This window comes from Paralichthys olivaceus, chromosome 12, assembly GCF_024713975.1.
Source record: "Paralichthys olivaceus isolate ysfri-2021 chromosome 12, ASM2471397v2, whole genome shotgun sequence".
NCBI lineage: Eukaryota > Metazoa > Chordata > Actinopteri > Pleuronectiformes > Paralichthyidae > Paralichthys > Paralichthys olivaceus.
Genome location: NC_091104.1, coordinates 20,576,467 through 20,648,555, shown reverse-complemented (window position 1 = coordinate 20,648,555; position 72,089 = coordinate 20,576,467). Strand labels below are relative to the sequence as shown.

The following is a 72,089-nucleotide window of genomic DNA, read 5'->3' as shown; positions in this document are numbered from 1 at the left end:
TTTACTGCTTGCGTGACATGATTGTGCAGATCACACCAACCACTTTATTTAGAGCCCATATGAAAAAAAAAAAAAAAAAAAAAGCCTGGTAAAACTTCACCTCGTCAGCACCTCCGCCGCCGCGCACTTATCAACACTGCAGAGCACTGACTCACTCAGGTGTGACCAGCTGAGACCGTGACGGGCTGCTGGACCGGGGGAGAGATGTGGGTCCACACAATGACCCGGAGTGGATAATCATTGGTGTGTGAACGGCAGCGGAGCCACACCAGCTGTGACTGCGATCCCCGAAGAGAGCGAAGGGCCTTCTCCTTCAGGGCTGTGACCTTAGCGTGGTCAGTGCCGTTGTTTTTCAAGCTCTGTGACAAATGTTTAAAGATACCACACGCACACACATTTCACATGTTGCCGTGTTTCATATAACACTTACTGACTTCATTACCCAGTTCCTGCAGGATTTTTGCAGTCTTTTTGGGAATCATTTTGTTACCAGGTTTTCTGAAGAAAATGTTGATGCGTGTTGTAATGTGTTTTTATTTTTTTTATTTTATGTTTGCCTATTCAGTTGCTCAGTGATTTTGTCAAGAGAGAAACCTGCTGCCTTGATCATTTGAGCCTTTCTGTGTCGCAACGCCCACAAAAATGCATGGATATGCAGGTGGCTTGGAAGACCATTCAATTTTGGTTTAGAAAGAAAGCAACCCTATTTGGCTACTATATTGTTTATTATCTTCACTCTGATTTAAAACCTTTTAATCTCCCTCTTTCTCTTGTTTGATGTTCAACTGCTTCCAGCCATAAACTACATTTCCAACCATATTGTGTTTTGCCAGGGAAAATGTGCTGATTTTGGGGAAATTGACTAGTGATTCTGCTTCAACTGTACGAGAGCAGAGGTTTCTGACATGTCAGAAATTCATTTGAATCAGAAATTAGGCTGAAATTTAAATGTGCCGGCTTCATTTTACTTTCCTAACCCGGCCCATTCAACCTTACTGAAAAGAGCCTTGACCTTGAAACAGTAGAAAAACGATGTCCGCACTTTTACTGCCTTTCCTAAGATTTCCTTCCTCTTGAGAATGTCTTTTTGTATTCAGAAAAAAATATTACACATGTACACAGAGTACAATCGCCTGATAGTATGCTTTTTCCAAGGCCCTCACAATTTCAGCTGCTCCTTAAACCTATTTCGGCTGAACCAAGAGGCTGAAAGAAAAGTCATGAGAAGTTAACTCTGCCTCCGAGACAGAAAAAAGGAGCAAAAACTTTACCTGAGCAACAAAATTTCAGCAAATACAAACCAGGGAGGTATACAGGCTGTGGGTTGTTGTCTTTCCTTCAAATGATAGTTTGAAACACCAAACACGGATTCAGAGACTGTGTGTGTGTGTGTGTGTGTGTGTTGCACCTTTGTTATTGGTAGATGCCAGTGAAGAGGAGCTGCATTTACAGCTCCTCTTCCTGTTAGACACATCTCACTCTGTCTTTCATGAAGAGTCTGGCTGCTGTTGCACTCGCGTGGATCACAGCTCCGTCACTGAAGTCACAGAAAGGAGAAAAGGAGCAGAATCGAAGCTGGAGCTCCTGGGAGACACTCCTGAGAACAGTGTGGACTAAGTGAAAATGCTGTAGCACTTGGACCAGTGCTTTAAATCCATGTTAAAAAAAATGTAGGGGGTTCAGGCCAGGTCAGTGCCTTTAGCTGCAGAGCACGCACTTCTCTAAGTTTAGAAAAGCAAATCTCAGTGCAACTTGCTAAATGATACAGGGACACAGCTTCAGGGAGGAGAGCAAATTCTGCTGAGTGCGTTTTTTATAGTGCGGCCCCTCGTTCAGCATCTTTTCTACATTTGTAAAACAGAACATAACCTATAATGATGGCTCGTGGGTGGTCCCCCCTCCTCCGCTCTCTGAAGGACTCTTTCATTGGAGTTATGATGTCAGGAATCTGCTCATGGGAGCTATTGAAACGGTTTAACTCTAAAATAAAAGAATACTCAAGGCATTTTCAATGGCCATTCTTTTAAACTAAAGTGACAAAAATGAAGTGAACTGAACGCAATGAAGAGCCGCTTTCTTTTCTGGAGGATAAAAATATGGGGATCGGTGCCTCTTGTCATTGTATTTCAATTATACAGTTTATGCAAAATTATATTCAAACACAGTGGAGAGTCTAATGCATCAGTACTAGGTTTCACTGTCTGGTTGTAGGTTCACCACAGTATTACTGTATCTTTATTATATTATACTCATATATATATTATATATATTATATATTATATATATAACCCTAACCCTAATATATTATATATATAAATAATGAATTTATATATATATATATTATATATATTTAACAATAAATAATTAAAAATGACAGATTATAGCAGCAATATTCAATGTCTTTATATTTGTAGTAGGATCCAGAAGCAGGAGGCAGCTGGTAAAAAGTACACGCTACCTTGTCAACGTTCAAACGTCAGAAAAAGTTGACAAGCTGATGAACACAAGGGAACAGTTGGCAGCTAAAGAGTTCACTCATGAGATTGTTAGTCACCCTGATGGAAGCAGACAGGAGTGTGATTATTAGACTCACATTCAACGGGTAATTGTACATTCACAACATAACCAGTTTAAATGGATATTTCAGTATTTCTGAAGCCCTTTTGAGTCCGCCTATTTAGGTTTGACCTCTTCAGTTTGTCATGGTCGTGATTGTGCCACCAGCTCAGTAGCAGATTTAAATATATGCCACATGGGCAACCACCCAGTAATTGGCACATTGCGTCAGTCATATAATGTCAATGCATGTGGAGGTCAATGAACCTTGTTGGAGTGGAAGCCCTAGTTCTAGTTTGTGAGCATGCCAGATACCTGCTCCTCCAAGTCACAGGCTTCTGGCTAATCTTCAGAGTTTCCCCTGCTAGTCCCATTTCTGGATAATGTGCTGAGGATTCACCGTGAGCAATGGGCATGTTAACATTTCTTACATGGAGGCCAAACTGAAAGAACTAAAAGAATAAAAATATCTAAAAAAAAAAAAAGAGGAACTATACACAAAGAAGATGTCGGAGAAGATCTCAAATTGGAAAAAAAAACAAGATTCAAGAGCTTTTGATGTTGAGGCCAGATGGCAGTGTTGATGTGTTTTAGACAAAAACAGCAGAATTTATTCTTCACGTCCTGCCTTCTCACCCAGACACCACCCACAGTCTGATTGTTCTAGAAATGTTCCCTTTGTGACCATGTCTGATCCAAAGAATCTCCTGTTGGGCTCTTCATATTTGAAATGGCTAAAGTCTCACAGTCAGGAGGTGGAGAAGGGGGCGGGGGGGGGGCGGTAGGCAATCAACCCAGCCATTATTTCTCTGTTGTCAAACTAGCCTCTCCTAAATTTGGAGTGTGCCCAACCTTTGTGGAATATATTGAAACAGCAAAGTGTTGCAGTGTCCAAAGAGAGACAATCAAATCTTTATTGTCTAGAATCACAAACAATACAATTTAATTAAACTGCCAGTCGGACAGAGCTTGAGAATATTCAACCGACCACTCAGCCAGGATGCCATACATGCTAGAACCACCACTGATCTTTCAATGTACTGTATATGTGGGTGAGTGTCTTGTGTTGTGGGCCTCTCGCTCGCAGCACATCAAACATGCTTGTTCATCCATTTGGCACCAGACCGGTGTTTCAGCCAGCGTGCTCCATCACGCTCTCACGCCACTTTCTGAGCTTTGACTCTCATGTTTTTTTGATCATTGAACTAATCCTTGTCTCTCTGTGCCAAAGCATCATCTCACGCCTGCATGTTTTCCTGCTCATCACCCCTGCTCATGCCGATCAGTCACAAAGTTGCTTTCATCCCTGCTCGGCCCAGGTTGTTCCCAGTTACCAGTTTCCCTCAGCGTTCAGCCTGTATTCCTCACATCCATCCACCTTTTTGTTATTCATTCAGTCTGTGTCCTGTGTTTGGGTTCCTACGGTGACTGTAAGTTCAGGATTTTGAGTTTAGCCAGCTTGTTATTTGACATGATCAGCGGTCATAATGTTTATTTTTCTTAATTTACCAACTTTGAATTATAATTTTTTATATTAGCATAAATTACGTGTGTGTGTGTGTGGATCTATTTGTTTGCTTGCACACAGCTTTGTATCGAGTGTAAAAGCCCTTAAATATAATGACTTATTTGATGTGAGTTATATTGACTTTTGCCTTACATTTCTTTATATTAGATTCCATATGGGCAGGACCTATTGATTTTAATTTAAAGTGGAGATAATACAAAGGCAGCCTGTACTGGTGTTAATATTCTTCTGGAGACAACTGGGAAATTACATATAAATTAAGTTAACAAGCCAGTAATCTGGTGTTCTCCAGCAGAGGATGTGAATGTTGTTTCCAGAGGCCTCAGCACTGAACTCGGTGTGCACGCCATGTTGGCTGCTTCCATTTAGTGGCTCAGACATTCAGTGTCAGACTGCCTGAGCCAAAAGAGGATAGAAAAGCATTCGCCGAGTGGTTCTCCCACAGCAGATCTAAAGGGGGAGTTAAGATTCACATTTCCAAATGCCAAGATGTGATTATTTTTATTGCAAATGTCAGGAGGAAAAAAGTGGGCTGCAATTTCGTACAGTTTGATGCATTAGGTTTTCAAAATAGTTTTCCCACCTTGAAGATGATAAATATTTCATGTCAGTATAAATATGAATCTGGATCCAAAGGAATGATCCTCTCAAGATCTTTTTTTCTCTATGCTATAGAAAAATAAGTGACAGCTGACTGAACAAAGCAAACATCAGAAAAAACACCATGAAACTACATGTTGTGTTTACACAATCACAGTACTCATTCAGGGTTTTAATAATCAGCCAAATGATTATTCTACTGTTTGTTGTGAACATTTTGGCTCCGTGGTTCACTACATCAGTGCTCCATAGATCTGCCAGAAACAAAAAATCAGAAACACCCTGTAGAGGGAGTGTGGTCATTCATATGGTCTATGATTCTGCCTAAACAACTCACACATTTAAAAGGACATTGTACCAGTTTTTCTTATCAACTATATAGCACTTGAAGGCAATACACTGTCTCAAGCACATTTGTTAAATCAAGGTGCTCTCAGTATAGTATTGAGATTACAAATTAATTTAAACCTATTTTGCAACCAAGAAATGTGGCAGAGAGGGGCCAATGACATATATGTTTTAGTCCCATTTAGGGAAGTGTAGGATCCAATAGTATTGCAGCTTGTCCCACACTAGAGAATTTAAATCAGGATATCTATTGCTTACATTTTTTATTTCCAAATTGAAATCTTCCCCAACTGTATGAAAGTTGATGAAAAAGTTCTGGGATAGCCCCTTTAGCAGTGGGAAGCTGAAAAATTAATCTCACCAAAATGTAAAACTGCATGGCCTGTTCTGTAAAGTTCTCTCAAAAAAGTGCAATTTCCCACTGATGAGCACAGGCTGAACAACAGAGAAGTAAATCTGGAGGTAAGAAATGTTTTTGGGCTTATGTGCTATATGTGTATGTGCAATCTTCATTCAAGTGAATGGGCTCCAATCTGGAGTGCAGTTGTTATTGGCTCATACATCCACGGAAACCATGTACGATTTTTACTCTCCCTTTAAAGTGATTGGATGATGGTTCCTTTTTTACCCTATTCCCAAATCAAACATTGAAGAGCTTAAATGTGAGGGTTGAATTAAACTGTGTGCATGTCTATTCTAATGTATGGATCCAATGTTAACATATATGGCTAACTAGCTACCTCCAGCATTGTATCTGTGTCTCAGTTCAGGGGCTGCCTCTTTTCCGCCTCCCCAGTTTACGCGAAGGCGTAACAGAAATGAGATGGTCTCGCCTTCAGAGGCTTTCCTTGATGGGTGTCACCAGCTCGTCCCGCCCTTATTGCTCTTGCCTCGCAAGTTTTAATGCCCTTGGTTTTTTCAACACTCAATCATCGGACTTCTCGTGACTTGCTTGGGCCATTACCTCTTCATCACAAAGCCCAATGAGTACTGGGAAGGGTTGGTGGGCCAAGAAGGATCCATTGTTTCTTGGCGATGGAAGGACAAATTTGATGGAGCCTTCAAAATTGGACAGGTTCACGCCGCTGTGACGGAATCAATCTTCAGATGCAGCATTTGAAGAATGTAGCCCCTGAATTGAGACTTGTTACATCCAAGACCAAGAGGATGGATGTGGGGAAGTTCACAGAGATGGTCACATTAACCACATTGATAATTTTTAATTATTTTAAAAGTAAAAAATAAAAATACAAACAATAAAGCAGAGAATTCACCCATTTATTTCACGTTTCAGTTTCCTCAGGTAACCATCCCTGGGTATTTCATGTGATTTCTTCTCTTCCACCTTGTACCTTCTTGTCCATCAAGCATCCAGCATTTTAGATGATCTGGCACCAGGATCAGCATTTATTTTGGCTCCCAGTTCTTTTCATTCCCATTTGTGCAGTCCTCTACAGAAGCGAGAAGGGGGTGAAGGAAAGCTATGGCGCCCTGTAGGAGGGAGGTGGGTTGACTGATGATCCATCCCTGCTACACAGTTGGTTGTCAGTGTAAAGATGGCCTTAGCCTCACATCTATTCACTCTAAACTATGGTGAGCAGGCGGGAGCTCGCTCGAGCTCTTAATGCCGCACAGTTGCACATGCCTGGTTTCAATAGAACCCAAGTATGTCGGCAGAGAGCATGATGCATGTTTCCTGTTGCCTCCACTGGGCAATATTGAACCCATATTCCATTCCCCATTCTTTGCTTTGCTTTGTAAATATTACTTTGATCCAGTGTCACCCATGATGCCGCAGTTACATACCTATGGCTTTGTGAAATGTTCTCTTACATTTTTTTTAAGTCGGTTATGAACATAGGAAACTTGCAAGCATCTGAAAACATGAATTCAGTTTCTCATTACAGACTTCAATCCCATTGTCTATAGGGGCCTCCATATGTCAGTACAGTGGCATTACTGACACTCAGTTGTTTCGGCAGCCAGCGCCAGTGACATCACCACACTGCACGCCTCATTTATTGATTCTGAGCCCTCTCTGATAATGTTTGAAAGTATGTTTTGTGACAGGACAGGCAACAGGAGTGAAACTGAATGAGAGGGGGAAAATCTTCAAACAATAATGAAATGAAGAAGGACAGGAGGGTCATAAGTACAGAAATTGTGGCTCAAAAATTGATTGGATGGCCCACATCCAATGAAGGCATGCTGAGTGTCTCAGTCACAGCAGCTTATGCAGGCAGATATCATGTATGGATGTATTGTGGTGACAGATCTGTGATGTCTGTCCCCTTGTTACTGTGCATTCAAACAAGCGTAGCATCACCTAGAGTCTGCACATCATTTGCCTGTACATGCATAAAATATACTTGTACGTCAACCTCTCCTCATGTTTTCTTCCGCTTTTCTCACCATTAGATGCTTCTTTTGACATCCATCACACTTCTCAAAAGGAAGGAATTTACAGCATAGATACCATCAGGTCGTGACATCCACTCTGGATTACCCATAGTGGCAAGTGTCTGTCTGTCACTTTCTTGCTGGATCAGACTCCCCATGTATCACCTGCATCTAGAGTGAGGGATCTTGATTCTGGGGGGAAATGGTGTAATGGGGTTGCCATAGTAACAGCTCATTCCCTGTCTGTCTGTGCAATCTGATCTTGTTTATCGAGTTCTTCTCGTCAGAGCAGCTGCACAGGAACAACTCATGGTACCTCGCAACCAAAGAAACCGCTTCATATCTGAATAGAAATTTATAACAAAAGGAACAAAATTGCGGCTTCTTAAGGATCGCTAAGAAACTGCGACCAGGGTGTTAATCAGCCATTTATCTCCAGAGGCTGTGTGGCCCATGTCTATTGTGGGACCACACAGACTTTCATATGCAGTTATCATGGTTAAAGAAGATAAGTGCAGAGTAATTATGTAGCCAAGTACCATTAACCCACCTGGTCATAGCCAGCTCCTCCTTCTGAATATAAATGTGTGTGTATATAAGGATAACAGGGGTTAGCCACTAGCTGGGGAATAGTGTGATTCATTTGGCAGTTACAGAGCCAGATATTTCCCTCAGGAGATGATGAAAGCATCAGGGGGGCGATGCTACATGTCTTGTGTATACCCCAATCAGACAATGTAGTATCATAATTACTACACTGCTTCAAAGTGACGTCATTATGGCAAAATATGATCAGAAATTATTTTGAAATCTATATAGGCAGTAGGTTGTGTCTATAGCACTATATGTATTCAGTGTTACCCCCAAAATGAATTATTGTTATTAATGTATTTTGTGTGAAGTGTGTCTTCTTCATTATGTCACTTTTCATATGATATCTCATCTAGTCCTGTTATTTGTGGAGCTATTCTTAGACCATGTTTTTGTTGATTTTGACCAATCAGCACCAAATGTTTTTCATCTGGAGATATATATTTTTCCAAGTGGCCAAAACAAAGCTACGATATGAGTCTTATCTCTACGTGGAGCCAGAAGGCCATTAGCTTAGATTAATGTTTTCTTTATTGGCTTAGTCTATCAGCACCTCTAACACTCAGTAATTGGCCCATTGAATTTCACTTGGTGTGTACCAACTCAAATTAAAAAGTTGTGGTCTCACTTAATGCTAAGCTATGCTAATTACCTCCTGGCTCCTGCTAAACACTGCACACAGATAGGAAAGTGGTATCAATCTTTTTCTCTAACTTTGAACAAGAGAGCAAACAGCAATTCCAGATATCCCTTCACTGGATATATGGGGTAGGGCCAAAATCATGGAAAACAGCCCTGGGGCAGAATTACATACAAATGTTTAGCCATAGAGGGATTGTTATTTCGTATCATCCATCAATAGTCAATGCTGGTGGGCTCCCTACTCACAACCCTACACTCCAGAAAACAGAGAGTGGATCAATATACTGCATCTTGAATTTTTTAAACACTCACTCCTTCATCCTTAGAATCCTCACTCAGACACTTTGTGGAGATTTAAAGGAGAGGAGGGGAGGCTCAATGGATTCTATTACTGACCAACTTGGGGCTCATGTATATATCATCGGATATCAGTCCATGCTTTGACCATTTCACCCACAAACTACCATGATCTCATAATGTATGATTCAACCTATGTCCACAACTGATATGTAATGTAATAACTGAGAGTATAATGACTCAAATTTAAAGTTGTACAAACTCACTGAACATGTCTTTAAAAACACTGGGTAGAGCCTCATTTAGCTCAACAAAGCTTCTTTGTGACGTGGATTCCACAAGAGCTTGAAACAATCCTCTGAGATTCTGCTGCATGTCGACATAATTGCATCAGATAATTTCTGCAGATTTGTGCTGCTCATCCACTCTGCCAATCTCCAGTTCTACAAAATCCTCAAGGTGTTCTGTTGGATTTCCATCTGGTGACTGGGGAGGACACTGAAGTACATGGAGCATTTATAGAGCTTGTCCGGTCTTAACGACCCCTCATTCGCTTTACACACAGACACCCACTCACACAGACATTGTCCAAAGTTTGCCTTTTACATATGAGGACCGTAGCAGATCTCCTGGGTCAGACACTGAACCACACAGGCACAGGAACAGCAGGAAGATGTCTGGAGTATTCAGGTGAGGTATTATCTCTATAAACATGTGAATATGCGCAATCTATAAGAGAGGGAATGTGGGATAGTGTCCAGTGGATGGAAGATAGATTCTTGGCCCAGATATCCGCTGTCTCCACTGGAGGAACCAACATATTGGCTGTGGCCCCAAAAGGCTAATTCATTGTCGATTGCCAATGGGCTCCAAGAGTGGGCAAGGGGTTACATCTGGGTAAAAAGAACGTTTTTGTTTACGGCATATACACTTCAGCACTGGCCCTTATCAGCAAAAGTTCTCGAATGATGTTGTCTTTCCAAGATGCATACATGTATGGCACTTCTTTTTCTTCCTGGATATTGTACTGGGGAGCTGGCAGAAAAAGTTCTGGATACATTTCTGTGAGAAACTGACTCAGACATTTGCGATCTCACACAAGGCTCTTGTGGACTTTGGTCCATGTCTGAAAACTCCTATATATTCGAAAACTGACATCTCAGCCATAATGGGCGAATTCAGGGTACAGGCTCGAGCTTGAAGAGACTTAGTCCACTGACTGACAAGATTAGTGGATGGCCCGCTGTGCCTCCTGAGTCACAGTCACCCCTAAAGGAATGCACATGGTTGGCTGTGGCACTCTAACCATGACTTATTGGTATTAAAGGGCCCAAAGTGTGCCAAGAACAAACTATCACACCATCACAAGCAGCATAATGTTGTCACAAGGCAGTTTGGAATCAACAGCATGAATCTATGAACCCAAAGTCAGACTAGGCGATGTTTTTCCAGTCTTCATTAGTCAAGTGTTGGTGAGTGTGTGTTTCTGTGGAGCCTCACATTTCTGTTCTTGACTGACAGGAGTGAAAGCTGACATGCTCTTGTGCTGTTGTGGCCCATTCACCTTGAGGTTCAATGTGTTGTGCATTCTGGGATGCCTCTCTGCTCAGCATGGCTGTACAGAGTCAGTTACTGTAGCCTCTCTGTCAGCTCCAACCAGTCCGGCCATTCTCCGCTGACCTCTCTCATCAACAAGACGTTTCCGCCCAGTGCCTGCAGAACCGCTGCTCACTGGATGTTTTATTTTCCCCACATCTTTCGCGATAGAAAACATTAGAGGCTGTTGTGAATATAACTCCCAGGGGATCAGCAGTTTCAGAAGTGATCAGACCAGCTCATCTGGCACCAACAATCATGTCACATGTTTGATGTGATCTAATGTGAACTTCTCAACTATTACACGTGTGATTTTCAGCCAATAAAGCAATATTTACAATTTATGTTTATACATTTAAATCATTTATGTGCCTTTCACACCCGATTTTTTTTCTTTGCTCTTTGATATAATTCAAATATTGGAAAAGTAGTGTGAAGGTGTTGTTTAAACCCTGTAAATACCTTAATAAAACACATTTGGTTAACAGTGTCCATGTTATTTTCATATTACTTCAAACACATGAACACAGTAAAGTCGGAACAACAACTTCACAACTCAGGGACTGGGATCTTCCGAATGACTGGAACTTGATTGGCCGATTGGATGATTTCACAAATAAGCAGGTGAACATCCGTCCATCCAATATCCGTACCACTTGACCTTTGAGGGTTGCGGAGAGTCAATCCAATCTGACAAGATGGGTTACGTCCTGGACAGGGATGCATCACAGGGCCGATGTATAGAGACAAACAACCAATCACACTCACGTACGGACAATTTAGAGTCTTCAATTAACCTGTCCCCAATCTGCATGTTTTAGGACTGTGGGAGGAAGCTAGCACCTAGAGAAAACCCTGACAGACACATGACAAACATGCAAACCCCAGTCAGACCCTGGGATTTGGACAAGTAAGCTTTTTGCTCTGAGGTGACAATTGAACCGGCTGCTGGTGAACAGGTTTTCCCAATAAAGTTCTCTCTGAGTGGAGATTTATAGCTCATAGTTTTCTACGTTTATTTATCCTCCTAAGCCTTTCAATGTAACAGCCGTTGCCATGTCACTGGCTCGTATGATTGTTGTAAAAACCTCAGTTTTATTCTGTAAATAAAGGTCTTTCATGATATCCAGTGCTGCGCTGTCACCTCTCATTTGCGAGTTCACCTGAACACAAATAAAAATTAGTTTGTGCAAACATGGGGACTCCTCTCTTGTAGAAGGAGCGAATTCATTATAGGAAAGATAGGGTTTTAATAGAAAATCACAATATGAGTGTTCAGGCTATAGGGAGAGGGTCGAGGTTAATTTCATTCTCTCTTCCCTCTCTGGCAGCAAAACGTTATCTGTACTCGCACATTTAAAAGGAGGAGTAATTGAATCATTTGTATAGCAAAGGCATCTGAAGGCCACATGTTTTAAAAGCAGACAGAGCATAAAGTAGGAGCTCCGCAGCAACATATGGCTTCAATACGTTGCATTTTAAGGGGATGACAGGAGTTAATTGAGCTCAAATAACTATTTTTTATTAAAGGGGATGCAGGTCGGCATTCAGCAAGTATAATGTACGACCACAGTCATTACAAAGGCACTTACAGGTGACGCAATCATAATATCATGTCTCCTCAACTGATCCAGAGTGAGTTACTGTAACACAAAGATTATTCTGCAGTTAAATAAGTACAATGAAACCGCTTATCTCAGACCATCTCGGAGGACAGAAAATAGTCTCTCTGGGCCTTTTTGCAGTCAGGACCAAATGTACCCAAATGGCTCTGCAGTAACGTGGAGAGCTTCTCATTCTGCTCTTGCTGCTGGTCATCATTTCTGAGAGTCTCTGATAACTGAACAGAGATAACTTTCCTTTCCTGTATTTTCTAGCTAGCCTTATCTCATCCGACTTTATGTGCTTATTTGAAACCTTAAAGGTGTTGTGTCACATTTACGTTGGCCTCTGGAAAATAAGACGAGAAAAGTTTATTCAGTTTTGAAACAAACTTACAGGATGTTGTTTAGGGATATTTTATGATGGTAAGATGAGAAGATCAATACCACTCTTATGTCTGTATGGTGAATATGAAAGGACAACCAAGAGTTTCCTTAACCTTTACCTTAACTAAACAAACAGTGCAAGATTTAACCTTATTGATGTTTTGGCCCATGACAACTCGATGGTCATCGCTACTTTATTAGTATTACAAACTTAGGTGTCTTCAGGATCACACACACAAGCACAAGATACAAACAATAACAACCATTCTTTCAAAACTAGTTAAATACAGTATAAAGTCATGAATTTATGAAAGTTGCAGTTTAGCTAAGCATCGCGTCATGTCTTTGATTTGATTTTGGGGATTTCAATTTTTTTATAAATAATTATATTACACCAAAGGAGGACATTTAAGAATTCCACTTTATATAAATGTTGTGTCTTAGTTGCTTATATAAATGTTGTGTCTTAGTTGCTAATGTTAGCCACAAGTAAACCTGCTTTGATAAATGAGTCCGGGGTTTTGAAAGTACCTTCCTGCACCGTTTGCACAGGACACCTGAGGTGCTGTGTGCAGCTCATGTTGTGTTAGCTGTTAGTCAGTCAGTACCTCTGAAACATATGTAGCTTGATGCATTGTCTTTTCTATTTTTATCTGTCTTAAACACAGAAGGGGGACGGTGTGGGTTTGGAGATAATGAAAGGGACAGAAAATAATGATTTTAGAGTGAAATTTAATGGTCACTGATTCCGTTTTACATACAGACTTAATTGTATACATATAAATTGTGTCAGTCTGCATAACTCTCTGGGGAATATTCCTTTTTGCTGTGTTTCCTAAACATGTAGCAGTGTCAGGCTCTGTCCCACTGTTGTATTGCTCCACAATCATGCAGCAGACTTATAAAAGAAGCCAATATTTATTCAGGGAGTTTTCATTTCAAAGACGATTCCTGCCAGGGCAAAATATGCTCTTTCACCTGTGTTTCTCAGAATATCAAGCAGCTGCAACAGGATGTTTCCTGAGAGCACTCGTCGTGCAGCGAAGGAACATGTCTCTGCATCAACATGAGGCAACAGTGAAACAAGCACTGAAAGGAGACACATGATTTTTCAATGTTTGTCTTTCCTCTAGTGTGTCAGAATTTTTTTCTTCTTTCTTGGGGGTTGGGGGCGGGGGTGCTTTTTTTTCCTCCACAAAAAACACAGAAGCTCTCGAAACTTGATTCCTCACATTTGCGTCATGCTCGGCTAGCAGACAGACAAAGATATCCGCTTTGTCTGTCTGCTAGCCGAGCATGACACTAATAAAAGGCCACCAAAATGCAATGTCCTGTAACCTTGAAGAAAATGTTTCTATTTCTCTGGGTTTGACGTTGTTGGAAACATTTTGGATGATGTAAGTACTCAAGTCAACAAAATAAAGGTCATATTATTTTTAGACATTTTGATGAAGGACTGTTACATATTATATATTTAACAACAAAATACAAGAGAGTCTTATAAAGCCATGAAACAATATTCTGGACTCCTGCAGCTGATAAGATGAACTCGAAACAGCACAGAGCTCTGCACATGATTCCTGTGTGTGTGTGTGTGTGTGTAACAATAATTAGCAGTGTAAGAAATCATCTCAGACAGCATGGAAAGAAGTGATAAAGAAAATAACACGTGTTCCAGACAATCTGTGAGGTTGGACTGCAATTTATAGCTTTATAGCTTTGAGTGTGGAAAGTAATTTGATGACTAAGTTTGAGTGGGAGACACATAATAAGCAGCAGGAGTATAAGGAGGAAGAGTGGTGCTTTGCAGCTACACTGTTAGAGTTTGCATGTTAAACATGATACGTGTTCAAAAGGTATCATAGGAACTTTTCTCTTCAGTGTCTGCCCTCTGCTTCCTTTCTGCCAACTGGATTAGAAACAAAACCGATTTTTCCCTCCAATGTTGCTCTGAGAGGATTTTACAGAAAGGTTAGGTCACAGCTTCATTCTCATTTCAACATCACCGCGAGTGAGTAAACAAATCTCCTCTCTGCCAGGCTTTCCTTCCACACAACTAAATTCAGCAGTTTTGGAGGGAGTACCAACGGATAAACAAAACAATCTTGATTGAATGGTGTCATGTGCATCAAAACAACGAGCATCCTTCCGCCAGCCATCACCGCTTGTGCTCGGTTTTGCACGTTCTCGAAAAATGTTTTGACAGTTTCTGAGGGAGTGTCGACAGATAGCACATGGGGAGGGGATGGTGTCATAGCCATGGTATCAGCACGCTGACACTGAAGACTAATCACAGTGTCACAGCTTCACAACCAGGCTGTGACAAACCGATGTGGGCTCAGACTTAACACAGCTGCCGTCCAAGAACAGGTGTCGAGGTTGAAAGGTGAAACAAGCCAGTGACCCATTGTTTGTTTGTCACTTCTGTTCCTGGATAGCTGTAGTTTTAGATCAACATTACATCATATTAAGGTCTTAGCAAATATCTTACTGCAGCATCACAGCACGTCAAACTGACAATATGATATTTTATTAGAAATGATGAATGCCTTTTTTATTGCACTCATGTGTTGTGCTAATGGCTAATGTCGTGTTTAGCCCCCGTTTCAGCCCATGCATTTCAGGTCCTTTAAACCATTGACTTATACCTTCACAGGAATATCACACAGAACATCATCTCCAATGTGCATTGTAAATAAATGCATATAATTATGTCCTTCCTGAAACTTTAAGTTTTTGTTTTGATGTTTTCTCCAGTATTAAAGTAATTCTGTGAGGTCTGTTTGTACATTTACGTGTATGTTAATAAAACTGCGTATAGCGTATTAGGGTCATGTTCAAGAAAACTTAAATTAAGTTTGTTGTTAGTTTCACAATGAGATTGGTTGATGATTTTGGATCCAGAACGAGTGAAGCTATACGACCAACACAGGTTCTCCTTGCTGCTTATAATAAAAAGTAAAAAACTATCACTGTAATAAAATAGCTTTTTTTTCATAATATTATGACTTGCTTCTCAATTTTGACTTTATTCCTATAGTATTTTGACTCATTTCTTGTAATATTACAATGTTTATGTCATATTATTCTCGAGACCTCTGAATTTTTAAACATCAATAATACTCCCTTGAAATCAAAGCTGTCAATTTGCCAAACTCTGAAAAAATGCAGGCTTTAAAAGGGGCTGTTGTGATTGTAATACAACAAATTAAAATTAATCTGTCACTTTCCACTTTCTCCTTTTCCATAAAAGCACACAGATTCATTTTATCCCAGTTACCCATGCACAGGAAGTTTCAGGCATGTTCATATTTAAGCTGATTTAATGAATATGAACACTAAGAGCTTGTTTTGTACAGTAGATGAGGGGATTGAAGGCTTCTTTATGATATCAGTACCATCATCTAAAGTGCTTTCAGCGCCTGATGTGAATGCATTACCCACAGTCATATCAATTGTGGTGCAATGGATTGAGAAAAAACGCTGGTGCTATTTTTGTTCGTTGGCTGGCAGCTATATGCAGACACAATACTCTAATTGGTTACCCTGGCCTTGGTGCTGTGAAGGCAGATGTGAGAAAACACCTACTCAACAACTGGCTGCCTTGACTGACAAGCAATTAGGGATTTGTGATTTTATGGCAAAATAAACGTGTCAGGATGAGATAACTGGTATCACAGTGTTGGAATGTCCGGAAAGGTGACTCGTCTGTAGAGGAGCAAATTCAACTCAGTCATTTGCTATAACATAAAAGATTTAATTTGTTTATATTTTAGATACATCACAATCCAGACATTCAGGAACATAGACTGCAACACAGCAAGCAGAGAGCTAATTATTGCCATGTGTTGAGGAAATACATTCATTTGGTAATGTCTTCACTGCAGCATTCTGATGCCATTAAACCTCAGCTGGCTCCGAGGGCTCGGGAGCACCCAGGTCTCTGTGGTAACGAGGAGAATGCCAAACGTGACAGAGAGGAGGCCTCGGTCCTGCCACAGCTTGAATGTGACGTAAGGCTGCCCTCCAATGGAGGAATGGTGAATTAACACAATATAGCACCAGATTTTCAAAAGACCAGTATTGTTTCCAGTAAAACGGATTTGCTGTAGAGTGACTCCATTTCAAGAGTCGACTTTATTCTATGAAGATGAAAGCTATCATATGAAAGCACATTACACAGTGCTACATGGATATGTTTTTCTTTTTCTCCTCCCCGGGCAACCCACACTTTGCTCTGACTCCCCGGTGAGCTCTACCACTCACACACGTGTGGCTGAGGTTATGGGTGATGTTCTGCCAGTTTATGTGAAGGAGGTGGGACTCGTGTTCCAGGTCTGCATGGGCAGCTTAACCTGGGGCGAACAAGGCATGTGGGTTGAGCGGTCTGCATAAAAACATGCTGTAGTTTGCTGCTATTGTGTATAAAAGAGACAAATCCTCTCAAAATGCTAAAAAGAGTAAGCTTGGTTTAATCAGGTGGATGTTCTTTTTGCTTGCATCTCAGATAGGTGGTGCTTCTGACTTCACAAAAGGAGTAGTTCTCAAATTGTAATCGCCTGTGACTCATTAAAAACATTTTGTCTTCTTGCATCTCATGTTTGATGTCGATGCTACTTCTTTTCCTTCATATATGTGTAATATACATTTTTTAAAGGTGCTGAAAGTTCCTCAAAGAGGAATTAATTTTAAGTAAAAGAGCCAAAACCACACTGTTATATAATCCATTGAGAATAGAAGTATCTATCCATCCATCCAGCCATCCATCACCTGTACTGCTTGTTCTTTTGAGAGCCGCAGGGCACTTTTGAAAGGTGGAATACAACCTGGATAGGTCGCCAGGTAGTTCAGCAGTACACAGGTATTCTCAGCAAAATGTACTTTAAAGATAAACAGTACTTATGTTGAACATTAATCTAATGATGTTTTGCATCATTAGATTGTAAATCATAAATCAGGTAACATTAAAACAGAAGTTATTCAGTGTGTTGCACATGGTTGTTCAGGGAAAGGGACTGAAATAGTTACATAAGAAGTGAGAGAGACAAATTTAATCCCTGCATACATTTACCTCCAAACTTGATCAATGGTGATTAAAGTGGGCGTGAATGTTGTGATTGTCCTCAAACATCTTTCATCCAAACTTTATTCTAAAGCTGCTTCCAACTATTTCTGTAACTTTTGAACCAGAGTGTTTGATGCTGCTCCACCATCCGATAGTCAGACTTCTGAGGAGCTACACATGTTTATGTTCAATGATGAACTTTTCTCTAATCTCGGAAATAATGGAGAGCTTTAGATGGTTGGAGCCTTGAAGAGTTATTTAAAGAAAACAACCGGAGAAGTTTAGCAGGAAACTCACTCTTTGGTGGAACTACTGATAACTAAGACGAAATCTGAAACCTATCGACGTCCTGCCGATACACAAGCTTGACCAATCAAGAGTCAGTCTCAGCTGTCAAGCATCAAATAACTAATTAAAACCAAATGTACTGGGGAAATGAACACTCTACAACTGTGTGATAAGAACAATCTAAAATGACAGAACCCATTTGTATTATAGTGAGGTAGAGATATAAAGTAGCATTTAATATAAATACTTAAGTATAGTACAAGTACCTCAAAGTTGTGCTGAAGCAAAATACTTGTGTAACTGTTATGTATAATATTTTTCATGCATCACCGATGTGACAAAGTTAATTTTCTCAGCGCTTCATTTTTCAGCATGTTTTACATTTCAATCACATTTTCTGAACAACTCTTCATTTTTCATTTGTTACTCTGAATTATACTTTTGAGAAATGTTTAGCCAAACAAAAAAAAAAAACTCAACCAGAGAATGAATGAATTCCTCATCTGAAAGGCCTGCATCAATCCTCGCTTCATTTCACATTTTCAGTCCGATCACCCAAGAGAAAATATCCATCAATTGATTCAGACTGAGACTCTGATGCTTTGCAATCAATTCTCTCATCTGTGGCCTGCAGTGAAATGGCTGCAACAGTGGCCATGTGTAGCATGGGACCCTTTTTTCCTGTCATATTCCGTATGTCTGGCAATTCATCTTTCTCTTGATACCATCATCTCATCTCATAATTCATTATTTGGCTCCATCGCAGATGTACAGTGTCTCTTATGTGACTGCAATAAATGGAAGTCAGAGAAATCCTGCAATGACAATAACTTTAGGGTGAGTGTGATTGTCCAAAAACAGACAAATGAGTAGCCTGCAGGACCATCCCAGCGACGGGTGTAAACATTGACATATTCCTCATTCCGCTCACAAACTCACAACACAGTCAGAGAGATTAAATTTCATTCTAAATTAATGAGTTTGCACACTGGAAGGTAATTAATCATTTGTTGGGTCTTTTCTTCGGCTCTCAGCACGTTTCAGCCCCGCTCGCAGACCCCTGCTCAAAAAACATCTTGACATTTTTGTAATTACACCTTTTCTCTGTGGCGCAAAGCAACTGAGCAGCTGTTGACAAACTGAGGGGTCACATTGCCACAGCACAAATATAATAAGACTGCGTGTTAGCACATTTAATCAAGGCGCTTAGTGACCACTGAGAACGTTTCTGTTTTTCAGGCTATAGATTTACTTTCTCAGAGTTTATAATTAAAACTAGAGACATTTGAGCAGCGCCACACAGCCACATGACCACAGCCTGTGTTCCCATGGTGCACTTTAATGAGGATGGAGAAGATCACTATTTTGTCCTCCTCAAACAGTTTTACAACATACTGTCATTTTTTAACTTTTGTGTGCTGGATGTTGTCTGCAGAGCTTTTTTATAAACAAGTCTATTGTGCAGAATGAAGTTACAAAACTGTGTTCATCCTACCTGGTTTATCTGCAGTGAAGATTTTATGGTCTGTGTTTTTTATCAAAAGAAATAGAATTTGCTTTATTGTTGTGTGGTTTATACTGTATATATGTTTGAATGATTTACTTAACTTTTGTCTGTTTTTCATACATTGCCTGCTATTTCAGAGGTTTGTTGAACAATCGACACAAGTTTCAGACCCAAGTCCAAAACTTCTCAAAGTAAAAGCAGAATTACAGCTTTTACTTTGAGGACAAACTGCTAAAGAGGATGTGATTCAGTTAATGTTGTTACCATGACAGAGAGCAGCATCCATCACAGGTCAGTGTGCTCTGTCTCTCTATGGTGAAATAAAAATACTGATCTGAAGCGATGTTGATCGATGGTTTGACCATAGACTGTATATAAGGGTTTGACCCAGTTGAAGATTTCTACTGTAATTTGACTGAGGACCTAGAAGAAGACATGTTCAACTCGTCCACAGGCTGAAGGCAAACTGCCTCACCCCCCACTGACTGCTACAGAGCACTGGTCGCCTGTTTATTCAATTCTTTATTAATATTGAGAATCTTAATTGGCACTGAACTTTCTTAGACAATTTACAACACACCTTCTAGTGTTGATATTTACTTTTATTCTGTAACAGTTAACGGTGTTAACTCAAAACATTGAAGGAAAACCAAGTCCTTGACTTCAACGTTAAGATTAGAAGAGTTTGGTTCAATACATTTTCATTCCTTCTTCTTTGGTCAGAAAGGTTGAGCTGCCCCTCAAAACGTGTCCTGTTTAATTTTGCAGATATCAATCATGTATGTGGGAGTTGGCATTCAGTGACATTGATGTGATGTTACTCAAACATGGTGGGCTTTATTTAGACCACATTTTATAATAAAGAAAAAGAACTTTAGGTGAAAGAAGTTTAAGTGACTGAGTGGCTGCACCTGCAACAGGAGCACAAATATACATATGTGTGTATATATGTGTGTATATATGGATGTATGAGGTGGCCCTCCGAGTATTTCTTTAATCTTTCAGAAGTCCTCGGCTAAGAAAAAATTTGAGAGCCTCTGCAATTGACTGTAAAATTCAGAACACAGATTGGTCACAGTTAGATTTCTGGGATAACTTGGGACTTAAAAGGGTTAAGTCAGTCTTTTGTTTCCTGAGAGCCACAGTATTGGACGCCACATCTGGCAAAGATTTAGTTTTGCGCAGTCACCATAGACTGGAAGTGACAAGGTCAATGTTGATGCTGTTTTTCTGCTGCACACTGGAGTTTTTCCAACAGAATATCAGAGCAGAAAATAATTCAGGACTCCCATTAGAACCAGGCGACACAGCTTACAGTTATTAGCATGGACGAGGGGAGCCTCTCTCGCTACGAGTCTGGAATATTGATAATGTTTTCCAGCTGCTCCGACTCCCACCTGGGTCCCACGGCACTGCAGATCAGATGCAAGTCGCGCCACAAAAAAACATGAGAACACAAATCAACTATCGGTGCAGCTAATTGAATATCAATACATACGACCCCATCAGCAGTGAAAAGAAAAGAGTCACAAAAAAAAAAAGTCACACATATTCAAACAGACACGCTCATTCAGTATGCAAACTTATGCATGCCGTAATTAATTTGCCATTAAAGCTGGATTGATGTCGCCGTCATGATGCAGACAATCAAACCATAATTGCCTCTGGTGTTGCATTCACAGCTTTGCCTCATTACCGAAACAGATGCTAATTTGGCGGAGCCGCTTCAGGTTGACAGGTGTGTGTGTGTGTGTGTGTGTGTGTGTGTGTGTGTGTGTGTGTGTGTGTGTGTGTGTGTGTGTGTGTGTGTGTGTGTGTGTGTAAAATGAACTGAAGAGTGGAAACAAGGGGAGGAAAATACATGAGAAAAAAAAAATATTTTTTTGTTTTGTCTTTGGTGGAGCGTCTGTATCGTAATGAATGGCACAGACAGTAATTGATATGTTAGGAGAAAGTGAGTTAAAGCTTGGGAATACAAACCATTCTGCTGAATTATTAAGATGTTTAACTAAATGATTTACTTCTAGACCTCTTAGTTTTTCTGTTCTATAATTTATTAGGTTAACTGTAAGATTATTGTTTTTCTCTTGAGTGTTTTTTTAAACAATGAAGTCAAATTAAGAGAATTCAAAAGATGCAGAACATTATCATTTGACAAAACGCATTGATATATTTAGTGGCAACATACAAAGTTTTTGGGAGAGGAACTACAAAAAACAAACCGCAAAAACTACAAAATAACCCCCCCATTAGTTCATCTCTTTCATGACATCTCAGTCAGTTTATCCAGAGGCCATGATCTCAGCAGCTGGTGCAGTTAAGTAACGTGTCCACTGTCTCTTCCAACACTTCACATCTTCCTCGTCCGTTTCTTGGGCCTCTGGTTGAAGACGGGTGAAGAGCCCATCAAGGAGTCAGGTGAATGAGAGGCGTAGCTGCCTTCTGACGCCGCACCACCAGGCGAGGGCGCCATGGCTCCTCCTGATTCGCTCATCGTGGACATGGGTCCTCCCTCCTCGAACACGTCCCCACCCAGGACACTGTGGTGATGGTGGTGGCCTGAGCCCTGGCCGTCCTCACCATCCTGCGGCTCCATTTTAACCTGCGGCCACAGGGGGGAGTTGTTGGCCCCGCCCCCACCTTAAAAGAGAAGAGCGCAATTTTAGCTACTAGAAAATTGATTCCTCTGTACTAAACAGGTGATTTAAATGTATATGCTTGGGGATGAATACTGCTCCCTGCAGTATTGTCTGGTTTTGAAATTCCAACTTTACTCTGATGTTTTTAGGGCTGGAGCAAGAAAGTAAATACAGGGAGAAGGTGCTTCAGTGAGACCTCTGTTCCTTTTCTGACTAGCTTCTACAGTTCACATGCCCAGCCACATCCCACAATGTAAAGCTCATCTGGCTACAGGAGACATTTAGCATCAAACTTACAGAGAACACCTAGTATTTGGGTCAGATCACAATCCCAACACAAACTAATAGCTCCATGAGTTCATTTGGGACTGCACCCCGGCAGCTCAAAAGGTTTTGGTGCAAAGGGGTTACTGTGTTCAGACACCAGAGTGGGAAATGAACCAGTCCACAGTTTCTGCACTAAGATGTGATTGATCCACGGAGAAAAAATAATTTTAATTGCAAACATTGAAAGAAAATCCATCCTCATGTCAGTAATATTTGTTGATAGAAAGTCAACACTTCCAGGTTGTAAGAGGTCTCCTCCAAAGACGTGCTGTATTTACAGATTTTGGTGAACACACATTAGATTGTGAGATCTGTTCAAATTTCTTAACATGCTCTAAATTAATGGTTTCCAGTGTGTGAAGAATCAGTATTAATAGGATTAATAAGATTATTTTTAATGACACCTCACTCTCTCTATGTGTGGCTTAGCTGGCAAGCAAGTTAGACACTGCTGCTGCAGCAACATAGCTGAGCTAAAATTTACGGTGCAAAAATAAAACACCTGAATTTAGTGGTTTCTATATCAATAGAGAAACCAGCAGTAATCCACAAATTCTTTTAATACCTCTGTCAAGGAGGGAATATTTTAAGCATCGTCTCTGTCACTTGTTTGTTGGTTGAAATATGCATAAAAATACTGAACAATAATCCACGAAACTCTAAACATGCACAGAAAGAATTAAGAACCACTATTTTTTGCTGCAGATCCCGACAAATAAGCGGATCCAGGAATGCTTTCTCACATACTTTGTGAGATGAGGCTTTTTGTTTGACATTTTCACAGCAGGGAGTATTTAATGGATCTGGATGATGGAAAGTGATTCACATAGGAGGCTGACATCAACGAGTGTGTGTAATTTGGTGCAGCTTGATTGAATTTAAGGAGACTGTTGGGCCTTGGCAGAGAAATGCGCTCAACTGAGTCCCATTCTAGTTAGATTTAATGTGATTTTAAAGTAGTTTGATCATTCTGGCTTTTTTCAGAAACAATATTATGGTGCAGTGATACAGTCACTGTGGTAGAAAGAACTTTGTCAAACTCTTGCAGATGACTGACTGTATCTGTTAACAGGATATACAACATGTCTTAATAAAAAACAAGTACAGACAAATTGAATTCAAGTGACATATGATATAATGTCATCTTTGTCAGAAGAGTGACCTGACGAAAACTAGGTCATTTTAACAAGCTTATTGAAAACACCTTCTGAGGAGATTCTTATTAGGGATCATTGTTAGGCATCAAGGAGGTAGGACTAACTAAAATACAACCACAATGCAACAAGCAGCAGCTGTACCTGTGGTCACAGCCAAGTGTCAACACTGACTCTGGAGGGAATTTATTCATGAATGCAGAATATAAATGTAAGTGCAGCTCTCACCTGACGTGTGAGGAGAATGGTCACCATCCAGGCCTGAAGCCAGCCTTTCACCATGGGCCCCAAGGACCCCCATGGGCAGAGCCTGGTCTCCAGAGGCCAGGTCGGCTTCAGGCTCCTCGCTGACCGGGAAAGAGATGTCACTCATGGGCTCCTCCTTAATCCTCAGTGGCTTGGAATCCTCCAGAGCTTTCTCTGGGTTCACAAGCCTCTCGTATTCCTCTGACAGATCCTTACTGACCTGAGAAAGGAAAAAATATTTATGAGTCCTGTTTTTCTGCTGTGAGACGATGTGAGAGAACTGAGCCATGATGATTCAGTCTTCGATAATGATCATATTTTCTAAAGAATACAACTAAACATGTTTCTTTCGTCTAAATAATAAAAGCCTTTATCATATCCATTCTTTTCTCCTCTTCACAGTTCCCCTCACATTGTTTTCTGTCTTACTTCAATGCAGCTTTCTCCTGAATTGCCATATGCGCTATTAGTCTCACTCAAACATAGTGCCTTGTGCTCTTTGAGAGGATGCCACAAGTTATGTAGAAGCAATAGTTCCTTTCAAGTGAAAAACATTGTTTAGCAGTGTGCCAAACGTGACTATTTTCAATACTGATTAATTGATTTGATTAATTAATTAATGCAGATTGCTTTAAAAACTTTTCAGTCTATAAAACTTCAAAATACAGAGACAGATAACAAGTAAATCCTCATATTGGAGCAGTTGGAACTAGAGGATGTTAAAAAATATTACATTTTTGTGAAATAGTTTTCTGTAAAATTACCACGCCAACCACCACTAATCATTTCAGCAATCAACCAATGAGGAAATTAGCTTGAAGAAACCTGCTGCTGATGTGTTTTTACTGTTTTTTTTTTTGTGATTTTACTGTTATTTGGACAATAAACTACCTCATGATACAAATCAATTTTCAAAACATATTTATAACAATCATGTCAAAAGGCACAAACAATCAAGGAACGGGTGATATGCATACAATATTTTATCATTAATATTATTTTATGTCATGTTGTTAACTGGTAGTAATATTTGTATTATAGATTTCCTGAAAATGTAATGTGCAACAACTTAAAATATTATAAACTAACCTAAATAAATAAATAATAAAATAAATGCAACTCACTCACTGATAACGCAACATCTACAACAACTCAGTACAAATAGAGATATTAAAGGGATGGATGAACAGTGTAACAGTACGGCAAAATCTTGTATGGTTGACAAATGCATATCTACTAACAGTATACAATATCAAGAAACACAATCCTATGAACAGTACTGACCCGTCTCCAACCTCACCTGAAGCATGTAGCTGTGATAATCTTTGATCCTCACTTGCCAGAAGCGCTGCAGGGCCAGCACACTGCCGATGCCCACTTCATGGAACACTTGCTCCACCACATCTGGGAAGGGACTCGCCCCGAGCCGCGCTTCCCGGTCCACGGCCACCCGCAGTAGGCGGGTGAGGCGCAGGTAATGCTCATGGACCAGGTCGGTCAGAGTCTCCAGCACGCTCTCCTGAGCCGTCTCAAAGCCAGCGTGTGCCAGCACAGTGGCCACTGATTGGTAGAGGAGCTGCCTGCAGGAGGGCCAGCTCAGCTCTGTGACAGGCTCGCCTTTACCCCTTAAGATGGAAGACACAGAGTAGATGGAGAGGGATAAATGACATCTGTCAAATGTCATTTTTTAAATATAAATTCCAATATCTAAGCTTCAATAAGATATTTATTCAAATCGTATCTAAGCCACAAAGCCAGATAAACTTACTTATAAAAGTCACTTTCAGGGTCACTGTGGCGAAGCTGGAAGGGTTGCCGTGGTGCTTTGCTGTCCACAGGCAGCAGATCATCTGGCATGATAGGGGGGGTGGGAGGACGTGGCGGAAGGTTGGTGTCAGCCTCCTCCATCCTGCTTCCGCCTTCATTAGACGCTGAGCTCTGACCCTGACCCGCTGCCAATAGGCTACGAAGTCTGCGGGCATGCTGACACAGCTGCACTGTGTGGATGGTGAGGCTGCAGGGCTCTGAGGGGATGTCCAGCATCGTGGTGGGCCGGGGACGCTGGGCCGAGGGCTGGTGCAGGGGAGGGTCCTGCATCTCCACGGAGCGAAACTCGCGCTGGAGCAGGTCAAAGGAGCTGCGGCTGGGAGGTGCGCCAGCAGGTCCGGGGATCTCCCCCCAGTAACGCATCATGATGAGTGATCGAAGACACTGGATTCAAACTAGTATCAAGTCTGGAACAGTAAAGGGGGAGAGGGAGGAAAAGTTACTAGGATGTGGAGGGTACATACAAAGACGGATGATGTGCGAGTGACTGGGGCAGCAAAAACAACATTGGATATTAAACAACATGCAGTATTTTCATCATAGCATTGATTCTGATCTTTAAATTAACTTAAGTTAAGTTCTAATAGGACTGGGCCATAAAATAACATTAACAATAGCAATAAAACAAAGGTTAGATATATATTGTTTAAGCTCAGTACAACACATAATTGATCGACCTCAGATTAGTGAAATGTTTTGCTGTCTGTAATTCTCTGTTCATAAAGAAGAGTTTAAAACCACAACCTCCACTCAGGAGCAAAAATTACTCTTTAAACTTGATAATAAACCAAACAATAATAGTGTCACATTTATTGACTAATTTGAAAAGTATCTCGATATGATTTTTGTTATAGATGATACGGGATGTCACCTTAACCCAGTGTGCTCACATGACGACAAACATGAAGTAATAGCTGCACAAATGAATACCAATTGTATATTTTAAACATGCACATCCACTCAAAAGACAATGCATGTGTTCTGATCATTCTCGCCATTCGTCTGACCAACATGTTTTGAAGAAAATATTAGAAATAATCAATTTGCTCTGCACGAGAACAGTAGTTTAATGGATACAACTGGTATTATGTGTATTTGGTGTAAACCGAAATGAAGAACACATAAAACTTAATTAGTTCAGCTCTGAAGTTTAGGTTGAGCATGAATGCGTGTTTTTCAAATAGCAGGACAACACTAAATGTCAAATGTCTGAATGGAGTTTGGTACCGGATGCGCTTTACAACAGAAAGCGTATTAACTTTGACTCATAGTGGACCAACAACAACAAACCAGTTAACTAACAACAAGTAGCTAGCATCTATGTTTAGCCTGTTAACCCATAAAACCCTGAAGTTAAGTTCACTGCTGTAACTCACACCACACAGATGCTGAGTCCTCAGCGGCGCTTGTTTTCTTCACGGATGTTGCACAGGAAATGAAGATCCTTGTTGTCCTTTTGGAAAAAAAGCTCGAGTCAAAACCTGAATGTGATTTTTGTGTTCCTTAACAACCCGTTCATTTTGACTTCAGTGTAATTAGACAAGTTATATCAATGTGACATTTAGTTTTATTCTAAGTCGTTTTCTTAATATATTTTCTCTGGGGTATTTTCTTTATTAGCGGGTTTTCTTAGTTGGGTCGAGGCACAGAGGAGCCGGACATTTTTTACAGTCGCACCAAATAAACATGGCTGCCCCCCCGCCGTTAGACGTGAGAGTGGAAACTACAGATGGAGAAATGAGCTCCGCGGTGGAACCAGACTCCGCATCAGAAAATGGAGGCGAACCGAAAACAGACTCGACTAAAACTGATCCGGACGCCGAGGAGCCATTTAAGAAACCCGCTCTTTTTGCGGCTCCTTCTCTCTCAAGCAAACGCGGTCACGCCGCGGCTCCGTCCAGACAACCAGCGGCCGAGACAAAACCTGTGGAAGAAAAGAATGGAGTTGAAGTCGTAGAAACAACAAGCGACACTTCCCCGAGTCCCGCTGTTGAAAAGGAAACTTCGGAGAAGCGTAAAGAGGAGAATGCGAATGGCGGAATAGACAAGAGCGTCTCCGCTGTCAGAAACAAACCCAGGGTGCTTCCTGTCAAAGGGCCCCCACCTGGAAACTTCCCCCCTCTGTTGTACACGGAGCCACCGTGGGGAGGCAGCGCCACGGACATCCCTTACTCCCTCGAGATCCTCAAGAACGGCACCATAGTGGACAAGGTGCCGCTGACCCACAGCAGCTTCTTCGTGGTGGGACGTCTCCCGGTGTGCGACGTGTCTCTGGAGCACCCGTCCATCTCCAGGTACCACGCCGTGATCCAGTTCCGCGGCCAGGCCGGGGAGGGGGACAGTGTCGGGGAGGAGAGGGGCTTCTACATCCACGACCTGGGCAGCACGCACGGCACCGTGGTGAACAAGAACAAGATCCCGCCGAAGACCTACATCAGGCTGCGGGTGGGACACGTGTTGAAGTTCGGTGGGAGCACGAGACTGTTTATCCTGCAGGTGGGTCATGTAAACAAACATATTCACACACTATACACGTGAGGTACATGATCATGGATGACACGCACAGCTTTGACTGAAGTGGAGGTTTAAAGGTTCAGTGTGTAGAGTTAAGTGATATCTAGAGGTGAAGTCTCATGTTGCAGCTGAACACCCCTCACCTCACCCTCCTCTTTCAAACATAGAACCTGTGGTGGCCTTCAAATGGTGTTTAATTTGTCTAGTTTGGACACTGTAAAAAACATGGTGGCCTCCAAACAGAGGGAAAAAACGTCCCCTCTCAGTTTCGTTTTAAATTTTTAGGAGAATGCATGAACAACTTCCAATTAGCAGCCAGACAAACCAGAACCAAGTCTCTCAGATAATCAGCAAACATTCTCACATCAAAATAAAACTTTGTCCAACAACAAAAATCCCATCCTTGACAACCCAGGGTCTTGAAACATTCACAGATATTTGTGAGAAGCTTAGCATTTTATAGATAGGAAATAATTACCCACTGTTCTCTCTGATTCCCCACCCCACTGCTGGTCCCTGGTCTCATTGTCTGGGTTGAGACTCATGGTCAAGCAGAGAAAAGCCTCTCATGGTCATGTGTCCTCCTTTATAAATTAGACCATTAATTTAAGTCCTATCATTCTAACTATTATTAACTCTACCTTTGCCAGTTGTAATGAATCATAAATTAGAGCCCTTTTTATTTTTAAGTCAACTTGACTATGACTACATCATATAATCTCACATTTAGAAAGTGAGTATAAGGCAGCAAAAAAACTAAATTGAAGTTATTTGTGAGGTTGTGTCAAGCAGAACATTGACAAATAAATTGAATCGGATAAGACATATTAACTTAAAATAAAAGGAAAATTTGAGGTGACACATATGATTAATTGTTTAGAACTGAATTGTAACATTTGCCTGACATGTCCCCATAGTTGTTAAAGATGTTGTCTTATACTGAAAACTTTAAATCATCATCTTCACTCTGCTTCTTCAGGGTCCAGAGTTTGATGAGGAAGAGGAGTCTGAACTAACAGTGACAGAGCTGAGGGAGAAGGCACGCAAACAGAAAGAAGAGCTGGAGAAGAGGATGATGGGAGACGGTTCTGATGATGATGACGACGATGATGAGAAGGAGAAAGAAGGGGAAGGCGATAGCAACAAGTCCCAGAGCAAACAGTCAAATGACGATTCAGGGTGTTCATGGGGAATGGGTGAGATTTCCTTCTGGTCCCAGGATTGCATCACAGTGTGTTTCATGTCTGCTGCATGGTGATCTTCAGTGGGCTGGTGTTAAAGTTTCTCTCAGGGTAACTTAAGACGCCAGTTAATCCTTCTCTTCTCCTCTTTCTTTTCACTCCATCTGTCTCTGTAAATCCACCCTGCAGCTGAGGAGGTTGTTCCAGAGGAAGACGAGAATGAGGAAAACCCCTTCTCAACTGAATTCCATGAAGACCAGGAGGCCGCATACCTGAAAGATCCCAAGAAAGCTTTGCAGGGCTTCTATGACAGGGAAGGTGAGGAGACATCTAGTTTTATGAGAAGCAGAAGAAAAAGTGTTTGTGTTTCCTAGTTTCTTAACTTGAGTTTGGACATTGTGTGTCTCAGGGGAGGAGCTGGAGTTTGAGTATGAAGACAAAAGTCATGGCTCCTGGCTGTGCAGAATAAAGTAAGAGACTTGTGTCTTTGACATCAAAAAGGTCATAAAGAATGGGGTTGTGGTTTAGTGTTGCAGAGTTTTTGTTGACTTTTCTTTTCTTGCCAGGCTGCCTGTGGATGACGCCATGGGCCGACAGCTGGTTGCTGAGGTAACCCACACGGGGAAGAAGAAAGAAACAGCCATCCAGTGCTGCCTGGAGGCGTGTCGCATGCTGGAGGCCAGAGGGCTGCTTCGTCAGGAAGCAGGTGGGAGCTCAGCTCACACTGGGAATGTTTGAAAGAGGGATCGTGAACCACCATCTGGAAAAGGTTCTGGCTTTTTTGTTGTTGTTGTTGTTGTGAGGATAAGTTGTCCCTGTTTTATTTCGTATTTCCAGTGTCCCGCAAACGCAAGAAGAAGAACTGGGAAGACGAGGACTACTATGACAGTGACGATGACACCTTCCTGGATCGAACCGGCACTGTGGAGAGGAAGAGGCAAGAGCGGATGAAAAAGGCCGGAAAGATTGAGGAGCGTGCTGAGACATATGAGTCATTGGTAAACATTTGCCAACATTTCATGTATATGTTTTTGCCTTTTTATGAAAGAAACAGTGAAGCAGAGACAAGAAACCGAACCAAAGAGTAGGGGAATTATACACAGTAAAAGGTCTGGTCAGCTGGGAGTGAAACCAGGGACCTGCTGCTCAGGGCATATGCAACCATGTGGTATGTGCCTAAACTGTTTGGCTGTTGGGTTGTCCATCTGCCTCTGATTCAGGGCCACGACATGAACCAGAGACCAAACCTAGTCTACTCTTTTGATTTTCATAAAATAAATGTACTACTGCCTTACTCACTTTGTGTGTGTAACATACGACACAGGAACTCATAATATTTAATGATAAAGAGAGACTAAGAGTCTACAGCCATGTGAGCTGCTCTGCTCATTGCTAACATCAGACTGCTAAGATACTGACCCGCATGCACGGCTAATGTTATTATTTTACCGTCTTAACATTACAAAGTGTATAAATCAAACACCAGGTGTCTGTGTCACCTCTTTGTCAGAATATAATTTTTTTAATTTATTTATCATTTATTTAATCGACATCTCTTCAGCCAGCGAGTCCTGGTCAAGATGAGCAGAAAATGAAATAGTTTCATATATAACAACAGGAAGAGACAGATAACACAAAAAACACCCTAAAACACACCAAACGAGAAAGGAGATTTGTACCTGATTAAGTATTGTAGCTACAAACTATATAAACTAAATAATTACTGTGGTAACCCAGTAAACCTTTTGCAGAAAAAAACAACTAGTATTAAGGTGCTCTGTGTTAGGTTGGATGAGTTGTACGGAAAGGGAGAGAACTATTCCACTGGGTTTTAGAACCAACAAGTGTTGTAAGCTGCACCTGTTATATAATGTAATAATGTTCAGTGTACTGTATGTTTGATTGTTATGTAGGTGGCCAAACTGTCGGAGGTGGAGAAGGAATTGGAAGACACTCAGAAAAAGCTCAATGCCGGTAGAGGAGGTGAGTCACACTCGTGTGTGTTATCAGTCTTCTGCGTCATGTGCAACAGCACATGTATGTTCTCCTCCCGTTATTGTGCGTTCCTTCCGTCCTCTTAGACTCGTCTGGCTCTTCCACGGGCGACACGCTGGATGCCTTTATGACAGCAGTGAGAACTGAGACAGCGATGGACGCCGTGGAGCGCAGGAAGCTTCACGTTCACGTAGCAGACTTGCGCAAAGACGCCCAGCGACTCCGCAAACTGGTCGAACTCACGCGGCCGGCACAGATGCCTTCACTGCTGCCGAGGTTAGACACAGAACCACAGTCATCTGTCTGCTGGGGGAAAGAGGGTGGAAATCTGTGGATTGCATATTTATTTTAGAGACTATGTTTATTGATAAACTCGTGATATACTATAGCAGATTCTATCTACGGCTAAATGTTGAAGGAAAAAAAGTATGAGAACACTGACGAGGAATGTTGATGTGTGTTGGTGTGGTAGTGGGAGCTCAGAGAAGCCTAAGAAGACCTTACCCCTGTTTGGAGCCATGAAAGGAGGAAGTAAATTCAAACTGAAGACTGGCACCATTGGGGTAGGTGTTATGTTTCTAACTCACTTAAATCCTTTGACACGGACATTTTCCCATATTTGAGTCTTTCTTCTTTCTCTCTGATATCAATGTTTCTGTTCTGTCTGTAGAAACTGCCTCTTAAGCGGCCGAACTTACCTGCAGAGCTCTTCAACATGAAGGAACTTCCACCCAGTGGAGAAGAGGAAGAGGAGGAAGAAGAAGAAGTGGAGGGAGCAGAGAAAAATGAAGACAGTGATAATGAACAGTGTACAAGTATCACAGAGTCTAATGTTGAATCTGAGGAGTCCAGTGCATCCATGTCTTGTGAGAGCACTTCTTCAAGGCAGCAAAGTGAGAAACCAGCTCAGCCCAATGAGCTGAAAGGTAAGAAGCTGCAAGAACTGTTAAATACTAAGAGCCTTTTGGTTTCATAAGTTTGAATGCTGATGATGTCTCATAAGGCCACTGGGTGGCAGCAGATATGTTATGCATACAAACCAGCATAGTGTAAAATTTGTATTTTTCCACACACGTACAGATTGATGATTTTGAGAGCAGTGCAAATCCCCACTTTACAATATTATATTTTCATTTCTATGATTTCATATCAGAGCAAAGCCACAAACAGAGGGGAGGAGGGGCTGGTGCTGAAGCAGTGGAGCAGAGCAACAAGTCCCCACCAGCATCCAGTCCAAGTGGGTGACGTGATTTTATTGATTCAGTGTTAGAGCAGCTCTCATGTTATTCAGATAGTGTAGGTGTACTCAAATATAAAATAATCCTATTCTCAAATTTTGACTTGAGTCACATGACTTTTAGCATGTTAGCATCGAAAATGTTTTTCTGCATAAAATCTTGATTTTAAATGGAACTAGTAACTAAAGATGTAAATTATAAAGGAGCTTATAACTTAATGTTCATGTGAAGTACAAATATCTCAAAAATGACTTCAGTTATTGTTAGGTAAAGGTTACTGTTGTATGTCGGGGGTGTTTGTGCCCTGTCTTTACTGTTCTGTACTGACATCTCCAGAGTCCAGAGCAGAAGGTGACAGAGACCCAGCCTCTGACCCTGGTGCCAGAAGGAAGAAGAAAGTGATGGGCCCCAGCAGAGTGAGTCCTCACATACAAACACCAATGTTCACATTTAACAAACAATAAGTTTCACATGAACTGAATCTCTTCATGGTTTGTCTCCACAGCCTCCAGTGCAGCTCTCAGGACAGTATCCAGACGATGACCCTGATTATTCAGTGTGGATGCCTCCTGCAGGTAAACAGTCTGATCCCGACCGACGTACTGACCCACTGATGCTGTTCTCCATAAGTACGGTACAAGTTATTTCTCCAAAAACCTGGAATTTCAATCAAGAGTCTAGATTTGTATCAGATCTATGCAGAATGAAAGCAGCTACTCGAGAGAGTACTGGTCTCAATCTCAGAAGATAAGGAAACAGCTTTCTAAAACATCCGCACAAACACTTGTGGACACTGAGCTGAGGAATGCAGGGGAGTATTTGAAGGATATTGTAAGAGGAAGTAAACAGGTTGTCATGGTTCATTTGTGGAGCAGAAACTGCTGTAACATTGTGTTTGTTCACTGAGGAATGCATTAGATCAAAGTGACTTCATGAAAAGATAAGCTTGAATAAAGCCCTTTGAAAAGTCTGGGTTCAGGGTCATGACTGTGCTCATGACATGTCAGTGACCTGATTGGTTTGAATTTGAGCCACGTAAACATTCAATTCAACAGTTAGAGATCCTGTGGGACATTTCATTTTGGTCTTTCTTACTTTTATGCCTCTGCCCTGAGAAAAGCCAGTGGCCTTGCCTAATGCCTTGAGGGAAATTCTTCAGATTTGGTAGAAATCTTCACTTGGACTCAAGGTTGAAGGGATTAGATGTTAGTGGTCAAAGGTCGAGATCACACTGACCCTGAGAAGGTGATGTCTCTGGGATGCCGTGAAAGAATCCTTTCACATTTGGCAGAAACCTGGACTTTGTTTTTCTTGAACGTGATATCTTAATCTCAGATTGAGGGAATGTCTTCATATTTAGTAAACACATTCACTAACACTCAACTCGATTACATTTTGAGGTCAACCTCACATCCCTGTGAATATTAGTACTGCCCAGAGGGAATTTTATTACATCTGGTACAATTCACCATGACTCACTGACTAACTGATCAGATTTCATTGGTCAAGGTCACGGTGGCCTCAAGTGTGCTTAAGGGAACTTCTTCAACTTTGGATAAGTTGTCACTTGGACTAAGACTTTCATTTCAGTGGTCAAAGGTCACAGTGAAAATTATTTGAATCTGGAAGAAACAGTATGTAGAAATATGTACAAGGAAACTGCACTGGTTGGTGGAGGCATACAGCTGCAGTGTGGTAATTCTAGTTTCAACATATATATGGTCTGTGTGTGTGTACTTATTGACATATCTTTATGAGGACCATTTTAAGGAATAACCCTTCCAGTGTGAAGACATTTTAGTCGGGCTTCCGAAACTTATTTCCTGTATAAATGCACATCTTTTCTACATTGTTTATTCCTATCAGTATTTCTTTACTTACATGTTTAAAAAGCTCATATTTGCCAATTTCACCAATATATATATCGGTCAGGCTCTGGTGTGGATCCTTTCAATGCTCAAACTTTCTTTTCTTCACTCACAGGTCAGAGTGGAGACGGACGCACACACCTCAACGACAAGTACGGCTACTGAGAGAGAGAGAGAGCTCTTCAGCGTCCACTCCAGCAGCTTTCATACTGCAGATAATACCTGCAGCACAAAGCACATGAAGCCCCTCGCTCATCTTTAGAGAGAATTCTGAAAGAAAGTGGGAGTTGCAGAGAAAATTCTACGAAACCTTTTATTCATCTCATGAGGATATTTGCACTCGCAGACTGTGATGAACAGAAATCACACCATTCCTCTTCAAACTGAACTGGGAAGCTCGGGGAACTGCCCCCTCCTGCTCCCCCTCATCGGTGTAGGCACCGGGCAGTCGGCCTCTTGGCACTTTCCACCATGACAACGATAGATTTGGGTGGCACCGGAATATTTAAATACATTTTAATTATGTATAATCAAGCAGAAAATGTAAAGGGACATAGCAGCAGCAGCAGCAAATGATCTGAGTTCAGCCTCGTGCTCTTTGGCAGTGAAATCCACCTGACATCCAAACTGCGTCCCTCCTCTATTTGCCATAACCTTTTTTTTTTCTAAAGGAGAGTGTGTAGCAGGGAGAGCAAGAGAGAGGGAGTGCATTGAAGCAGCTTTTCTGACCATCTGGACACTTGGATGGCTTACTGGATGAAACGCAAGCTGATAATGACTCAAGCTAAGTGGAGTGTGTGTCTGCGTCTACACCGACACACACACACACACACACACTCATCGCCCCAACCTTCTCAAAGTTCTCTTTTTAACACGATTGTCTTCAGGAGCGAGTCAGCCATCGCTGTTTGCCTCGAGCAGGATTCCTCTCTCTGTGAAATCCCACTCGTTGCTGTGCTCTTGGTTTCCTGCCATACTCTCCACCCTCTTTCCTGTTCTTCTCCTCTTCTCACAGCAAAGATAAGTGTATTTTGTTATATAAATGTAAAATAAAAAGTGTCTGTACATAACCCGTGAGTTGCTTCCCCTTGTTTTTATGGTCTTGGCATTCACTGTAATTTTTTCCCTCGCTGGGCCTTCTTCACACTCTGCCTCGTTTTGACGTCAGAGTTTCTCTCTTTCTCGCTCTCTCGCTCTCTTTCACAGTCTTTCTCAGAATACGATCTGGCACAAAGAGGCTTGTGGCCTTTGGTGTGACCTACTAATCACAGAGTCTTCTCTGCCTCGAACACACCAAGAGGACTGTCTGACGCTGGAAATGTTGATGTGTTATAACCTTAATAAGTTTTACAAAGTTAACACTTTATATTGTTCAGTCATTTTATAAAATCCCAATGTAAAAATAAAGGTTCACTGACTCGTGCAATTCTCTTCCTGTATAAGTATTTTTTTAAACAAGAAGGGCGATCGAAGACAGCATACCTCTGCCAAGGCTAACACCCCCTTTTGCAACGTTAAAGTGACACGTTGTAACTTTTACTGGATTACAGCGCCCTCTATATTCATGGATGTGATTAATTCCATTGAGCTCTGTCCGAGAAATTATTTTTTTTTATGACCAGAAATAAAAGTTGCATCTATGTGTTGACTGGAGCTGACTGGGTCGTCCCACTCATTGAAGTGAAACAACTGAATGGTGCATATTACCCTGTAACAAATACACCAAACTCTGTTTAGAGTTCTTCATACTTTGACAGTTTGCTTGCTGAACATTTGAGATAAACTTTGGTTTTTAATGACTATGTTTCAACTGATCTACAGTTCAACATAACTCTTGAACTTGCTGTTACACACTACTGAGATGCTATCCACTCACCAAAGTTACATAGAGCAAAAACACCACTCTCCCTATTCCACATCAGTGAACCATCACAATTATTTTAAAGCTGCTATTTTAAGGTTATAGAATAGTGTTAAATAAAGTGTTTAAAAATCCCTGGTTACACCAATTGGTTCCCTCTTGGACTATCTCCAATCCTTCCAAGTAATTCTGCTGACAAACACATCCTCCTTGGCAGAGGTAATCACACATACATTCTAAGAAAGGACAAACCATGTAAGAAAAGCTTTATTATTCTTAAACAAAGTGTTTTCAATTATATTATGAAGCAGTTACACTACATTCTTCCACTTATTTATTCAGGTTTTGTGTCATGTTTTTTTATCAAATAAAAGTCACCTGAACAAGAGGCCACAGGGCATTTATTGATTCATTTTGTGCAACAGTGGACAGAAACAATGTCACAATGTTACATTCACTTCGGCGAAACTTGGTTACAGTGGTGACGTTGTGTTTTTAACAATTGAGCTCAATTCAAGAGCTGAGAACTACCTCGTACAAACAGTACGGCAGGAAAGTGTTTCAAGGCATTAAGAGATTTTTTACAAAACACTGGGATGTCTTCAGATACACCAGTGGTCCTCTTCTACCTAGAAAGTACTGAGGTAAAATATTAGGAGGGAACAAAATGGCACACTACAAGTAGGCTATGCAAAACACAGCACCAGTTACACTTGCCAAATGTGCAGCAAACTATTCTCATATACTTCCTTATTTCCGTATATCTCTCTTTCTGCAAAACAGTGGAATTCATGCAAGGAAAGAGGATACAAGTACTGAACGCTGAGCTTGACTAAAAAGTGACAAATTCATTAAGAAACGTACATTGTCAATAGGTCTACTATTCAGCTACAGTCATACATGTTTGTTATAGCTCGTCGTGACCTGCATATTCAATAATCAAACATCCAAAGAAGTTGTTTTTTCAGACGGACGAATGTGACCACTGTCTATGTTCATTTCAACAATAACGAGATATTAGATGACTCACCATGTTTAGTACATGAAGTTACCAAGAGTCTTACAAGATGTCGGGTAATCACATCGAAGGTAGAGACCCTGGAACCGTTTGATTGTCTTAACATGCATTATTTCCCTTGAAATTCATCCAACCCAAAAACTACAATCAAGTCTCACAATGGTTGGCCTTAGGCCCTTGTACCACCTCTGGTCCATTTTCTGTTTCTTGGTTGTTCTTCCTCCACTCAAAGGATCTTTTCAGGAACAGCCGTACATTCACGATACCTGAAGAATCCTTAGAATTGTTGTGTCGAGGCCATTTTTTTTTCTTTCTCCAGAAATGTTCTTGCTGATTTCACACAGAGAACTAAAGATCAAAGTGACAGCGTTACAGGGTGGCGTTACCTGAGTGTGCAATAGTTCGACCATCAAACAAATGTCTCTAGCGGTCAGTCGTTCAGTCATTAAACAGTCATTCCTTGGTCTCGCTGCAGAAGCAACACGAAAGCAGCCGCCTGGGAATGAAGAGAAGTGGGTGGGTGGGGGGTGTTGTATTATCTGCCAGTGGATGAATTTCCTTATGAGCATGGAGGATCCTCGCACGGGGTCAGGGGCCTGCAGGGGGGCACTGTGCTCAAGGAGCGGAAGGCGAAGATGGAGGGGTCGTAGGTGTACCTGGGCGGAGGACGACTGCCCGTCAGGTTCTGAGGACAGAGAAGGAGAGAGAGAGTCCATCATGCATCTGTCAGATGTGGGAGTTTGGGTTAATTCAGGTTTTCAGCTTTACTGGATGTAAAAGGTTTAGATTACCTGCTGTCCCTGAGTTATTGAATTATTGCTCAGTTAGAAAATGGCTACATTCGTACTAAAATGTATGGATTTTAGACATAAACAGCACATGGTATAATCTCCTGACATTCTCCAGATGGGCTGTATGTGAGAGCGCAAATGTGCGATTGAGAGGCTCCAGACTTTCTCGGGAGTTTCTTCTGCCAGAAAAAAACGGGTTGATGATCTTTCTGACATGAAATGTTAATAGTGGTGTCATACATGTAGAAGATGCAGACGAAGAGCTATTAGTGACAAGGGCCGATGCCACTGTCAATGTGCTATAAACAAAAATATGTGATTTCCGCACCAGAACTTATCTATTACATCCTGTCTCTGCCTGCACCCCTCCTCAGCTGAACGCTTCAGAAATGTCTGTGTTGTTATGAATGCGTCTGAGCAGAGAATCTCCTGCTCTCCTGCTGCGTTGTTCAGTCCAGACCTCACTGTGTGGATAATTTCCAGAGTTCACTGAAAACCAGACTCACACTGGCTAGGAAAATAGCAGAATATTTTGAAAGTGAGTTTTTTTTCCTTCACACTGCAGGTGTGCTTCACCCCCTCCCCCGAAAGAGATGTCTAAGCAGAAACTCGCTTCATGTAGCTGTACAAGTGCGCCGTCTAAAATTAGCCCTGGTCATTTTCCTCCCTACAGGAAACGACAGGAAATGACTTTGTTGGATTTGGCAGTGAGGCTGCACTTTCTCCAGAGCCTGCTGAGGGGGGGTGTAGTTTGTGAGAGGGTGGGCTGAGAAAGATTAGACAGACCCTGAGACAGAGTCACTGCAATTAAGAGCTGATCCCATGGAATAAACATGAGTTTATATGGATAGTTGTATGTTCTCACAGCCAAACGCCTTTGAGAACTGAGACAGATGAATCACTGACTGATTCCATTCAGATGCATACTCTCTGGAAAAGTACCACGTGACCTCAGCCTCATTAACAGTGCATATGGGGCTACAGGTGTTGCTATGACTTCAGCCAACATCTTCAGGGATCCAGTGCTGAGCCACAGTGACTATTCCCAGCACTACTGTTTTATCGACCAATGTTGATATAAACAGGCAAAAAACTGACACGTGGGGAAAAAAACAAACCGCAGCCCAGAAACGAGTTATAGTCCAGTTAAGATGTTCTCCATATGGTGACTGTGAGTCTGTCCAACTGCAGGGAGAGAGTCGTACATCAGAATGGCTACCTATCCACATTAGCAGTCCCTGCAGAGCTGTTCTGTGGTCACATCTGCAGTACTACAGACATTTAGGGCCCAAAGGGGTCACGCAAAGTATGAATCCCAAAAGTATACAGCTCTAAGTGTGTGCAAACATCAAAAGCAGCAGCTGGAAAACAGGAGTTAAAACACCAGGTTAAAAATATCTCTCTCTGGAGATCCTGTTTATCATTTGTTCTGAAAAAACAGGCCTACCAGGCACAGGTCCAGGGGTCCAAGAGTTCACAGGATCCCCTGAACGAGAGCCTCTTTCTGAGCCGTTGTTTCTAATCGTTCTTAAGTCAAAGGACTCATACACAGAATCTGCTGATCAGGTTTTTTTTGCTCCTGATCACAAAATCCTTTCAAATCTGCTCCGACCATGTGAGACTGGATATTGAGTTGTGTTATAACTTGTTTGTTTACGCTGCTTTTACATATGAAAAGATATCCGTCCATTTCAAATGATGTCAGCCACTGCCCAAATACAACATCCCTACATCCTTTACGTCGACATGGTTGTTAAGAAAAACACCCACTGGAGGGCAGCGCAGAGTCGAGAGTTTCTGACAACAACAAACATGGCAACGTGGAGGTGTGATAATGTAGTGGTGGCTGTGCCTGTGTCTAGGCAAAGTAATGACAGTAACATCGTAACTACAGCGCCTGTAGTTTCGCACCAACTCCCAAAGTCTCCTCCTTCTTCCTTGTGTCTTATGGTCATCTTGCTTGAACTACTGGCTACACTGCCCCCCCACGATTTCTGGTGGTACTGCTCCGGGTCATTGTTTCATCCATATCTGTAAGCTCTCAGAGGGTGTGTACAAATATGGACAAAATGAATGGAGAGTATGCATAGAAGGCTCCTCTGTTATCATATATGTATCTAACATGTACGAGTAGACCAATTTAAAAGTTTAGAGGCAGAATAGTTTCAGAGAATAGACCCAGAAAACACAGCAGGTTTCCACAGATACTTCTTTCAGCCCAGATACTTCTTTGTTTGTTGTAATATTTGTGGTGAGGCCAGTCGTGGAAAGTTTCTCATCATCTCCATTGTGAACTAAATCTATTTGCTTGTAAAAGGGGTTGCTTCTACATGTCTGTGCCTATCGTCTCATAATCCATCTAGCACAGTTGGATGAGAGACTTGCGAACACTCTCATGTCTGTGCAGTGAATATGGAGCTATCACCAGTTTACAAGACTGAAAGCTCGGTATAACAACTTGGCCGTGTCCAGAAGTAACAAAAAATCCACCTACCAGCACTCTTTCATCTACCTCTCAGCAGATGTTAAACTACTACTTTAACATCTGTTTGTTTTCATGCTAGGATCACAACCGTCCTTCAGTTACATCTAAGTCATGTAGTTTACCTCAATTAAAGTGGAATGCGGCCCATTTTCCTTTTTGCCCTTCCACTTTTTTTTCCATATCAGCCTGCACCATTTCTCTCACCTCAATCAATCTTCGCCCTCCTCTCCACCCATTCTTTGCGGTGGCTGAAACCAGACGCCATCACTCTCGCCTCCTACAGCCTGTGAAGCTCTCACCACTCTCCTATTCACCTCCAACCCCTAGAGGGGGGAAGGCCTCAGCTGCCTCAGCAGCAGCAGCAGCAGCAGCCACAGCGATGTTTTTCTACTGCTACCCCCCCACCATCCTCCTCCTTAAAACACAAACACAGCCACCATCGTTGACCTCCCCAACCCTTCTTAACAACTCCCATGCTTGAATGCATGAATCCAGTCTGAAAGCCGGGGCCCCATCCAGATCCAGTGTCTCCTCTGGATTCTGGCCAGGAAACTGGAGGTTTGGCAGATAAAAGGGGGAAAAGAGATAGAAGAAAAGCAGTAACAGCAGAAAAAAGTTGTAACAGAGAAGGAGGAATGGGTGTGGAGTGGCACATGGAACACAAGCCTCCAAATGGCTCATCAATCCAAAGACTCACTGTGTACTCACTTCAAGAAAAATCTATGAGCTGGAATGTGCCCAATGCCCACAGACGTCACTAACAGGGACAATAACACTACAAACTACACCAGCGAGAACCGAGGATAATGAGCAATAGCAGCATCAGTGGAGCTAAACCGATAGCAGCCAGCCAAGCTATAAATGGAAAATGACTTCATCCCTAGAAATACACCACAAGGGAACCGCACAACACTCCACCTCCTCGTCCTCCTCCTCCTCAGCTCCATCTCTCATCTCCACTCACTTGTTCTTTATGAAAACACACTTAACGATTATCATCACTTTATGTACATGTTTGCACTGATCACACGTACCTACATGGAGGATTTAGAGCAGCCTGAATGCTGCTGCTGTGGTTGATGTACATGTGTGTGTGAACATAAACAAGTGTGTGACGAGGCTTCATTGACACTAGCCCACACAACGTGATAATAACGTCACTTTTCTCACCACACTGTGCGTCCTTCTGGAGCAGCCTGCTCTGTGCCAAGATGCCCAGGCTTGTTCCAGTCAGCTCTCCCAGCACGCCTTCCTTTACCCGCTACAAACAAGATCAACCTTATGCAGTGGCAGCGCTAAGTTGGTGGATGATTATTGGACATGGTGTCTGGGAAAACCACTTTACAGGAACATTAGAGTGACACAATCTTAGGAAAATACCTTTCTGTTTACAAAGCTGCAGCATTCAGGCAAGTAAATGTGCGCTTCTAAGACCACTAATGTGCGAGTGCAAAGCTGAGCTATTAAAGGCTGTTGAGTGAGATCAAGAGATCAAACGAACCTGAGGACGGAAAGAGCACGTTTTTCCTCCTTGTTTCTTTATTTTCAGTATCAGTGTTAAGCTTAGCAGAAGGACTCTGTCAGATTTTTTAGACATGTCAGGCTTGGCTTGAGGCATGAGAGCAAACACTGTTGCCAGATGCTGTCCCAGCATGCACTTGGATGGACATCAAGGTGCTGGCAACAAGACAGGCCAGGGTGTGCAGGGTGGGCATTGGGCAACCTTACAACCTTATCACTGCTGTAATGGACAACCTGATCTGGACTGTCTGCAAAGGCCGTGTGTGGGGGTGGGGGGTCCAGGAATTATTGTGTGTGTGCATGTTGTGGGGAGCTGAATCTGTTTACACAGTCACATTATGGGGACAGAAAGCAAGTTCTGATGATGTAAATCATCAAATTTCAACATAATTTTGGGTAATTAAAAAGTTTTAAAGACACAGGTGGGACAATGGGAGTTTCAGCCTATTATTCAATTTCTTAAGGGTCCCATGGTCTCTTCCCCGACTGAATGTCAACATGACCTTTAAAAATGATATACATGATAAAATAATGCAGCATGATAATACCTACATATATTTCTTTAAAAAGAAATATATGTAGGACATAACATTTGTAAGTCAATGTTATGTCCTCTGAAGACATGGAGACATGACTGTGTGTGTGTGTTCTAATTAATAACAAATGTATAAAACCATTCATACTGACGATTGCCATCACATCATGACAAAATACGACGGAGGAAAACTAACTCACCCGAATCTTTATGGACCTCGTCTTCCCTCCGCAATTCTTTTTCAGCAGCATTTTCTGTGGAGAACAAGAATGTACAGTGACAGCTATGGTGGAGAATTCACTTCCTTTGCCTCAACACTGAGTAAAACTCCTGCAGCAACTTCTCTTTATGAATGAAGAAAATACTATGGAAAAGATACTTGCTTTTATAATTTAGCCATTTGGGTCACACTTAATTTTACAGTGCACTAAGGAGTAACAATCCACACTTAATATGGCATTACACAAAACTAGAAATAATATGTTCTTCATGCTGCTCTGTAGCTACTGGGGTTGGATAACATAGCATTAAATGGTCTCATAATAACAGTCACAACTGGTGCGGGAGTGGATCCTTGAGTAAACATGTAGTATTAGGTCATGAAGTTATCAAGGCTACGAGGGACATGTGAAGAAGCAGCCAGATGTGGAGCTATGTCTGGCAGTTTCATTTTAATAAGCAACAAATGGACCTGTAAGAAGTGGAACTATGTTCACAGTCAAATAAATACATTGTCCTCGGAGGTCTCAGTGTTTTGTCTGAATATTATGAATACTACTAATTATGGCAGTAATTGGTAGATGGTGCCTTATAGTGGATTTTATCTCATTTGATGTTGTTTCTCCTTTTATGTAATTTGATTTGAAGTGCAGGTTAAGTCTTATTAGAGTACACTGTGTTTGTTTTCTGACTTATAAAAGAAATGTAAGTTTTTAGTTGTGTAATTTCATGAGCAGGTTATTATGTCTCATTAGGGCACTGTACAGCTCAACAAACATGTAAATCCAAAAGGAAGCTGCAGAGAACTTGTATTGAGTATAGCTAATGGCAGACTGTTGATACTCATTGAGTCCATAACTCAAATCCAAGCATTTCAAAACCATAATTTGAACATTTACACATACTGAATGACTGGAAGTTAACACTGGCGGGCAATTAACGTCGGATCAGGGGGATCAGAGAGGTGAGGCAAATCCAGCTGTCTCACTAAACTAAACAGTCGGTCAACGAAGCTTATGCAATATCCTGTCTCCCACTCTGCTCCATGTCCACGCAGCTCCACTGTTCTCAAAAACACAGTGGGGGTGGAGGGACCACACAATCATCGAATTGTCTCGGGCCGGGGAGGTAGCTTCTTAGGGGGAAGGGAGCGCACAGAAAGAATGGAAACACAAGACTCCTGCTGTTGTGATGTGGGGAGAGAGCTGGTGTGCACTTGCCCTCATGCTCACCTCCTGCCGGCTCCTATCTTTTTTTCTAATCAATGGGACCACAGTCCGTTTGGACGCAAGCTGCTGTGTGTGAATAGAAAACGGAAATTTGCACTTTGTGTTTAATTCAGCTGCTCAAAATTAAAAAGCCAAGAAAAATAAACTTTAAATAACTTGTTTTTGACAGTTTTGACTGATTGATGCTTTTGTCCTGCTCTGATTTCATCTGTTCCGTCTGTTATGTACCAACCCACACCACTGTCCTCTTTACCTACACACACACACACACACACACACACACACACACACACACACACACACACACACACACGTCCATCACATCAGGTCGTGACATGTCAACTAGCAGACTGTTTTGGCTGCCTGTTGTTGTTGTAGGTACAGTTTAACTGAACAGTTGAACTATTTTTCCACACACAGTTGTTCATTCAGGATAACCAAGAATGGCAGGGCCACGTCTGAGCAATTGGTCGGATTAGAATGCGCGAGGGATTATCAGAGATTAACAGAAATCTACCCGCTGACCCTTTGACCCTGCATTTAAGAAAGTTATGAGATGGATAAATGTTCGCTTCAAGGTGGCAGCTCATGCTGGTCGCACTGAGGCAGGACAGACTTAAAAGCCCTGGATCAGAAGTGTCCATTAAAGGGGTCTGGACTCTCCTAACACAATAAGGAATAGATCCATCTAACAAAGAATAGTTTTCTAATGCAACATTTGATTTAATAGTTGAATATCAAGAATATGTCTACAGTTATGAGACCTATGATAAAATAAAATAATGCCAAACTTCTCATGTGAGGTTCCAGTATTAAGAAATTATTATAGTAGCAGTGTGTGGTCTGAAATTCTTAGGAGCAGTTCTGAAGGGCTCCTATACTTTCTCCATAAATCACAGACACCTTTTTAAAGGTTTTTTTACACATTATGTTTTTCTTTCTTCGGTCTGAACTCCAGAAAAGCAACTTTAGAAAAAAAATCACATGGTGTGTCAATTGAGGCAGACTTTGGAAATTGTCCAGTTAAAGGGTTAAAGGGAGACTGAGGCTGTGTCTGCGAGCTACCTCTGTAGGCCCCCTATTGTATTCCCTGCAGCACCTCCCATTCCACTTGACTGAGTGTGCGTATTCTCACACACACACTCACACACACACACACACACACACACACACACACACACACACACACACACACACACACACACACACACACACACACACACACAGAGCAACAAACTCACAGACAGGAGGATGAACACAATCAGACACAAAAAGAGAGGATGATAGACGCATGACCCCCACCCCCCCCCCAAAAAAAATCTTGCATGTGCACGGACACACACACACTCTCTCTTCATCTTTTTTTCTTCACCCTTCTAGTTGCTGCCCGCTGTCTCTCATCATCTGTTCTTTCCCTCTAAAAACCCCATGGACATATGGACCCCTGAAACCTGCAGTTTCTCTCTCTGCACACACACACACACACCCTCTCCCATCCACGGTGTGGGCCAACAAGTCTATTGGATTTTAATAATTAGTGGACCAGCTTCTCCATGACTCATTAGCGGCTGACGTTTTTCTGTTGTTTGTTTAATCCTCCCCTTCTGCCTCCACCCCTCCATCATTTCCCCTCGCTCGCTAGCCTTTGTGAGAAACGAGGGTGGACATCTGCCGTCCGTGCCTCCATCTCCTTCATCCCACTCCAGCCAGACCACCGTGGTGGTGAGCGTCCGGCTATGGAAAGGGAAGACTTTGTTTGCTTGTGAGTGTGTGTGTGTGTGTGTGTGTGTGAGTGTGAGTGTGAGTGTTAAGGGTAGTCTGCAGGGACATCATTGTATTTTTGGACCTACTCCTCGGCCCAATATCGCAGTGTGAGCTGTTCAGGGGAGCAGTACAAGTCTCATCTGCGGTTTGGTGCTGTTAAGTGGAAGGTAGCTATTGCCACGCAGGCAGACTGTATAGTTATCATTATGACGTTCACTTCAAGTAATGGTGAAATGGTTTTTAAACATTAAAATGGCATCATATGAATGCTTTCACTTATTTGGGTACAGAGAATCAATCTGTCTGACAGGAAGCCATCACACCACCTTGACAGGTAGTGAATCAAAATACAAAATACAAAATCAGCAGTTCTCAACAAACAAAGCAGTGTTACTTCATTAAGGTGCTCTCCAGGCTAAAGGTCCTATTGAGAATAACAAAGATAATTAGTCCAGGTTATCTAAGAGATAATTAGTGTCACAATTACAGTGATAATGATTCATCACTATGTGGTCTGAGTATTTTCTTTTTGTGCTAACGTAAGGTTACAATGTACAGCCACTAGTACTTAACTTCAGTACAAAGTTGAGATTCTTGTACTTTACCTTACTTTAATAATCCTATTTGATGTGGATTTATACTACTTTCTACTACACTACAATGTAGTTTAGTGAAGGTCCTGTTCTTAATTTCAATCTCATTATTTCATTTGACTGCTATAGTGATACAAATTAAGATTTTCTTTCAATTAAAATGTACGATGGCCTATGAAATAGGATGTATTGTAATAGAACTACCCAACAGTATCTGATGTACAGTACAAGTTAACAGCTACAACATAAAAATGCTACTTACACATGAAAGCAATAGTAATAAACTCATTACGTAATGAGTGTAATAGTATTTCATATTGATAATAATGAGACAATTTTAAGTATATATTATCACATACATGTAAGTTTTATATTAGGTTTTCAGTTTGGTAATTTACTGTGGTGGAAAAAGCACCTGAACAGATTCTCCAACATTGTCATGTTGTAAAGTTAATTAACAGATGTAGAGTAGCAGCCCCTGCTCTGAACCTGAAGTGTTGAACGAAAAGAAATTATTTTATGATTTTCATGATTAATGTATAGTTATTATTATTATCTCTATTAGTCTAAAGAAGTTGGTGCTAGAAAAAAAAACATCATGAGACATGTAATTATAACTCGGAGCACTAACCTGTTGCATTTTCTCCAGGTCCAGACTGGGTCTCCCTGGCTCTCCGCCATAGCTGTGCCGATATTTTCTGTAAGGTGCTGCCTGGTCAAAGTGGGTCAAAATAATGGGCCGTACCACAGGCTGAACCACCTGCAGCTGAAAGCGCATGGGCGGTGGCTTGAGACTACGTGGTGGGCTGGAGCTAAAGAGCACGGGACTGGAGGAGGCAGCCAGACAAGCGCCTGGCTCGACCAGCGGCCTGGCAGAGGCAGCCGGTGACCCACAGCCACAGAGGTCCCGCACCTCCTCATCGCTTGAGGCGCTGCTGTGGTGATCACTGTGGCGCTGGGGAAGAGCGGAAATCCACTTCCTGTTGTCAACACAGCTGATTCGCTCAAGCTCTTCCTCTGAAGAATGACGATCCAGATTGGCATCTAGAAGGAGGCGGAGGCGCCGTAACCGGGCTGGAGAGAGGGGACCCTGGTTGTGCTGCTGGCTGGTGGCCAAAGGGGTCAGGGCACAATTTCTTCGTCTCTCTAGAGGAGTCAATGAACAGGAAATGGCAGAAGGTGGAGATGTAGTTGCAAGAGTTAAAATGTTGTTATCTACAAGCTCATTGTCTGTTGACTTGAAGCATTACAATGTTTGATAATAACTAATGATGGAGAAGATCACCATCGATTTACAACAAAAGTAATTAGTTTGGCAGAGGAGACATACCTCTGTCAATCTGTGCCAGTTCCTGGTTCTCCCCTTCTGAGTCATCACTCTCCACTCCCTCTCCACTGCCATGGTAAGAAATCTGGAAAAAGATCGAGTGTATACTGTAGTTCAAATATGCCACGTAGAAATGATTGTCCTTTACAAAATCTAGCTGGTAAACATCTCTTCCAAAATGCTTCTCTGTTTTCAACAAGTCAAAATTTAATCAGGATCAATTATGAATTTTGTTTTCAGTTTCACTGAATCAATAGGATTACAACATCAGGTCTACAGAGCTTAAGAATTGAAATACTCTATACAAAAAGCAAAAATCAGATTCAGAGAAATCACTGATTCAGAGAAAAATAGAGTGAACAAATTCTTCATTCTGAGTTTTGTGCAATGACTTAGTTCTTTGTAAAAACAAACTATGATCTGTGTGATAGGCTCAGACACAAAGTTGCAGTGTTGACTAAGTGCAGACACTGGTTTTATTCTCTCACGAACTAAACCAACCTAAAATCAATTCCCCCTCTACACCAGTAACAATACAGATACCCTGCAGACTCCGACGCTAAGAGTTAAGTAATGCGCCTCACACTCGGTAATTACTACTGCGAGGCCTCGCTGAGCAGCTGCCATCTGTCCTTGTGCGTGCGTGTATGCTTGTACACACACATACAGCCACACAAACATACAGTGTTCTCCCTTTTGAATAGATGCACACGCGCACACACACTCACACACACACGTCTCTTCTTTCTGACAGTCTCCAAAAAGAAGAGGGAGAGAGGAGCCAAGGCCTCAAAGCCCAGCACGGACAGACATTGTTCGAATCATACCGACTGTGAATTCCACCTGTAGTTTCACGCTTTTCAACAATATATAATTTGGGTGAAATAAAAACCAGATGTCTACACTACACACTGTAGCTGTATCCTGCTCTTTTCACCTGTTCAATATCAACTTTCACAATGCTATGTATTAGATGAACACTTTTCCTATCATCTTATATTTCATATTTTAAAGGAATCATATGAAGTTGTTTTTCAGCTGTGCACGAGTTGTGGGACAGACGGCCCCAAACCTTGACTCTTTCGATGTATCACTACATGAACTCCTTAAGAAAATGACACTGAGGAATAACTGTGGGAAGAAGGAAATGTATTTTGGCTGACTCAGAGCTTGCACTGTACACTCCAGTGAATTATTGTTGGGCAGCATCCATGAAACAACTGAAAACCTATTAAAAGCTCCTGCAGCAGGATACTCGGAATAAAGTGACGCTGGTGGTTCATAAACTTTGTGTCTTGATTGTGCTCAGCAGAGACACAAATTCAGTGCAAGACGAGATGAGCAAGAAGAGTTGGAGGATTTTAATGATCTGAGCATGTGGCACATGAAGCAAACAGGGTGTGTCCAGAGCCACTTCTGCAAAGTTCCAAAAGGTTGTACTTAGTCTCTTAAATAATCACGACTGTTCTGGGTGTAACACACAAAAAACCAATCAGAGTGCCATGTCGAAATCCCTCAGACAGGAAAAGTGACAACTGCGTTTGTCTGAAACTCGCAAACACTTGCGTCGTGCTTGGCACCGGGTGTAAGATAGAGCCCAGTCAGAATTGGCAGCTTTAACTTCTTATGGCCTGGACGTTTGATGTTTCTCCACAGAGCAATCATTCTCTGTGAAACAAGAGGAAGATGTAAGCTGACAGTAACGATTCAGCCTTTCCGTCCCCTCGGGGACTTCCTCAGAGATCATTGTTGATGGGTCTGGAAACAACAAGACATGTTCTGTAGCACATGCAGCTCACTTCAAGGATGTGGATTGATGTCTAACAACAAAGTTCTTGTTCATGTATCACAATATGCTGTAATAACAGCATGACTCAGATACAGGCGCATGTAAAACATCTAACTTTTGTTACTTGAGCCCTCTACTTTCAGTGACACAGACACGATTATCACTGACACTAAACTTGAATAGCTGAAACAAGCAGGTACACAACAACAGGTTGTAAAAAAAATCCAAACATGCAGAACTCATCCAGGAGTGAAATGCAAAAACAAGGTGCATGTTCAGGTATTTGAATAAATTTAACTCCTAGTTCTGTTTCAGACCCGGAGTTACACAGTGGAAAGTTGAGGGATGTCGTGACATCAGTTTTCTATCAGTTACCCATATCAAGTTGTAAACTGGTTGTTACAAATAGTTTCTGTATGAGAGAGAGAACAAGAAATGTTTTTTCCGTGTGTTTTGTACCAAATATTCTATTGTTATTGCTTCTGGTTCATCTTGCTGAAACACAGGACTCAACCCTAACTGACATTCAGTTCACAGTTGGACAGGATGGGAGGGCTTTCCTAAAGAAAAGATTAAGAAAATTTGAGTTTCACAATAATGCACAATAATTTGTTGTGTTCACTAGTAGTTCACTTGTAGTCTGCGTATTAGCACTTAAAATTACAGACTAGTTTAGGAGCTGGAATTGATTTTATGGTTTGATGCCTCAGATAAAAACCTTATAAAACTTGTTACTTTGTTTCTTGTCTCCTTGAGTTTGTTCTATTCGCAGCACTTGTATAATGCTGTGGTTAAGCCTGGATTGCACCACTGTTACCTGGATAGGCCGCCTCATATTATAATCCTTGCAGCCAAGCATCGATACTCCCTTTCCAGAAGTGTCAGTTTCACATAAATTGCAGCACAACTCCAGTTGAACTGTGCTGATAAAAAGAAAAAAAAAGTCGGCTGGATAACACTGAAGCTGTGGATGTGGTGAAACCACAGTTTGGCCTTCGATGTACAAAGTACAAACCAGTGCTGCTCCAAAGCTTGATTATTACAGCATAAGTGAAATGTATGAAAACACAATGTTGAGTAATACTGGCAGATCTATGCTGATGTTTCACAAAAAAGTACTTCTTGAAATGTCTCCACAAGTACTTGGACACAAGTTGAAAATATTTATGTTACAGGAAAAGAAAGAACACAATGTGTAGGCTACATGAATCATAGAAACAGCCCATTCAAATGTTCAATCACAACCACCCACAGGCTGCATCCATACAAATAGGTTTTTGTTATAAAAAACACATTGTAAAGCTAAAACAACCTCCATCCACACGAGCATCTTCAGCTCCATATCAGTACCAATCCCTGTCTATACTGACACACCTGAAAAACTCATATCACATGACCATTCATGTACACTGGGCAAGTCCCTGCCGGTGTTAACAGGAAGAAGTTTGTCTTGTCTTCTCTGCAGTTGCTTACCAACAACAACAAAACTGGCTGAACAGCAACAAGTATGTGTTTCACCTCCTCACTGTGCTTACATAAGCATTATATTGAAACACATTTGAAAGAGATGTGTTGAGATTAAGACAAGTGGTGATTCTTCCAGCTGGAATAGCTTGAAAAACTAGTTCAATCAATTTAAATACTATCTCTTAGTAAATCACTGGCGGTGGTTTTCATCAACTTATTCAGCTACATTTGGCTCAAACACTACTTTACATTAAATATATTCCACCTACATTCGAGGTAAGGATTTAATATGATAGCAGCCTTGACACTAGCATGTTAGGCCTGCAGGTCACCTGAGAAAAACCACCTGGGATCCTCTTTTCCAACTTTTTCTCACACTTCAGATGTTCCGATGTTTCGCAGTAAGCCTCTAACTGAAAAGTGATATTATCATGTTTATAATCTTTAAAACGGCAATGCTAACAAAATCTACAATTATGCAATACAATACATGCCGCATTTTCAAATGGATTTGCACAAGTCGACATGCCTTCGAAAACATTTGGTGATTTGTCATGTTGTGCATGACCACTTTTTGGAACTAATTCTCATAACGTGTTTTACAGAGACAAACTCCATGACAATTGTTATAATTCAGACAGTTTACACCACAGCCTTACAATGTATAGACAATAATTTATTAGTTTATATTATAGAACTACACCAGCTTCTTTCAGGGTACGTAATTACAGACTATATTATATTATTCAGACAGCTGAGACACATAAGCAAAATGAAAGTGAGACTCCATGAAACTCTGAAGAATAAAAACTGCTTTTGTGCAAACATGCAAAGACGGACAAAGAGTTGTGTGTTTGTGTGTCAACAACAGTTGAATGAAATCCTTGTCAGTCCCTTGCAACGCTGAGCAGCTTGCTAAGCTGGATCAATGGCAATGTCACAGCGTACACACACACCACCCAGTTCACACACACATATCAGCTTTGCTCTGTCCTTCCACTCACAGACACGGACACTGACACACTCCGTTCCCCTTGGCTCATAAAAACACAGCACAGGGTCAGAGGTGGTTGATTCACTTTCACTCACACTCCAGTGAATCTTCCCTGTAGCGGAGCAAAGTAATCTTGATTAGTGTAAGCTCCTGGGATAGGAACTGTTACAAGGCCAAAGAGGCCTTTAGTCCCTTCTCAACTGTCCTGTCATTCAGCCCTCAGTCAGCCAGTGACCACTGCCGCACCTCACCAACTCAAATGACTGAAACTAAACTGAACTGACTCAATTCAACTTGTCATGTCAATAATTAGCCACAAAGGACATGTGGGCTGAAACAAGGCTCACACCAGACTGCTCCAATCCAATCTTTGTTTCTGTGTTTTTTTAAATTTACTTTTAGCTGATATATATTATTCAATCGTTTAGTGTCAATATCAGCACTGGCCTGAAAAGTTCAGTATGAGTAGGGCTACAAAAATCACCTCTAAATCAGTGACGTGCCTTTTCAATGGAGCGTTTTGCTTTATTACAAATAGTGTCTTTTGTAATTACCTTGTACTCACTGATATTTAAGAGTTTTAATAATGCTGGTCATTGAGAGGTCAATGGAGACATGTTTTAAATAAACATGTTTTAACCCACAGATGAGACGATTCATTTGAAATAGAGATATGTATAATATAATATAATATAATATTAAAGTTTAGACGTCGGTGATGTTTTCACATTCCTGGTACGCAGTATTAACCTGGTGAGTCCAGTGCTATTGTTGATATGAATGATCACCAAAACTTTGAAAATAGAATAAGAGATTAAATAAATATTCAAAAGTTTTTTTAATCCATTGTATCAATATCGGTTGTGGAGTCCCACAAACCAAGCATCCCACTTTAGCTTTAATACAATAATAAACTTACATAATACAAGAGTTCAGCACTACTTCAACCACTGACTGTATAATATGATAAATAACACGTCTCCATTTCCTCCTAGTGAACAAAAATGAAGCCAAAATATCCTGGATACAGACGCTGCCGATTCATGCTAGTGTCTGTGAGCGACGGTTTCACATACACCTGCCTCACGAGTCAGTCCCTGCTGTCAATCATGACATAGCACTTGCTTTTTGTAGCATCAAATAAGTCATAAAAAAACTTGTCAGCAAATGATAAGAACTACGTCAAATGACATCAACCATATCTGGGGGAAAGGGATTTCTCAGCCTGGTCATTGACCTCAACTTATCATGCTGGTTTTAATGTTCCATCTCAGTCCAGCTTTGAGCACTTCAAGTGATAGCTGAAATAAAAATATGCACAAACTGCTGTTTTAAGAATTTGAATTGTTTACAAAGGGAATTCCTTTGTATCAGTGTGACACGTAGCCTAAAAAGCTCTTGTGCCAAGGGTAGGCTGAAGGCACCAGACCCACGACTCACTATTCACTTTTCTCCATCACATTAAGCACTTTCAGCAGAGAGAATCCTTCAACTGAACAGAGCAACAAACACAAACAAAGACAGACAATGGGGATGGCACACTTTCCCCTTGTGTCCACGGCCAGGCCTTTGAACCGCAGCGCTTTGGCACAAAATGGCTGCCATGCGATTGTGCAGTTCGTTGACGCACAACAGTGTTTTGGACGGAGCAAGTTAGTGACCCATGCAGGATACAATTCACCCTCCTACTCACCAAAAAAGAGAGGCATTATGCAAAGTGGGCAGGCGCTGACGATTGATGAGCACTTACATGGACGCTGTTGTGGAAAACTGGGGCGTAAAGATGTAGTTGTTGAGACGATTACAGCTCATCAGTGAGGTTATGCAAGTGTTTGTTTGCTGAAACTTTACTTTTAGTTTACTGATGTGTATTTTTCTCTAGATTTACTTTCTTATCTGAGCTGCAGTGAGTCAATCATTCCAATTTTGTTTTGTTTTGTATAGCTGATATTCACAAACCACAATTTGTCTAATAGGGCTTACAAGGTGAAAATTAACTCCCAAAAAAACTTTTCACTAGGGGGTTTGACAAAATATTGATATGGCAAATACATCCATGTCCTTACTTTGAGCGATGATTATCAATATGCTGGTGCTTAATATAAGTATGTAGTTATTTATTTAAACATATAGTTTGCCCTTTTCCAGTTTATGCTTATTTTGCATTAGAATGATGGAACATGTGGACATTGACTAGATTCAGTCTATTTTTTCAACACTAAAGAAGTAATAAAATAAGACTTTATTCAGTACTTTACTGTACTACTTTATTTCATCTCAGTTTGTGTCAAATTGTGAAAATGAAACCACTATGTGAATAAAAAACAACACATTACCTCTTCAGGGGTATTTTGTGTTCTTCAGCTAGACAGATGTATCATTATGATTGCCTTGCAAAATATTGAGTATCGCAGAATCGATGTATCATGATTTTTTTCCATTATGGTGGACCATGTATTGTGTATCATATTATATCCCATCCCAGCTTTTAACTGAGGGGGAAAAAAACCTTTGTAGAAACCTCAGAGAGAGCCACAAGTGAAGAATTGCTTTCCCAGGATGGACAGATGAGCAGTAGACAGAAATACTATTTACAACATTCATGAGAGGACAGTGTCGTACATAAATTAGGATGTGTAGCAATGTAGCAAAAGTATTCATGCAAAAGAAAATAAAGTGTGTAAGTCAAGGTTGTGAGTGGGGGAGTTTTTTTTGACATGCCACATGTTTCCTTTTGACATGCCACATGTTTGTACAGCAATATCGACTTCTCTTTTTCCCATAAACATCTGTCTCGGTCCTGTAAAGAGTAAATGTCTTCTAACATGGTAATGAAGGGGTTGGAAGAGAAAAACCCTCCAAACAAACAGATGCTTTAATACGTGAACACACAGGCAGAGTGTGTTTGTGTGTGTGTGTGTGTGTGTGTGTGTGTGTGTGTGTGTGTGTCCTGTCTTTAAAAGAGTGCGTGTGAAAGAGAAACAGAAAGAGGGAGGGTGTCAATGAACTCACTGTAACCCTGTTCATGCAAGGTTACAAACTGGCAGCTCCCAGTGTTTGAGCTGGCCCACAAATGAAGTCACAAGACAAGAGTAAATCCACTAAGTAAGCAGTGAGAGAAGCTAACTTCTCTTTCAAAGCACCTGGAGTCAACTAGAAGCTGTAAACAGCGTCAGAGACATGATTTGAATTATGATGATGAACTCGGGGACACGTACCTTCAGCTGGAAAGGATGAATCTCATTGAGTGAATGTCTCCTCAGCTTCTTCGTCAGCGTCTTTAGCATGTTTTTTTTTATTATTATTTCTGATTAGCTTAAGGCTTATTGGGGTTTTCTACCGCTGAGAGTCGGTGACTGGTCGGTTAGCTAACATGAGCTGACTCCTCACATTCAGAGGAAGGCACACGGGATTATCGCTTCACTTCGAGCTGACACACAAACAACAATGAAAGAAAACAGACGCGGAGCAGCTGCGGACTTGTAGCTCGGAGTTAGCAGGAGTGAGGCGCATGATACAGCGGAACACGTTCGACTGCGCAGATGACGGTGTTGTTGTCAGCGGCTCTGCGTAAAAAACTTGTTATTCTCGACTTCATTTGTTCTGGAGAAAAAGTCTCAAGTGGGTTTTTTCTGGGGGTTTTTTTGTTCCCCCTCCTCGTTCACTCACCGCTCAGCTGCACCGCGTCGTCCACTGTCCACCAGTGAACCACACCATAATAATGACAAGCAGAGTAATGATAATGATGAGATGAAGCATTCACTCACACACACGCACACTCACACGCATACACACAACCGACTGCACACGCCAGGCACACGGACACACGCAGCCTGAGCGTCCTGCGCTCTGATTGGCTGCGGCGCACAGTGATGTCATTTTCTCGCTCTCTCACTCTCTCCCTCTCTCTCGTTGGGGGGGGTGAGAGAGTTAAAGCCACACTATCTTCTCTGTTTACTTCCTCTTTTACTCCTGCATCATCATGTACATACACTAGTGTTCATGTATGTGCTCAGTTCAAACCGCTGACTGTAATAATGATAATAGTAATAACTGACATTATTATTATACATGAATATACACTGACATACCCAGCTGCATGTGTTTATGTGTGTGCTGGGATCAATCAGCTCCCACTGTTGTAAAAACAGAAAGCAAGTAACTAATATAGTAATTATTGTATTGGAGATTTCTTTATTGGTGTGAATGTGTATAAATACCAGCAAAGGCCTTTATATAAATATGTTGTTTTTAGATATTTTGTTATGGTCGAAATCTATCTGTCTATCTGTCTATCTATCTATCTATTGATCCATCTGTCTGTCTGTCTGTGTACGCTGTTTAAGTGTTTATGAATGCACAGCATTTGCTGTCAATTACAACTTAATATTTTATTACAGATGTGTTAGTCATCTTCTAATTTACCAGCCTCAATTGATGCACACCTCACGAAAGGAGTTTTATTTAAGACAGCATCTTCTTACAGCTTCATTATAGGCTTATACAAACAGCTTAATAAGTACTTATATCATGTGTTTGTAACACTTATTAAGGCTAAATAGGCAGACTTGGTTAACCTAGCATCAGGTTGCATTCTGGAAATACTGAAATAAAATAAACTCTGGACATATTAAAATAAAGTGCATGCGCCTTCTGTTTGTGGTAAGACACTATACTTTCCTCGAACTGCAGTTTCCTACGAATTAAGTCTGAGCACAAGAAGGTGGAGCTGATATGATTCCGTGTTGAAATATGTTTAATTTGAGACATTATTAAAACACTTTAATGATGAGATAAAACTATATATACCTACTTATCATCTCCTACATATCTTGTTATGAGCTTATGATAATGAACAGTAAACACCGGCTGTCAGATAGACATTTCTTTAAAAAAAAGCACCTGCAGTTCCCACACATAAGCACTGTACATAGGATCCAGCTTGAGAGTGGCTTCAGCAGAAGAAAGGGATTAAAGTGTCTCACATCTGAAATAAAGGCCATATGATGAGCAAAAAAATGAATTGCACTGCATGTAAACATGCCAGACTCACAAGCTCCAGTCTTTAACATGGCACTGTGTCTCTGAGCAGCAGTTGGCACATTGGGTTGTCAGTTACTGTAAAAGGTAAAGGCACTGAGATACATCATTGAAATTGAGTCCTTGACATGATTTCTACATTTCTATATTTGAAAAGATTCTCACGTTTCCATGTCAGTTATTCTCTGTGATATTCTGATGTCCAACAACAACCACACACACACACAGAGAGAGAGAGAGAGAGAGAGAGAGAGAGAGAGAGCATCAGGTGTAATTGGTATAAGTGAGGCATCCAGTTTCAATGATGTCATTCTTTGCAACCGCTGTCTTCTGTCTTCTCTAAACTGTCGATGCATGTGTGTATATCTTGACACATGTACACTGTAGTATCTCTTTTATTCTCTGAAACACATTTATCCAAAGGCTGATTAAACACTTAACACTAATAAACACTAAATTCTCGACACTAAGACATTACATGAAAACAGTTTATTTTTGCGTGGCAGTGCTGAAGATGATTATTAATGTCCTGCTGTGCCTTTAAAGGCTCGTTGCTAACCTACTTGTGTGTGTGAGAGACTGTCTTACTAAACACCCCCGGTCAATGACCTGGTAAACTTTCCAAGGAACCTGTGACTTGGCACCAGGTCAAAGTCAGTGCAAATCCAATTTGCTGCTGAATATAGCCAGCAAGTCAACAATACTCAAGTACTGTCTCACAGAGAAGAGAGAAGAGAAAAGATACACTATACATTTATACGCAGTACTTGTCAAATTCCTTTTTGGGCTCTTCTCTTCACAGTTTCAGCCACACGAGGGCAGCATTTGTATTCTTTTGGAGGCAAGGAATAAATGGATTACTTGAGATAAAGGATCCTGGACTGCTAATCATCCTGGTTTATTCTGTTAAAAACTAGAATGTCCCTCTTAATTAAATCAAGCTGCACCAAATTTCACACACTCATAGATATCAGTTCACTAAATGTGATTAATTCTTTTTTTATCAAGATCCATGTATTATTATCAGGGAAAACAGTGAAAACGTCAAAAGAAAGTGATAAGCAAAATAATCCTTGATCCCCCTGATCTGGATTCACCCCAAAGTGTAATGAATTCTTTCCTGGCCCATACACAGTATTGTGGAATTCGTTTTTTTTTGCATAATCTTTCTTGAAAACAACTGATAAGACATTCAACGTTAGCTCCTTGGTCGAGGTAAACATTTTATTCTCTTAAAGTATATATAAAGTTGAATCCTCTCTAGTTCATCCCTTTGGCAACAATAAGCCTCTTTTTAGTAATTAAGACAAACACACACACACACACACACACACACAAACACACACACACACACACACACACACAAACACAAACACACACACACACACACACATTGTGTCTCCATGACTTCAGAGGATATTACAATTATTTCCTGGAGATATTATCTTACCTTAACCTTTGTTAATGCTTGACTAACCCTAAACCAAATTAACCTTTACCTCAATTGAACCTTAGCCTAACTCTGAGCTTAAAACATTTCTTCACCTTGAAAAATAATGATTTCTGTTATGGAAACCTGCTTTTTGTCCCCATAAGGAAGAAGAGTCCCTACACACACAGGTTTGCATGGTTTTGCATTGACTCCCATTCATTGTGGACAGCCTAACCAAAACCTTGTCTTTAACTTTAACTATGACCAATTCATGACTAACCCCAACCATTATTCACATAATTCCCCTAAACTGGTCCTGACAAGATCTGCGTTTATGTGGGAAAAGGTCCTAAAGAGGTCAAGAAAACAAGTAACACCCTCACACACCATCTCTGGCATTTTGATGTTGAACCTGCTGTTGAAACTACCATGTGATGATTTACAGTTTGTACACTTGACTGCATTAGTGGAGTTCAAACGTTTATTTGAGTAATTGACATATCCTAGATGTTCAAGTTTGCAGTTGTTTGCAGCAGCAAACACAGCTCGTGAGCAAGCAACAGTCTTATTTGCTCTCATCTGGCAGCTCAGTGACATTGCACAGATCCCTCAGAGCGGAGAGTGAGATGGTTGTACGTGCTTACAAATGTTTGTATAGTGTACGAGGGTGTGAAAGGTGTTTGCTCATACCTCTGTGACTCTAAAAATCTCCAGCACATAATTCAGTTATCCTGACATGACATTACAGGGTGGGTGTAAAGGCCAGATGTCGTGTTGCTCTCTTCCATATCTGAACTTTAGTCATTTACCAAACATTTGTGTCCAAGTAGTATCACTGGATATGAGAAATGAGATGATCAATGCAAGTGGAATCTGAGAGGAGACCTTTTTGCTTTTAATCATCCTTCTGTTGGTTGAAATCTAATTGACATTATAAACAAACAAAAGTAGAGTAAGTAAAACATATTACCACCATGTATATAAATCCCATCAGCCTACATACACAACTAACACACCTACACACCGCACTGCGTTTCTTCATATGTGACTGAGAGTCTGAGCATTGTCCATCATCTTGTAACAATCATGCTCCACTCTCAGTCTGGCCTTCAGTAGCTTCTTGAGTGCAGAGGAGAGGAGACAAGAGAAGAGGTCATGCCCTCTGAGCAGCAGCAGCAGGACCAGACAGCACCTATAGGTGATGCTGTTACACCACTCATCAGCCACTTTGACCCAGTGTTGTCCAAATATGGTTTAATCTCATATCCAGGAAACACTGTTTGACTTGATGACTGCACGGTCGGAAGAATGTGGGGGCAAGAAATGATGTGAGCGGGCGGACGTGATGTCAACATTTTTCCTTCTCCCTCATCAGTTGTTTAAACATTGCTGAAATAGCTGATGACAAATCAGCCGGCTGACCTCCGAGCGTCATCATGTCTGTTTTTAGTCATGTATACTGTGAAACCTCGGCCCACTTGGCCTTGGAAGTCCTTGTCTTTCTCTTCCCTGCTGCCCGCGTCGCCCACGCTCTCCCCTGGATAGCGGCGGACGGCCACAGCCTCTCCACTCACCCCCACTACCCTCCACTCTTCTCTCACCCACTGACCCACTGGCGGAAAGCGTGGGGGCCATCTGTGGTGGAGAGGCTACTTTTAGTCTCCCAGGCTGCTATTTTCTCTTCACTGTACGGCTTTAAAAACAAAAAATAACGGCCGACTTACGCAATGCTTGTCTCACTCCCTGCTTCTCTCTTGTAATGCTTCACAGGTTTGCGCAACAGTGCACTTGGCCTGTGGCAACACAACCTTACAGGAAGAATGGCTTTCAAATGTAGACATGAGAGGATTTCTTTTTTCTGAATAAATGGAGAAATAAATTGTTCAAGATCGGAAATAGCTGCTTGTGTCAAGAAGGGAATTCAAATAAAAAAGCAACATATTCAGAACCAGTTCAACATCATTGAAGCAGTATCATTTCCTATCTTACAGCATGACCGTACATTTTCAATTATATATAAATGCTTGGCATAGCATGTATCCTACTGTATATATGCAAACCTGTGCTATGTTGTAGATTCTTCCACTTAATCAACTTATCGTTATTTAATCTGCATCACTTGATAGTGAAGAAAAGTCTTTTGTTTCATGATATTCAAACTGATATCATTACATGATTTTTTCAAATAAAATTTTATGAATTTACCTATATTTTACTTTGTATTATTTTACTCCTTCAACTTATTTTTAAAGATTTCCAATAGATTATATCCATTTCTTTCACCTCTTTTTATGTATTTACCTCTTTTATTCTACTCTTTTTAATCTCTTTAGTTTTGCTTGAAAATTGTTTGTTTCTGTGCTTTTTGATTTTGAAGTGATATCTTTTGATTTTGTGCCTGTGCAGCCCATTTAATCTATCTCTGTGCATTAAAATGTCCTGAAATAATAAATAAAACTACCTTGTCTTGCCTTATGTGTACTAACTCAATGCAATGATCAAGGCTGGTCTAGTCACCCAGTCAGTTTTTCTGTAGTTCACAGTTCATTTTGAAGTAGTTTAATTTGATTTCCACTGTCCACCTAATGGAATTTGTTTTCAGATAAGATCCTGAACAGAGTAAAATAAAATAACAGGATTGGAATTACAGCATCCTTCATTGAAACGGAGTAAGTATAATATAGGCAAATGTAAAACTGGTGACACGCAAACACACACGCACATTAAAACTGTGCCCTTAGGATATTTGAGTCTGAGTGAGGCTGTATTTAAGCTTAAGCTAACATACTCACAATGAATATACTAACACTTATCATCACTAAACTCTAAGCCAATGTGATGACATGAGTTCTGAAGGTATTTGGTCATATCTAAAGATTTAAATGATATTTTCTAGCTCATGGCAATGCTAGATAAACAGAGGATTACAAAGGAGGGTATAAATGTGGTCTAAAATCCATTGAACCCTCTAAAAGTTGAAGAGATATTTAATTAAGAAATGCAAATAATGACATAATGAAGGCAAGAGAGGAGAAGTAAGAGGATCACTTAAGTCATTAGGATTCATTGACCTGTGAACAATTAATGTCTGAACATTCAGCACCACTCCATCTGGTTGACGAAAACACTAGAACAGCACTCTGTACAGCGTTTACATCCACCACAGCCAAAAAGTTTTCATGAAACCACATTTAAATCCACTATATCCCGATTTTTATTTGGATCTGCATGGAATTGCACAAGCTCTTACATCAGTCCCCTAAACATGGATCCATCAATTGCCTCCCTGTGAATCTGTGACAAAACACCCCATCTTGCAATATTAAAGAAATTGGAAAAAGTTTCCTGGATCTGCTCCTTTTTCCAAATTACACGCCAAACTTAAATAGATTCTTTCTTGGACCATGTTGTATCCTTTCGTGGAAATCCGTTATGAAGTTTTTCCATAATTCTGCTGCCAATCAAACAAACAAACCAATGGATGGTGGTAAAATTGTGACTTCCTTGGTGGTTGAAAAAAATCTCAACCTAATGGTGGTGCTCCATGTAATCACCAAATTTTGTATGATTCATCATCAGTAGGGAATTTAATGGCAATCTGTTGACTAGATGTCCAACTGTTTCAGGATAAAAGTGGAGCAGTGATCAACCAATCAACAGACCGAGTTTAACATCTCCACTGCCACACTACTGGTTTTCACAAAGAAAATAAAGATTAGACCACTTTCAAGCAACAGTGTTGCAGCCAAATGCAAAACAATTGGAATATATTGTGGCCACTAACAATATAACCTGCATTAAAGTACAGTTTAACATGTGACACACAGGAAACAGAATTGAGAAATGCAAACAAATGCCCTCAAGATATTGGAAAAAATAGAAAAGCAGTGACATTTCACAAAACAAATGCTGTCAAAAGGTTTATTTGTGGGCTTAGCCACACACATTATGAGTCCACACTGTGCATGTAGACATACTTTACTGTATGGTGAAGTGGTTGAAAGGTAATATATTTTTTAAATTCATAATTTTGTTTTTAAATACTTTGAAAATGCTCTTTTATTGTTATAATTTGCAGAGAAATAATATTGCTCACGTACAGACACACAAATTATCATTTTTACGCAGGTTGTGTACATTTCAAATAAATAAATTGAATTTTGAGGTGTTTGCAATAGGGTGAATGTGAAATACTTGTTTACAGAGATATGTTCCTCCATTTGTGGGACAAATAAAAAATCTTGATGCTTTAAAATAGACTAAGGATAGCACATTGATACCCAGCTCATGGGTCACACAGGGCAAAATTTCTGCTTATGCTTCAACAAAAAAAGTTGCATGAAAGGTAAAAATGCCTTATGCCATATGAAGGTATGAAGTCACACACACTGACTCATTGAGATTTTTGATGACTCCAGAGGAAAAAAGAGGAATGATGTGAGTTGCAGGTTAAACCGCTGATAGACACTGTTCCTAAAGATAGCTGCTCTGACCACAAGTCAGTCTTGTGTTTTAAACCATGTTGATCTGAGACACATGACATGACTGAAGGAGAAATAAGCAGTTTCCCCTGTTTCACACAGCAAACCCAAACTGAGCAATTACATACTTTGGCTACAGTCCTTCATGTCAGCAGTGATTTGAACCACAGACGTGAGTGTTTACCCACAGTGACACCTTCCTCTCCAGGGTAGACTCAAAATAGTAATGTTCAATCTTTTCCATAAGATGTTGGCCACTTGCACCATGCTGGCCTTTAAAAGCAATTTATCCTCCGCAGCTTGTTTGTATTTGACAGTTTTTCCAGTTGTGTTTGTTCATTTGCAGCAAAGTGTGTTGAAACTTTAAATGGAAAATATGGCATCTCTTTCTGGGAACACAGCCTTGATTTATGACCTGCAGTCACTTTCACAAGTGAAATTGATGTGCAATTACTGCCAGACTATGTCCACACAGTGATGGAACATTCAGTGTGTGTTTGCATTTGTGTATCGACCACCGGGTCATGAAAAATAACTTATTGGATTTATTACAAAGAAAACTCTCTTTTTAAAACTTTATAATACAAGATATTTCATCTGATCACCTAAAAATGTACTCACCAAATCATAGAATATGCAAACAGTTAAAGACAAAAGCATTACATGGAATTATTTAATGAAACTTAAATTAAAACTGAAATAAAATAAATAATATTGGTAAGAAACCAAATAGGGAATTCCTTGAAACATAACACAAAAACCTTTTTTTTCATTCATTCTCAGTCAGTCTAGTTTGAGAATAAATGTGTTTACTCAAGTATATCACATTTAATTGCTTGTGCAATGAGTTTTTAACTTTCAATTTTTACGTACGCTATGTCATACTATTATTCCATTAAATATCAAAAGGGAAATATCAAATCTAGTTATTTTTAAAAAGTTTTGATCAGCCTTTTATCTGCATCCCCACCACAATGCAATTCATCCTTCTCCAGTCTCGCTTCCTTGTTACCTTGTTAATGCCACATACCATTAAACCACAGAGCTCGGGATAACTAACCCTCGAGTCAGAAGTTGGAATTTCAACACGGAAGGTCGGAGGACTCTCATCACCCCTGACTGAGACATAGAAGATGGCGAAAGCTGTAGTTTTTACCGTTTATGAGAACTTCTGTCATTACATTTGTTATAAACTAGTACTGTCAGCTCATTGAAATATAATAATATCGTGAAGTTTTCAGAACAAGGAGATCTGAGAATTTGGCTGATTTCAGACATGCAATTAATTTCAGAGAATCTGCAGACATCCTCCAGAGGGGCTGCATGTGAGAGCGCAAATGTCTGAGTGAGAGGATCCAGGGAGGTTAAACTACACCTGGCTTAAGTGAAAAGGTCCAGCTTGAATGAGTTTCAATATCCACTTCAAGCTTTAGCTGTTCAATTAACACAATTCAGCCGTGTCTAATCAATGCTAATTCTAGCCAGGCTTTAATAAAAGTAAAAGTTACATTCAAGACTGTGGATATTATGCTAATAGATAATATCAAATATGTTTGAAATGGTGGTGTAGGGAACTGACATCACTATAATACATTTATTGTTAATTAGCCTGATAATTAACATTAACAATAACGGAACATCTGTGATGGGGGGGCTCTATGTAAAAGGTTTTTACTTCTCTTACTCAACAGTCATCAGTTATATTTCAGTGAGTGAAGATTAGATAAGATATTACCTGTAGAGACTCATCATTAGATGATGAAGTTATACATGACTCATTTGTGAGAAGCTCTTATTTTCTTGAAGCGCTGCATCTAATGTCATTCATTCAATATTTTTTATCTTTACCACCTACGGTGTTGTATTTGCAGGGAGAATGAGTCTATATGACTCTATCTGCAGATACAGAAATGCAGGAAGACATGTGTCTTGTATGTTTGAATAAGGTGAAACTTTGTATTTTACTGCAGTAGACGACTGGATCAGTCTTGATACACTGGCTTCCAGAATTGCAGGGTCTTTGGTTGTGTTGCTTGCTATATTTCTGACTTTGTATATGACACCAGTCTGTACCAACTGACATTAGCATTTAGATCCTCAGGCAAAGGTTTATCCCACTGCTTATACTTTTGTTCCTGAAGCATTAACGGCAAAGTGTACCTAAAGTATCAAAGTATCATATCATTACTCATGTTACTCGTGTTTTTGATACATTATGTTATGATGCACTAAGATGTTAAAGGGATGGAGATTCAGTTCAATAGTTAAACATTTGTATTGATAGTTAAGCTGTAACATAAATGTCTGTAAAACAAATACAGATGGCCATCCCTTTTGGGATTTCCTTTCTTTCACGAATCACATAACAAACCAATACAACAGCCATCATTATAACATAAATATTTCTCAAACTGAAGTGTGAAGTGAAGTGTTTGTCAGTTGTTTTTCATTATAAACTCTTTTTAAAAATGAAATTTGAAATATTTGAGCAACTCTTAATCATTGTCCAGAGAATTCCACTGTTTCACTCCAGGAACAGAAATACACACCTGATTTAATGAAGTACATATGGACTTTTGAAATTATGCTTATATATAATATTTTATAAACTTGATCATGTGTTTTTATGTGAAATCTACAGCTGAAAGGTTAATGCAGTGGAGTGAAAAGTACTACACACAGAGGCTTTGCATGCAGTTTATTTGTATAATTTCTAGCTCAGTTCAGGCTCTTAATCATGAGCCTAACCTGTAGGGAACAACAGGGGGCAGCAGAGTGTTTTGGTGCAGTCAGGGACTTGTCCTCACCAGACAACTGTATCTTGATAAGGCAGGAGAGAGAGAGAGAGAGAAAGAGAGCTGATTTAATGAGAGCAGTAGGAAACACAGCATGCTGCAGCTGCCCTCGTCACTGGCTTGGTATGGGTGCGCCACACTCAGATGAAGGATGGAGCTGGGCCATCCGCGGCCAAGATGAACAGAGGCGGGGGGCCTCGGGGTGCCACTTCCTCCCTTTCCCTCTCTTGGCAGTCGCCATAATTGCTGAGGTTGCCTAGCGACCGGAAGCCTGGAAACAGAAGGTGTCACTTGTTACCTCAGAGCTCGATTTAGCCAGACTGTAAAATAGCCACTGGTTGGATCATGAAGGGAGGAGGGGGGCGAGTTACTAAAGATAAGCAGCAGAAGGCCAGGGGAGAGGGGGGATCAGAAAATAGACAGAGGTCACTGTGATGGCCATTCATGACTATAGTGTAGTTTCTCGCTTATATTCAAATTACCACGTAAAAAACTCTATCCTATAAGCAGTCATGTATAACAACATGATTTTCTCACAATACATAACTTGATGTGGAATAATAAGTGATATTAAGGTTTTTTGGTTACTAAGTGTATAATAAATAACGTTTCCTACCCTGTGCACTGTTTGGGAATTAACCGCTGTTGTGTAGTGCAGCATCAATAATTAACCAGTGTCAAAACCTTCTTCAAAGTTGACAGAAAAAAGAAATTTCATCAGCAGTATTTTTGCATGATAATGTCCCTTCAGCACATTTAGTTTCTGTTCTTGTCAGCGAGCCGGCTGGGGTCAATTACAGACCAATAAAAGTAGGAGTGAGGCGCTATAGTTCCAACATGTAGGAGGAGATCACGTATCAGCGTTGATGCACTTTGTAGCACACACCCACAGAAGCTGATGAAGGTAAATTTATTAATTACTCAATCCAAGTAATTATTTTTAGTACTGATTTAGGAAAAAAGCTGCAGATATCAATATTTTTACAGTATGACAGAAGGTGGGAGTATGTGTTTTTCTTATGATGAACTCTGTGAATACAGCTTTATTGTATTAAACGTTTACCTCTCATTATCATCTTTTCCAGCTGCAGCAGGAAACTCTTTCAAGCACCAGTACCGCAGGCCACAGTGAGCTATCAGCTGCTAGAAGACAGTGGTTTGTTGAGCAACAGGAGGGCCACATATTTGTCTTTGGAGTTGGTGGAGAACAAAATGGAGCTAAACTGTGAATGAAGGTGCTAAAATGATTCAGCATAGCTCAGCAACGACCATGTTGCTCTGTGCCTGCTGGATTTTTAAAGTCAAGTTACGATATAGCTATGGATGTCTCAGACCCTATAAGGCATAAAGAGTAGATCCAAGTTATCACGTACCTGTTATTGTTTTATCTGAACAGATGAAGTTTTACAATGAAAAAAGAAAATTGTTGGACCAATGTAAAAAATGTTTTACTTCAATTGGTAACATGCAAATGAATAAAGTTTTTCATTAACACAATCATTAAGTTTAATTTGAAAAAGTATATATATATATATATGTTACTAGGCACAATTCGTCTGTTGAGCTTGTTAGGCTTGTGTTGATAATCCTCAACTTAGGTATAATTAATGTGTAATTACATTTGACCAAGCTGAGCCAAATGTTCATTACATGTAAGTGTGCCATAGCATATTGTGATGTGAAGATGTTCTTTATTAACAGAGATACATTTCATTCTCAAGATCTCAGACAGCTTTGCAACTCACAAAACATATGACATCCTCTATACTCAGACACTAGATTTGCAAAATTAAAGATATGTAAGTGGACCAAATGCCAAGCAGACCAGTGTTGTGGTCCTTAGAACCCCACCACTGAAAATAATTGAAAAATATTATTTTGTCCTTTTCAGGGAAATTTAAATTCCACTTGGCACAGTTAGCTAAACTTCGGTATAATGGTTCTTTTTCCAAGATGGACAGACTGTAGATGGTGTTCTAATAGACAGAAGTATTTAAGAATTACAATATAGAGAAACAGAATGTAGTACATCATATGAGTTAACACAATATAAGTATGTAACATGTAAGTAAAGGGCATACGAGTCAAGTCTATAGGACCTAAACTATTCAAAACTAAGTTTATGATGTGCATGTAAATTAAGTCATTGACTGGCCTCCACAGTCAGTGTGAATCTTTTGAACAGTCTATTTGAAAAGTCTTCATTCTCAGAATCACTTCCCATCATGATGTCATTAAATGCTTGTCAGTCTGAATCCTGATATTTTTCTTTCCGACCGCTCCTTTTCCTCATCGTCTGTCCTCCTCGTACTTCCGCTCTTCTGTCCTTAGCTCTCCTCCCCTCCTTTTCTGTTTTTCTCCACGTGTCCCTTCCCTCCAATGAGCCCTTCCCACAAGACTGTAAAGCTCGTTCTCCTCTTTCCTGTCCCCATTCATCCCCATTATTTGCTCCCCCCCCCCCCTTCATCTCCCACCATCACCTTCTCTCAGGCCTTCCACTGACTACTGTTAAAACGCTTCCCTCCCTCTTCTCTACACCATCTATGCCTCCATCTCTGGTGTGCGTACAGCGGATGGCAGCAGCCCACTCAGTCCTCACAGGGAGCAGAAGGTTTGTCCACTCCCACTCACGCTTTGCGTCATGGAACATGGAGAAATAGAGACAGAGGAGAGAGAACAGATGGGAGGAGGACACACTGGCTGCCTGTTTTATAACATTACTCCTAACAACACTGTGGTCATCAGTGGGACTGTGTAAAGTAGCAGGCTATTGTGGACTCATCAAGCAGGGCCTATATATAGACCTGCGCTGAAGTTAGAGGAGCAGGAAGTCACAGAAATGGTGTGAGGAGGAAATTTAGTTTGGGAAAGGTTGGGAGATTTATTCATGATTTTGAATGGATTCAAAATGATGCTGTGAGACACATGCTTCCGTGTTTAGTAACATGATGATTTCAACAAGCATCAAAAAGAAGGAATCACTTCATTCTTTTTTATCAATGGGAAACCAACTTTTCAGACCATAAACTCACTCTCATGGACACGTTGCCTAAGTGTGGAAATCCAATCTGAGGGCTTCGCTATAACAAGATTTGTGTAACCATAGCAACATGATGCACATCAGTGCGTGACATCATAACTGACACAATCACTCCCCATTTACGCAAGTGGAGAGACAATTCAGACCATTCTGCTCTTATTATTCGAGCCTGCACCAGCTCCTACCTATGACTTAAATAACAAGCATTGCATAAGATTCTGGTCTCAGATGACAATTACAATAAAAGAAGATGCTCCATTGTACAAATTGCACTGGGGATAGCATTAAAACATGTTCAAATGCAAATACCGTTTACTGGATTTACACAGGAACAAAACAAAAATGAGATTTGTTGCGGCGTATAAACAACAGATTACATCTTCTGCCAGCAAAGCCTGAGCATGAACACTCAAATCTGGGTCGCAAGTGAAAGCAAACATCCACCCTGGGAGAGAATTCCCATGTTTGTCTCACAGAGATCTTAGACAGCTGGATTAAGATGTACAGACAAGTTGCCTTAAAATCTATGCAGAGAGAAGAGGCCAGTGTGTGATGCCATCAGGCAGTTTTTTCTGGATCAGCCCCACTGATATTGAACTGAATGTGTCAATGTGAGGACATGGTACCCAGGGTGGTGTTTTTTTTTTTTTTTTGTGGGTATATGAGATTGTCTTCTGGTTCAGTTCTGTTGTGTACATACAGATATGAGCATAGAAGCAAAATGAAAGTCCACCAAATCATCCACCTACAAATTGTCAGAGTTGTAGATCCACAGTTTAGCTGCTGGGTTCATTATGACCTTGAGCATTAAATGTGTGGTAATATTCAAATGTGGCTTTTTCCTTGAAACAGTGGTTGTCAGGCAATCAGTGGACTCTCCAGATAAGTAACCGATTTGACAAAGAAGACAGTATAATAGCTTCTCCCCTGTTAGCAGTTCTTCTGCTTTTATGCTCATGCATGGAAAGATAACTGCCAGACAAACAGAGGTGTCTCCAGGGTTGGTGCCAAGGTGCCCGTGTCTTGTCAAAAATCCCTTTCACCTAAATCTTACACACTGAACCTTAAACACATTCTTTCATGTTTGTTCAATCCAACCAAAATCCAAAGTGAAAAAAATTAGCATGCATATATGAGAGTGGTATTATATTAAACGAAAGCAAATAGACACATTTCTCCCAACAGAACTTTATAAAAAATAAATTAAAGCAGTTTTAGTTGACTGGTTACTAATTGCCTGTGAACCTAATGTGAACACTAAAGGCCACCTCACCATTAAATTGGTAGAATATCATAATTACCCCCTGAGGATGAATCCTACTGTTTTGGTTCTTGCAGGAATATTCTTCTTGGGTGGGCAGCTGTGGTGTAGGAGGTACAACAGCTCAGCCACTAACCAGAGGGTGAGTGGTTTGATCCCTGGGTTCTCAAGTCTGTGTGTTCTTGGACAAGATACTGACCCCAAATTGCCCCTAAAGACAGAAAAATAATTGTACACAGAAGCACTGTGTGAAGCATGTGTGTGAATGGGAGAATATGAATTGTCCTGTAAAGCCCTTTGAGTGTGTAAATACAGTCCATTTACTATTCTTCTTCCTCATCCACTGATATTATACAACTTTCCCAATACCTCACTTCACTGCACATGGTCAACCCTACAGCCTGAACACACAGGTTGTTTTTCTGCAGCATTTTCCTCTTGTGACTTTTTTTTCACCCCCTGCAGTGGGAGATCGAGTTCATGTGACTTCATCTCACTCAAGGCCTGAGTCACAACAAGCTCTAGTGAACCGAAGAGTTTAATCAATCACAACACTCTGCACTAAGATGTGTCACGGCTGCTGTCCGAGGTGGCTGATCCTGGGACCACCAGGGAAGAGGGAGCTGTCTGTGGTACTCATCATCATAGATCTGCTGACTGGTGAGATCCCTGCTGCGAATAAATGAAATCTTTTAAAAAGACGATGTAGTAGAAAATTCTTCTTGTGTCGTGTCCAAGCATCAGTTCATGTTAATCCTCTCTCTGCTGATATCAGTGCTGCTGTTGTCTCTGTTGCCCCTGAACTCTAGACCACCTTGCAGGGGCTGTATGACTAATCTTTCAATAATAACCCTGGTGTCTCAACGTTTGTGCAAAGGTCTGCTGTCACTTCCTGAATCCATGAAACTAGGGGGCGACAGAGCATTTGCCATCAGGGCCCCAGGGCTCTGGAATGAATTGCCAAAGGAAATAAAGTTGTCTGAGAAAGACATAATCCTGAATTGGCTTTGGATACCAGGCTATTTTGACCTCTTATCCCTTTATAATTGAAGTACTTAATTTAGTATTTTAACCCTATGTTATCTTGTTGTGCATCATTTTGTACTTTGGGATGATCATTACATTATTTATTTCAGATAGTAATAAATAGTATCTCTTTCTCCACAATATTACAACCAACTCCATATGCACTCAGTGTATATTAATGATTACTGTAATAATGGTGTCCCCTTTATAAGCAGATGAAACTGTATCTGATGTAGAGATGCATGCTGGCTGTTCCTCCTTCACCCTATCACATATTTTAAAAGACAAAGCACAGATCACTTGTAATCGTTGGTACAGGTTCAGACGTGATGAGGTGACGGGATTGAAAACACTCCATAAAATCATGTTTTGTAACTTCTTCCGCCCCCTTTATCAAATAATGAATAGGTCACCGGGCTGACGCAAGCTGGGGAGTTGTGAACCAGTGTGTGGCAGCCTCTGAGTCTGTGTGTGAGTCATCGCTTCACCCACTGCGATCGGGTTGGTAGGTCAAAAGAACAACAAACTGTTGTGACAGCTAATAATGTGCGAGTTGGGGTTTATTTGGTGGAAGTGGGGTGTGTGTGTGTGTTTGTGCATGCACATGTGCACGTGTTTGTGTGTGTGTGTGTGTGTGTGTGGGGGGGGGGCAGTTCTTGCTTTTCTATACTTTAGAGGAACAATTTTATTACAAAACCATTGTTGTGAGTATGCTTTGTACGGTTATCACAACTCAATGGGACATGGTTCCTAACTAAAAGGTCAAAATACACAACAAATAAATGTTTCACTCTGATCTTTGTTCAAGTGATCATTTTTCTGATGAGTTAGGTTTTAGTTAGGTTTAGATATGACTCATCTTTTCGTCATCACATTTTCCTTGCAGAGAGATGAGTAGTGGCGGACACAAACTCCTGCAGTAATTATCTAACCCTGTTTATACCTCAACTGGCCTCCACCATTGATTAATAACTAAACGCATGGTCGTAAGTTTGTTTCTAAATCATCCCATAAAAAATGAACTAT

At 40.8% G+C, this 72,089-nt stretch overlaps 3 protein-coding genes across 3 annotated transcripts; 1 reads left to right on the top strand and 2 right to left on the bottom strand.

Moving 5' to 3' along the window:
* Positions 1-20,218: 20,218 nt before the first annotated feature.
* On the bottom strand, positions 20,219-27,284 carry supt7l (SPT7 like, STAGA complex subunit gamma). The gene is made up of 5 exons (XM_020104835.2): positions 26,976-27,284; positions 25,541-26,006; positions 25,073-25,397; positions 23,755-23,992; positions 20,219-22,046 (listed from the first exon to the last, which is right to left on the bottom strand). Exons 2-5 carry the CDS (start codon positions 25,963-25,965, stop codon positions 21,757-21,759), a joined length of 1,278 nt encoding a protein of 425 aa, XP_019960394.2. The 5' UTR covers positions 25,966-26,006; positions 26,976-27,284; the 3' UTR covers positions 20,219-21,756.
* Position 27,285: 1 nt separating this feature from the next.
* Positions 27,286-35,465, top strand: slc4a1ap (solute carrier family 4 member 1 adaptor protein). The gene is made up of 14 exons (XM_020104834.2): positions 27,286-28,095; positions 29,093-29,309; positions 29,484-29,612; positions 29,704-29,764; positions 29,861-30,000; positions 30,132-30,292; positions 31,208-31,277; positions 31,376-31,565; positions 31,762-31,852; positions 31,960-32,215; positions 32,443-32,526; positions 32,864-32,943; positions 33,033-33,102; positions 34,511-35,465. The coding sequence occupies exons 1-14, from the start codon at positions 27,286-27,288 to the stop codon at positions 34,558-34,560; spliced, it is 2,409 nt and encodes an 802-aa protein (XP_019960393.2). The 3' UTR covers positions 34,561-35,465.
* A 1,045-nt stretch (positions 35,466-36,510) lies between these two features.
* On the bottom strand, positions 36,511-55,831 carry LOC109640685 (uncharacterized). The gene is made up of 5 exons (XM_020104813.2): positions 55,207-55,831; positions 47,742-47,823; positions 47,043-47,557; positions 42,807-42,860; positions 36,511-37,959 (listed from the first exon to the last, which is right to left on the bottom strand). Exons 1-5 carry the CDS (start codon positions 55,273-55,275, stop codon positions 37,834-37,836), a joined length of 846 nt encoding a protein of 281 aa, XP_019960372.1. The 5' UTR covers positions 55,276-55,831; the 3' UTR covers positions 36,511-37,833.
* Between the last annotated feature and the right edge of the window lie 16,258 nt (positions 55,832-72,089).

What these genes read in the sequence shown, in the direction of transcription:
- slc4a1ap (XM_020104834.2), top strand. Translation starts at nt 27,286, where the DNA reads ATGGCTGCCCCCCCGCCGTTAGACGTGAGAGTGGAAACTACAGATGGA. An exon ending in GCTCAATGCCGGTAGAGGAG is followed by an intron (nt 31,278 to 31,375) that starts GTGAGTCACACT and finishes CCGTCCTCTTAG; the next exon opens with ACTCGTCTGGCTCTTCCACG. An exon ending in TCAGCCCAATGAGCTGAAAG is followed by an intron (nt 32,216 to 32,442) that starts GTAAGAAGCTGC and finishes ATTTCATATCAG; the next exon opens with AGCAAAGCCACAAACAGAGG.
- supt7l (XM_020104835.2), bottom strand. Translation starts at nt 25,965, where the DNA reads ATGATGCGTTACTGGGGGGAGATCCCCGGACCTGCTGGCGCACCTCCC. An exon ending in ATCACAGCTACATGCTTCAG is followed by an intron (nt 23,993 to 25,072) that starts GTGAGGTTGGAG and finishes TTCCTTTCTCAG; the next exon opens with GTCAGTAAGGATCTGTCAGA. An exon ending in CCATTCTCCTCACACGTCAG is followed by an intron (nt 22,047 to 23,754) that starts GTGAGAGCTGCA and finishes TTCTCTTTTAAG; the next exon opens with GTGGGGGCGGGGCCAACAAC.
- LOC109640685 (XM_020104813.2), bottom strand. Translation starts at nt 55,275, where the DNA reads ATGCTAAAGACGCTGACGAAGAAGCTGAGGAGACATTCACTCAATGAG. An exon ending in TTCATCCTTTCCAGCTGAAG is followed by an intron (nt 47,824 to 55,206) that starts GTACGTGTCCCC and finishes ATCTTTTTCCAG; the next exon opens with ATTTCTTACCATGGCAGTGG. An exon ending in ACTGGCACAGATTGACAGAG is followed by an intron (nt 47,558 to 47,741) that starts GTATGTCTCCTC and finishes TGACTCCTCTAG; the next exon opens with AGAGACGAAGAAATTGTGCC.